Source organism: Chiloscyllium plagiosum, unplaced genomic scaffold (genome assembly GCF_037043375.1).
Source record: "Chiloscyllium plagiosum isolate Xiang-an unplaced genomic scaffold, Cpla_swu_hap1 HiC_scaffold_9, whole genome shotgun sequence".
Lineage (NCBI taxonomy): Eukaryota > Metazoa > Chordata > Chondrichthyes > Orectolobiformes > Hemiscylliidae > Chiloscyllium > Chiloscyllium plagiosum.
In genome coordinates this window covers 124,983,926-125,056,014 of record NW_028270147.1, presented here as the reverse complement: position 1 = coordinate 125,056,014, position 72,089 = coordinate 124,983,926, and the positions used below count along the sequence as shown (strand labels likewise).

The 72,089-nt window shown below is 45.1% G+C and overlaps 1 gene segment (V, D, J or C); it reads left to right on the top strand.

Moving 5' to 3' along the window:
- The first annotated feature begins 34,670 nt into the window (after positions 1–34,670).
- LOC148149314 (Ig kappa chain V region Mem5-like) lies at positions 34,671–52,489 on the top strand. The segment is given in 4 exon segments: positions 34,671–34,677; positions 41,094–41,390; positions 41,988–42,020; positions 51,611–52,489. Coding segments are annotated over 4 exon segments (666 nt in total).
- The last annotated feature ends 19,600 nt before the right edge of the window (positions 52,490–72,089 follow it).

Here is a 72,089-nt window from a genome sequence, read left to right as displayed (position 1 = left end):
GATGTTAGAAAAAAGCCAGGGAATTATAGGGCACTAAGCCAACATTTGTGGTGTGGAAATTGTTGGGGTCTATAATCAAGGATGAGGGTAACTGAAGACCTTGAAAATGGCCAGTTAGTCAGGGAGAGTCAGTATGGATTCATGACAAGTTGCTCACGCTGAAAAACGTCATTGAACATTTTTGAAGAAGAAACACAAGTCCTGGACACAGTAATGTCTATGGTTGTTGTTTACAGGGGCTTCCAGAAGGTATTTGCTAAAGTCCCGTGTCAGAAACAGTCAACTCAGGTAGGAATCCACAGAATTGAGGCTAAAATACTGACATACTTGGAAATTGTTGAGTGACAGGCGACTGACAGTAAGAATAATGGGTAAGTGCTGAAATTGGCAGGAAGTGACCAGTGGTGTCTAGTAGGAATGTGTGTTCTCACCGCAATTAGTTACATTATTTATTTATGACTTGGATAATGGCATAGAAAATTAGATATTTCAGTTTGCTCATGACACAAAGTTAGGCAGCATTGTAGATAGCATCAATAGAGTCATATAGTCATACAGCATTCATCCAGCGCAGTCTTTAACAGGGTATAATTTATTTTTGATATACAGCTCCTTGATCTCCATCTCTCTCTTTCGCTCTCTCTCTCCCCTACCACCCCACCTCAGCTGCATAGGTCTCACTCTGAGTTTCATCCCTCTTCCCCAAGCTTCAACCCCTCTCTCTCAGTGCTCCAACTCTCTCTCTCTCTCTCTCTCTCTGTCTCTCTGAGCTCATCCCTCCCTCCGTTTGAGCTGCTGGGAGTCTGATCTGAGCCAATTCCAGTGAATCCCATGGAGAATAATGACAGGATATTTGGAGTGTGAGTTTGATGATGTAAATGTGAACCATTGCAACAAAGACATTACAGACGCTTTGTACAGACAGCAAAGCCCAAACCAGAACATTGTGTCAATCAACACAGAACCAATGAAAGCTTCAATAGAAATCGTTATTAATGTGATTCTCAGAGATGTATCATTATTCTAGTTACAAATGGCTCTTTTATCTGTAAAGGTCCATCCTACGGAATATTAGTTACAGCTGGGCATTGGAGAAAGTTTGGGCAGTTGGAATCTAAGGTGGGAGAGTGTGACCTTGTTCACATTCAGAGTTATTATTTGAACGTGATTGAAGCGTTCTTAAGTCCAAATAGCAAAACTCGCCATTGGTTATAATCTATTAGGTGTGACAAATACAGAAACTCGCTTAGTTCTAGTTGTCAGCGAGTACTTGTCAATATCTGTTTAACAAAACAATTTTAGATAAGAATGACACACTACCAACCCTATCTATGTAATCTTCTCATTTGGGAATGGGGAATGAATCTGGTTTTGTGACTATATTCACTTTCCTAGAGTCGACAATGAACCAAATTGAACAGTTTGGTTCAGGATCTAATGCTACAGGAGAACTCCAATTACTCTGACTTGGTTCAATCAACTGATTCTCCAACATGGAAGCGCTCTGTTACATTGGCCGGTTTCTGTTGGTCTTTGTTTCATTGTGTCTGAATTACCAAATCCATGTCATATTTGATTCATGTGATACATCCAAGTATATAAATACATGTCCATAAGATAAAGGAGCATAATTGGGCCATTTGGCCCATCAAGTCTGGTCCACCTTTCATTTACAGTTGATAATGTTTTTAAATCCTATTCTCTCACCTTCTCCCTATAAATCTTCATTCTTTGACTAATCAAGAGCCAATCTATCTCAAATATACTCAATGACTCGGCCTCCACAACTCAGTTCAAAAGGTTGTTTCTTCATTCTGAGACTGTTCCCTCGGGTCTTCAATCTCTCCTATTATTGGAAACATCTTCTCCATGTCCACTCTACCCAGGCCTCTCTGTATTCTGTAAGTTTCAATGACATTCCCTCTCATCCTTCTGACTCCATCAATACAGAACCAAAGTCCTCAACGATTCCTCACACAAACATGTTTGTATTTTCTGACCAACCTCATGAAATCTACCTGTTGATCTTTCCCCAAATACAAAAGTACAGTGTCTGAATTCTCTAATATCTCTGAATTTGTTTGTCTAATAACAAGGAATTCACTTTGGGAATTGTCCAATTCTTTTTCGATCTCAAGCATTTTCTCATCCCCTCCTCTATTACACTCACTACTCTGCAGGTTTTTGTCTTTAACAAAGTCTATAATCATTAGCCATTCTAGCTGCTTGTCTTACTGTCATTCCCCTTTGGTCTTACACTTGAATTCTGATTCTCGAAGGGAATGAAGTTTTAATTCTTCTTAAAGAATAATTTCTCTGAGAGTATTGTAATTATTCTGAATCTTTAATGCTCTTATCCACCTGTCAACATTATTTTGTTGAACTCTCTCAAACTCAGTAGAAGTTTGTGGAGGCTGTTTCTGTAAGTTCTAAAACATCTGTCTGTGTATTTCTGAGACCAACTCATATGTGCATAGAACAGCTGTTTTCACTTCCTCATGATCCCGAGAACGTTCCTCTGACAGGGATGTCGAAATCCCTTGTTGATCCCCAAGTTCATTTTTGCATGGGCAAGGTCCAACCTTATTCTTCCTGCCTTGCATGTGTTGCTATCTTCTCAAAAGACATGAAAATGCTTCCACATCCTTCTCATCATAGGCATAGCGTCATACAGCAAACAAACAGGCTCCTCTGCCTATCATGTCAATGCTGACCAGTAAACATCAAACTACACTAATCACCCCCATTTGTCTGCACTTGGTCCATAGCCTTCCATGCCCTGGCGTCTGGATATGTCTTAAATGTTGTAAGAGGAACTGCTTCCACCACCTTCTCAGGCAGCACATTCCATATTTCTACCACCCTCTGGGGAAAAATAAATCCTCAAAACCCCCCTAAACCACTTTTTCATCATGTTAAGCTTATTCCCTTAGGTCTTAGACATGTCTACCATGGGGAAAAGATTATCACGATCGACTTTGTCTGTGCCTTTCATATTTTTGTATCCCTCACTCAGACTCCCCCTTACTTCCTCTGCTCTAAGGAAAACAAACCCAGTCTATCCAGTCTCTCCTCACAACCAACACATTCCATTTGAAGCAACATCCTGGTGAATCTCCTCGACAGCCTCTCCAGTCCAATCATGTCCTTCCGACAGTGTCATGACCAGAACTGTACACAGTATTCCAGATATGGCCTAACCAATGCTCTGTAAAGTAACAACAAGACTTCCTTGCTCCTATATTCTAAACCCTGGCTGATGATGGCAAGCATCCCATGTGCCTTCTTCACCACCCTGTCTAGCTGTGCTGATACCTTCCGGGATCGATGGACGTGTACATCAAGGTCCCTTTGTTCCTCAGCATTCCCAAGGAACATAAGAACTAGAAGCAGGAGTAGGCCGTCTGGCCCTTCGAGCCTGCTCCAACATTCAATAACATCATGGCTGATCTTTTCATAGACTCAGCTCCATTTACCCACACTCTCACCATATCTCTTAATTCCTTTATTATTAAAAAAAACCGTCTTAGCTTTAAAACGTTTCCTGAAGTGACATAAATTTCTTCACGGGGCAAGGAATTTAAAAGATTTATGACCTTCTGGGTGAAGAAGTTCCTTCTCAATTTCATCCTAAATCTGCTTCCCCTAATTTTGAGGCTATGCCCTTTTGTTTTAGTTTCACCTGCCAGTGGAAACATCCTCTCTACTCTGTCTTATCTATTCTCTTCATAATTTTATATGTTTCTATAAGGTCCCCCCTCATTCTTCTAAGTTCCAATGAATATATCCCAGTCTACTCAGTTTCCTTTCATAAGCCAACCCCCTCAACTCCGGAATCAACCTGCCGAACCTTCTCTGTATACCTTCTAATGCCAGTACATCCTTTCTCAACCAAGCAGAACATAACTGCACGCAGTACTCCAGGTGTAGCCTCACCAGCAACATAATCTCCCTGCTTTTTAAACTCAATCGCTGTAGCAATGAAGGGCAAAATTCCATTTGCCTTCCGAATTGCTTGTTGTACCTGTCGACCAACCCTCTATGATTCATGCACAAGGACACCCAAGGCACATATCTTCTATTGTGTTTATCCTTCCCTCATTAGACCTCCCACATTGGATCACCTCACATGGATCAGGATTAAATTCCATCTGCCATTGATCTGCCCAATTTACCAGCTGATCAATATCAGACTGTAGCCTGCGACCCAGTAATCCAAGATGGCAGCAGAGTAGGACGCTTCAGACCGAGTTCATCTGCTCCATCTGTTTCCTTTTTTATCTATTCCACCTTTTTTTTTCCTTTTCTTTTGTCCTTCTCGATTATTTCCTCTCCCGGCCATGGACTCCCAGCCTCAGGCACCAGGCCTCCGACCAGTGCAGACTCACTGAGATGGCCTCTGGGCTTGATGTAGCGGTGTCTTGGGGAGACATCCCAGCCTGGTGAGGAAGACTCTTGGTTCAACATGATGGTCTCTCGGTTCGATGTAGTGCCCTCTCAGTTTGATGTGGTGGCCTCTCGGTCCAAGATGGTGGCCTCTCAGTTCGATCTGGTAGCATCTCGGCCCAGCATGTTGGCTTCTTGACCTAACGTGGCGATCTGTCAGTGGCTCAGCATGGTTGTCTCTCGGCCCACAGGGTGGTCTCTTGCTGTATAATGGTGGTCTCTTGGCCCACACGGCCTCAGTGTGGACTTTTGGTCAGGAGACGATGACTCAAAATATGATCCCATGGCAGCTGAGCGCTTAAAGGAAGACTAATGATTGAAATTCCAGATTTATTTCTTTATTTTCTATTTAAAACTGAAAGGGTCTGTAACGTGTAACTTTTAACTTTAATCTTTCTTTTTACCTTTTTCTTAAGATTCTGTACCTCGGTCCTTGTATCGAAGATGGCATGTTGCAAGGCGACATTACATACACTTCTATGTATTCCTATATTTTTGTACTTGAGTACATGTGACAATAAAATAAAAATCAAATCAATATCAACAACACCACCAATTTATGTGGCATCTGAAAACTTTCTAATTAAACAATCGCAGTGAATTCGTTACAAACAGAAAGTGTCGCAGCCCTAATCCCTGTCATATACCACTGGTCACAGGCTTCCAATCACAAAGACAGCCATCCACCATCACTCTTTGCCTCACATTTGGAAGGAGAAAGTGAGGACTGCCGATGCTGGAGATCAGAGCTGAAAAATGTGTTGCTGGAAAAGCGCAGCAGGTCAGGCAGCATCAAACGCTTAAGCCCGAAACGTCGATTCTCCTGCGAAAAACACTTATGCCCGAAACGTCGATTCTCCTGCTCCTTTGATGCTGCCTGACCTGCTGCACTTTTCCAGCAACACATTTTTCAGCTCATATTTGGAAGCCCCTTTTGGATCCAATTTGCCAACTTGCCTTGGATCCCATGGGCCCTTACCATCTGGACTGCCTTTCATATGGGACCTTGGTCAAACAAATCAATACTGGCATCCCTACCTCTCCAAGTATTGCTTAATCCTGTACTTCAGGATTTTTTTCTAATAATTTCCCTCACACGGAAATCAGACTAACCGGTCTGGAATTGCCTGGCCTATCCCTGTTGCCCTTCTTGAACAAAGGAACCACATTGACAATCCTCCAGTCTGGCACTTCACCTGTGGCCAGCGAAGTATTAACCAAGGAAAAGGCAATCAAATTTTAAGACAATTAATTGAAAAATACAGTTCAGTTAAACCTAAAGATGCAATAGAGAAATGAACCCCTTCTCCCTGTTACTTGAGTATTATAAAGCAATGACATTCGAAAAGGAAGGATTTTATTTTGCTGTGTGTTTTGGAATCTTTTGAATTTGTGCTTTTGATTAGATTAGATTCCCTACAGTGTAGAAACAGGCCCTTTGGCCCAACCAGTCCCCACCAACCCTCCAAAGAATAACCCACCCAGACCCATTTCCTTCTGACTAATGCACCCAGCACTATGGGCAGTTTAGCATGGCCAATTCACCTAACCTGCAGATCTTTGGACTATGGGAGGAAACCTGAGCACCCAGAGGAAACCCACACAGACATGGGAGAATGTGCAAACTCTGCACAGACAGTCACCCAAGGCTGGAATGGATTCTGGTGCTGTGAGGCAGCAGTGCTAACCACTGAGCCACCATGCCACCCCACATACTTTCTGTCAGTATGTTTTATCTTCATTTCTTTTGTGTAAGGAGGTCTTATTACTAAATTGAAATCTTATTCTAAATGTTCTTATGCTCCACAGATGCTGCAGACCAACTGCATTTCTTTAGCAGTTTCTGTTTGTGTTTCAGTCTGAGATCTGTGTTGTCCAATAATACCAGCAGTTGGGATGATAATAATTGGCTAGCATTGTGATTATCACTCTAGTTAGAAATTGGCACTTTGTATTTGATGAATCCAACAAATCCTTACATTGTTTTCACATCTGTCAGTCACCACATCACTGCTTCCACTCCTACCTTTCCAGAATCCAGGCAAATCCCTTTTCTCTCAGTATGTGACGTATGTACTTAACTTGGACATCTTTAATTGCAAACTTTCTTTTTCAGCTTAATGACTCGTTCTTTCTTGTTCCTGACAATTTAGACACAACTTCTGCACTACACTTATCTCGTTCCATAATAACTATGAAACTAGTTTTTTTTCAACTATAATAATTGTAAAGAATGATATATTAATCTTTGTGGCATTTGAGGAATATAAATTTTGCCGGTTTCTCAAGACTGCCGGTTCATAAGGTGCAGGTTACAACAAAATTTGCTGCACATCTTTTATAGTGGACTCCAGTATTTCTTCTACTACTGATGTCAAGCTAACTGGTCTACAAAAACCACTGTGTTCTCTCTGTCTCCCTTCTTAAATAGTGGGGTTATGTTCGCCACCCTCCAATCCATAGGAACAGCTCCAGAGTCTAGAATTTTTAAAGATGACCACGAGTGCAGCTATTCTTTCTAGTGCCACTTTCCTAAGTATTCTGGGGTGAGGGGATCAGGCTGCCAAAGATATTTTATGGCTCCTCTTTGCCCTGCTATTTTTTAAGTAAATCCCCACACTTTCTCTCCTCCTGAAGTTCCTCCCCTGTGTTTGATGCTCTGTATTTGACATATGCTTCCTTCTTTTTCTTTCCCAAACTATCCATATTCCTTGACATCCAGGATCCCAGGAGTTGCTGCCCTTGCCTTTCTTTCTGAGCTGGCCCTGAATTCTCACTGTCTCACATTAAAAAGATTCCCACTTTCCAAATGTAGACCGACCTGTAAGTAGCTGCTCCCAGTCTATATTTGCCAGATCCTGTCTAATGACTTTGAAATTGGCCTTGCCTCACTTTAGACATTTAAGTTCTGCACTACCCTTATTCCTTTCCATAATAATGATGAAACATATGGACTTATGTTCACTATCTCCAAAATGCTCACCCACTGACTCTCCAACCATTTGATCGGCTTCCTTACCTAGGATTGAGTCCAGCTCTGTCCATGTTTAGAGGGATTATCTATGTACTGGCACCAAAAGCTCTCCTGGATGGACTTTAAACATTCCACCATTCACACAAAGGCAATCCCAGTTCATGTTCGAGAAATTGAAATTCCCCACTAATATAACCCTATTCCTCTTATACCTCTCTGTGATTTGCCGACTTATCTGCTCCTCTCTCTCCACCTGACTATTGGGGGACCTGTAGTATAATCCCAGCAAAGTGATTGTCCCTTTTTTATTTCTAGCTCTACCCAGATGGCCTCATTTGAAGAGCTTTCCAAGAAATGCTCCTTCAATCCTGCAGTGATGGTGTCCTTTAGCAATAATGCAATACACCCACCTCTCTGCCATTCTCTCTATCCCACCTGAGACTTCTCTACCCTGGAATTTTGAGTTGCCAATCCTATCTTTCTTCAATCATGTCTCAGCAATTGCAACAATATGATATTCCCACGTGCTGGTCAATGCTCTCAGTTGAACTGCCTTACTAGTCAAGTTCCTTTCATTAAAATACATGCAGTTCAGCTTTCTGGTCCTCCTGTGTTCTGGATCCTGTCCTAGTGGTTACCCAGTGGTTTTCTGTGTAGCCCTTACTCTCCCATGGAGGGAAACATCCAGCATTTCCCCTGTCAAGCTCCTTAAGGATTCTATACATTTTAATGAGATTCCCTCTCATTCTTCTAAACTCCAGGGATCAGATTCCTAACCTGTTTGACCTTTGCCCATAAGACAATCGCTCCATACCAGGAATCAGTCAAGGGAACTATCTCTGAACTACATCCAATGCAGCTCCTGTCCTTTCTTCAATAAGAACCCTGATACTGGACACCATACTCCAGATGTGCTCTCACCAAGCCCCTAACCCTAACCCCTGTACAGCTACAGTAAACGTCCCTGCTTTTAGATTGCATTCCGTTTGCAAGGAGCACCAACACTCCATCTGCCTCTGAATTCACTTGCTGTAGCTGCGTACTAACTTTGTGATTCTTGTCCCCCATATTACACTCCATATGCCCAATATTTCTCCAAAGCCCAGCTGTATCTAATATTCAGCAGGATGGACCCCTTCACTGGGAAATAGTAAATTGTAACAATGCTCTGGTTTGGGCTTTGCTGTCTGTACAAACCATCTGTAATGTCTTTGCTGCAATGGCTTACATTTACATCATCAAACTTACACTCCAAATATCCCGTCTTTATTTTCCATGGCTGAAAAATACGGCCCTGGCTGATCCTTTCCCTGCAGCAAGGAATCCAGTGGAATTTCATCATTGGAATCGACATTTGAGAGGAACAGGTCCACTCTGAATCTGGATCTCAGGTTTGGGAATGAGCCGGGATGCTGAATCAGAGGATGGAGTCTCCTCCAGAACTGGGAAAATATAACAATGAGAATCGAATCAGACAGAGCCTGGTCAGGGAGGGAGTGAGGGGGTGTCGGCACTGGGCACAGTCAACTAGCTCATGGTGTACAAGAGGCCGCGTGGACAGTTTATGGTTAGAAATTGAAGCTTCTGCAGCTTCTCCTGGTTTCCAGCTCCATCATTAAATCAGGAGCAGTTTCAACAGAGGAACCCCATTTCTCATCAACACACACTGACACCATCATCAGAACAGAAGGAATAGGGACAGCAGGAGGCCATTCAGCCCCTCCAGCCTGCTCCACTAAACCCCAGGGAATAATGTCCCAGTAGACTTCATTTGGCCTCATCAGAGAATCCCCTTATGCCAGGAATCAGCTTCATGAATCCTTGCTGCACTCCTTCTAGGTATAATCTAGGTGAGTCTATCCTTCCATTGGGAAGGAAATCAAAACTGGATCCAGTGTTGCAGGTGAGGCCTCACCAAGGTCTGACATAATTGGAATAAGACTCCTTCCCTCAGACATGGCCAACAGCTGGCTCCCAGTCACTGACTCCCTCTCAGTCACTCTCTCTCTCTCTTTCTCTCTCTCTTTGTCTCTCTCTCTCTCTCCCTTTCCCTCTCTTTGCCTTTGTATCACCCCATCTCTCCCTCTCTCTCATTCTCGATGCTGACTTCTACCTCTGAAGGGGTTCTCTGGTGGTCAGTGTTTAATAGAAGAGGCTGGGTGTCAGTATATTTTCGATGCTGTTGGGTTTGTGAGCATGGGGGGAGGGGATTCAGGCTCCGTTCTTTGATGTCAGGCAGTGATGCCTGTCCCAGTGGGTCAGACTGTTATGCTGCTGTTTGCTGGCACTGACACTATGATATGGATTGCAATGTCACTCAGTGTGACAGGAGGTTACATGGCTTGATCAGTGGTGGGGGAGGAGCAGACTGAACGAGGAGCTGCAATTATCAGTCATGCTGAAACCCTTCACACAGCCCTCACCGTCTGGAAACTTCTTCACCAAAGATTCTTTCAGCTCCTTCATGACAGCCCTGGAGCTGAAAATGGAAACAGAGAAAGACATCTTTTCAAGATGCTCCTGGACACAATGTACACTGTGTATTCCCCACTCATGCATGCAAAATCATGTCTTCCAAACTTGATTGAGTTTTTTGAAGAAGTAACAAAGAGGATTGATGAAGACAGCGTATTAGATGGGATCTATGTGGACTTCTGTAAGGCATTCAACAAGGTTCCACATGGGAGACTGGTTAGCAAGATAATGTCTTATGGAATACAGGGAGAACTAGCCATTTGTATACAGAACTGGCTGAAAAGTAGAAGGCATCGGATGGTGGTGGAGGGATGTTTTTCAGACTGGAGGCCTGTGACCAGTGGAGTGCCACAAGGATTGGTGCTGAATCCACTATTTTTCATCATTTATATAAATGATTTGGATATGAACATAGGAGATATAGTTAGTAAGTTTAGAGATGACACCAAAATTGGTGGTGTAGTGGACAGCGAAGAAGGTTTTCTCAGATAACAATGGGGTCTTGATCAAAAGGTCCAATGAGCTGAAGAGTGGCTGATGGAGTCTAATTTAGATAAATGCGAGGTGCTGCATTTTAGCAAAGTAAATCTTAGCAGGACGTATGTACTTAATGGTCAGGTCCCAGAGAGTGCTGCTGAACAAAGACACTTTGGAGTGCAGTTTCATAGCTCCTTGAAAGTAGAGTCGCAGGTAGATAGGATAGTGAAGAACACATTTGGTATGCTTTCCTTTATTGGTCAGAGTACTGAGTACAGGAGTTGGGAGGTCATGTTGCGGCTGTACAGGACTTTGGATAGACCACTTTTGGAAAATTGTGCGCAAGTCCGGTCTCCATCCTATCGGAAGAATGTTGTGAATCTTGAAAGGGTTCAGAAAAGATTTACAAGGATGTTGCCAGGTTTGGAGGATTTGTGTTATAGGTAGAAGTTGAATAGGTTGGGGCTGTTTTCGCTGGAGCATCAGAGGCTAATGGGTGACCTTATAGAGGTTTATAAAAGTATGAGGGGCATGCATAGGATAAAGAGATAAGGTCTTTTCCCTGGGGTTAGGGAGTCCAAAACTAGAGGGTATAGGTTTAGGGTGAGAGGGGAAAAATATAAAAGAGACTTGAGGGGGCCATTGTTTCACGCAGAGGGTGGTGTGAGTGTGAAATGGGCTGCTAGAGGAAGTGGTGGAGGCTAGTACAATTACAACATTTAAAATACATTTGGACAGGTATATGAATAGGAAGGGTTTCGATGGACATGGGCCGGGTGTTGGAGGTGTACAAGATTGGGGTGGGATATCTGGTTGGCATGGATGGGTTAGACTGAAGGGTCTGTTTCCATGCTGAACATCTCTGTGACTTAATGACTCCAGGAGGAGTTTGTTCAGTCCCTCGTGCCAGTGCTATCTGTTTACTAATCTCACTCACAATGAACATCTCTGTTGAATGTCTGTTGTTGGGAATTGATTGAATCTAGTTTTAGAGAATGAGACAAATCTAAACTGATCGGAGTAAGTCAGCATGGATTTTAAAAGATTCAGATATTTTCAACAAACCTGGTGACATACTATAAAGAGGTCACTAATGTGTGAGATAAGGGAATGTGTTGTTTATATGGACGTCCAGATGACATTCAAGGAAGTTACACACAAATGTTATAATGTTATAATTGAAACAAAGAGATGACAGATAAACATATTCTGGATCTTTCTTCACAAATGAATTCTCAAATATATCTTAAAAATATTGGTGAACCCAGGGTCTTATCAGAGGAAGGAACTAAAGGAATCAGTTTTTGTAGGGAAATGGTTCTGGGAAAATTAAAGTATGTTAAATCAGCAGGGACAAATAATCTGTTTTCGGGAGTACTTCAGGAAGTGGTTGTAAAATACTGGAAACACTGTCAGTTATCTGTCTGTCGGCTGTGGGATAGGTTCTAGAGAGTGGAGGGCAGCCAATTTAACACAACTATTGAAAAAGAGAGAGAGAGGGAAAATAAGGAATTTGAGACCAATTAACCAGACATCAGCAGTGGAGAAAATGCTCAAGTTCAATATAAAATATTTTATAGCTTAGCACTTTGAAAACAGTGTCAGAACTGGACAGAGTCAGCATGGATTGTCGAAAGGGAAATCATGCTTAACAAATCGACTGGAATTGTTCAAGGATGTAGCAATTGGATGTGATAATGTGGACCCCATGGATATAGTTTATTTGGACTTTGTAAGGGGAGAAGGCAGGTGGATCTGTGGTCAAAAATGAGAATCATGAATAGCATGTTACCTCCAAGGTGCACAGGTCAGGGATGTCTCAGATCTGCTGCAGGACATTCTGAAAGGGGGAGGTGAATAGCTAGCTGTGATGGTGCATGTAGGCACAAATGATATCAGTAATAAATGGGATAAGGTCCTACAAGCAGAATTTAGGAGGTAAGAACCACGTTAAAAAGTAGGACCTCAAAGGTAGTAATCTCAGGATTGCTACCAGTGCCACGTAGCAGAAATGAAAAAACAAGGCAGGATGAATGCGTGACTTGAGAGATGGTGTAGGAGGGAGATGCTCAGATTTTTGGGACATCAGAACCAGTTCTGGGGGAGGTGGGACTATTACAAATCAGATGGTCTACACCTGGGCAGGACTGGAACTAATGTCCTCTGGGGTACTTTTGCTCATACTCTTGGGGAGGGTTCAAGATAAGGTAGAAGAAGGATGGCAAGATTAGGGAACCCTGGATGACAGATGAAATTGTGAGACTAGCTAAGAGGAAAAAGGATGCATACATAAGGTCTAGGTGGCTGTAAACAGATAAAGATTTGGAAGAATACCGGGAAAGTAGGACTGATTTGAAATGAGGAATTAAAGGGGCTAAAAGGGGTCATGAAATATCATTAGCAAACAGGGTTTAGGAAAATCCCAAAGCCTTTTATTTATATAAAAGAAGCAAGTGGGTGACCAGTGAAAGGGTTAGCCCATTCAAGGACAAAGGAGGAAAGTTAAGCGTGGAGTCAGAGAAAATGGGAGAGCTTCTTAATGAGTGCTTTGTTTCAGTATTCACCAAGAAGAGGGAAAAGATGGATGTTGAAATTGGGGTTAGATGTTTGATTACTTTAGGTCAAGTGGGTTTAAGGGTGGAGGAAGTGTTGAGTATTCTAAAAGGCATTAAGGTGGACAAGTCCCCAGGTCGGGATGTGATCTATCCCAGGTTAGTGAGGGAACCGAGAGAGGAAATAGCTGGGGCCTTAACAGATATCTTTGTAGCCACCTTGAACATGGCAGAAATCCCAGAGGACTGGAGAATTGCTAATGTTGTCCCCTTGTTTAAGAAGGGCAGCAAGGATAATCCAGGTTATTATCAACCGGTGAGCCTGACGTCAGTGGTAGGGAAGATGCTGGAGAAGATACTGAGGGATTGGATCTATTTACATTTGGAAGAAAATTGACTTATCAGTGATAGGCAGCATGATTTTGTGCAGGGAATGTCATATCTTACTAACTTAATAGAATTCTTTGAAGAAGTGACAAAGTTGATTGATGAGGAACGGGCTGTAGCTGTCATATACGTGGACTTCAGTAAGGTGTTTCACAAAGTTCCCCATGAAAGTCTGATGAAGAAATTAAAGTCACATGGGGTCCAGGGTGTCCGAACTAGATGGATAGAGAACAGGCTGGACAACAGGAGATAGACAGTAGTAGTGGAAGGGAGTTTCTCAAAATGGAAAACTGTGACCTGTGGTGTTCCACAGGGACCCATGTTGTTTGTGAAGTACACACATGATCTGGAAGAAGGTGTAGGTGGTCTGATTAGCAAGTTTGCAGAAGACACTAAGATTGGTGGAGTTGCAGATAGTGAAGGGGACTGTCAGAGAATACAGCAGAATATAGATAGATTGGAGAGTTGGACAGAGAATGGGACAGTTGGAGTTCAATCTGGACAAATGCGAGCTGATGAATTTTGGAAGATTCAATTCTAGAGTGAACTATACAGTGAATGGAAAGCCCTGGGGAAAATTGACGTACAGAGAGATCTGGGTGTTCAGGTTCATTGTAACCTGAAGGTGGCAACACAGGTCGATAGAGTGGTCAAGAAGGTATATGGTCGGCTTTCCTTCATTGGATGGGGTACTGAGTACAAAAGTTGGCAGGTCATGTTAGAATTATATCGGACTTTGGTTTGGCCACATTTGGAATACTGCGAACAGTTCTGGTCGCCATATTACCAGAAGGATGTGGATGCTTTGGAGAGGGTGCAGAGGAGGTTCACCAGGATTGCCTGGTATGGAGGGCACTAGCTATGGAGAAAGATTGAGTAGATCAGGATTATTTTCATGAGAAAGTCAAAGGTTGAGGGGAGACCTGTTTGAGATCCACAAAATCATGAGAGGGAGAGACAGAGTGGATAGCACAAAGCTTTTTCCCAGAGTGGGGGACTCAATTACTAGGGGTCATGAGTTGAAGGCTACAGGGGAAAGTTTAAGGGAGAAATGCATGGAGAGTTCTTTACACAGAGTGTGGTTGGTGCCTGGAACGTGTTGCCAGCCAAGGTGACAGAGGCAGGTATGATCACACCATTAAAGATGTATCTAGACAGACACATGAATGGGCAGGGAGTAAAGGGATAAAGATCCTTGGAAAATTGATGACCAGTTTAGGGAGATGTTCTGGATCGGCGCAGGCTTGGAGGGCCGAAGGGTCTGAGTCTGTGCTGTAATTTTCTTTGTTCTTTGAACTGACGAAGCTCAGTGGCACAGAGTGATCTTGGGGTACTTCCCCATTGATCTCTGAATGTGGCAAGACAGGTTAACAGAGCAGTTATGAAGGCTCTTGCATTTGTCATTTCAGGTATTGGCTATAAAAGCAGGAGGATTTGTTGCAGTTAAGCAGAACATTAGTTAGGCCACAGCTGGAGTACTGTGTGCAGTTCAGGTCACCACACCATAGGAAGGATGTGATTGCACTGGATGGGGTGCAGAGGGGAATAAAGGAGAAAGTGAGGACTGCAGATGCTGGAGATCAGAGCTGAAAATGTGTTGCTGGAAAAGCGCAGCTGGTCAGGCATCATCCAAGGAACAGGAGAATCGACGTTTTGGGCATAAGCCCTTCTTCAGGAATCACCAGGATGTTGCGTGGGATGGAACCTCTCAGTGATGAAGAGAAATTGGATCAGCTCGGGTTGTTTTCTTCAGAGCAGAGAAGGTGGAGGGGGGACCTGATCGAGGTGTATAAGGTTATGAGGGGAATGGACAGGGTGGAGAGAAAGCAGCTGTTCTCCTTTGCGGGGGGGTCAATAACAAGTTGGTTCGCATTCAATGTGAAAGAGGAGGTTTCAAGATGTTTTGAGGAAATTGTTTTTCACCCAGAGGATGGTGTGGGTCTGGAATGCACACTGTGGGAAGGTAGTTGAAGTTGGAAACCTCATAAACCTTAAAAAGTACTTGGGTGAGCAGTTGAAATGTCATAACATTCAAGTGATGGGCCTTGTGTTGGAAAGTGAGACTGGTGTAGGTTTAGTGTAAATTGGCTGGTACACAGTTAATGGGCCAAAGGGCCTCCTCTGTACTGTGTGATTTTATGATTCTATTGTATGCAGTTTTGGACTCAGTATCTGAGAAATGATGTTCTGGCTGTGGGGGGAGGGAAATGAAGGTTTACCAGTCTGATCCCTGGGATGACAGCACTTATATCTGTTGAAAAACTGGATCAATTAGGACTATATTCGCTGGAGTTTAGAAGATTGAGAGGAATCGCACTGAAACCTTTAAAATCCTAACAGGACAAAACCGGAAAAACACAGGAAGGATGTTCCTAATGACTGGAGAATCCAGAACCAGAAATTACAGTTTAAAGAAAAGGGAAAGGCCATTTCGTACTGAGATGAGGAGACATTTCTTTAGCCAGAGAGTGGGAAGTTGGTGGAATATTCTGTCACAGAAAGCAGTTGAGCCCAAACCATTAAATGTTTTCAAGAAGATGATAGCTACAGTTCTTGGGACTGAAGGGATTAAAGGTTATGGGGGAAAATGGGAACTGGGGACGAAGTTGAATAATCAACCATGGTCATATTGAATGGTGGAGCTGACTCAAAGGGCTGAATGGCCTCCTCCTGCTCCTAGTTCCTTTGTTTCTATGTTTGAGAGATTGTTCATAAACATGGAAACAATGGAATTATAGAGTCAGGTCCTTTGGCCCAAACTGGTCCGCGCTGACCGAAATGTCCATCCACATTTCCCTGCACTTGGTCCATATCCTTCAAAGATTTTCCTATCTATGTATTTGTCAAAATGCTTTTTAAATGTTGTTAATGTACCCCCCTCAATCATTTCCACTGGCAGCTCATTCCATATGCGGATGACCCTCTCTGTAAAAATGTTGTCCCTCAGGTTCTCTTTTATTCTAACCTTAAACCGATGCCCTCTAGTCCTCGATTCCCCAACTCTGGGAAAAAGACTGAGTGCATTCAGTCTGTCCATGTCTCATGATCTTTTCTACTTCTAAAAGATCCCCCTCAGTCTCCTACGCTCTAAGAAATGAATCCTAATTTGTCCAAGCTCTCCCTGTCACTCAGATCATTGAGTCCAGGCAACATCCTTGTAAATTTCTTCTGTACTCTTTGTGGTTTAATAATATCCTTCCTATAACAAGGTGACCAAAACTGAACGCAATACTCCAAGTGAGACCTCACCAACGTCCTGTACAACTGTAATATAACTTCCCAAATTCTATACCCAGTACCCTGACTGATGAAGGCCATGACACCGCTTCTTGTAGTGTCATCTGCAAACTTACTAATCATGCCTTGCAGATTCTCATCCAAATTATTGATATAGATAACAAATAGTAGTGGGCCCAGCACTGAACCCTGAGGCACTCCACAAGTCACTGGCCCCCAGTCAGACTAGCATCCTTCCACTATGACCCTCTGCTTCCTACCATTAAGCCAATTAGAGAAAAATATCTGTCTTTGATGAGGAATTCATTTGGATGTAGGAGGCCTTTGGATGTAGGAGACAGAGAAGAGGGATAATGTGTGTGCTCTCCAATAATGTGAATATTGGTGTCCCCAGGGATCTGTTCTGGGACCTAAGCATTTCACGATATTTCTCAATGACTTGGATGAAGGAATAGCGAGCCATTTATCCAAGATTGCAGACCACACTGAACAACGCAGCTTGGAGGAGGTTACAGAGATAGGGAGAGTGAAGGACAGGGAGGGATTTGAGAACAAGCATGAGAATTTGATAACCGAGATGTTACTGGTCCAGGAGCCAATGTAGACATGGCGTGCAGGGGATTGGGGGAACAGAAGTTGGTGCAAGTTTGGAGATGGGCAGCAGACTTTGGGAAGAGTGGAGTGCAGTGGCCGTGATGTGTGCGAGCACAACATTGGAATGGCCATGTTTGGAGTCACAGCAGCATGGCTGAGATTTTCAGTGGCTGATCTTTGTGGTGTGGAAGATGTGGGGCTCAGATCAGCTGCAAAGATGAGGCCAAGGTTGTAAAAAGTCTGGTTGAGCAGCAGACAGTGCTCAGGGAGAGGGATGGAGTTTGGACCAAGATCTGAAGAGGATGGCTTTGATCTTCCCAATGTGTTTCCCAGTGAGCCTGGCTCCTCAGTCCTGACTGCTCTTAGCTGCTGTGATTGTCACTGATTGGACGCTTATTATTAGAGATTCTGACCACAGCAGAAAGCCCCAGTGTAAAAAATAACTGCAAAGACTGTCAGAGCGCAAGGTTGTAACTTCACCAATAGAGGAAGTGAAAGAAGGAGCTCGGAGCAGCTCACAAACACACACGTCTGCACTCGGAGATCAGAAACAGAACCCAGCAGCAGCTCTGTCTCCAAGCTGTGAAACCTGCACAGAATTGTTCCCTCATTCAGTTTTTAACTGGCAGGATACACCAAGCAGGGGGATGCAACACAGTGGTGTGTACAGTTGGAAGGGAGTTGCCCTGGGAGTCCTCACCATTAACTATGGAACCCATGATGTCTCATGATAGCAGGTCAAATATGGGGAAGAAAACCTCGTGTTGATTACCACATAGCACCGCCCTCCCCTCCAACCTCAACTGAGCAGTCAGTCCTCCTCCATGTTGAACAACACTTGGAGGGAGCACTGGGGTGGGAAGGATGCAGGATATACCCTGAGTAAGGGACTTCAAAGTCCACCATCAAGAGCCTCTCAGAAGCATCACTACTGACCAAGCTGGTCAAGTTCCACCTGATTCAGCTGCTAGACTGGAGCTGGGGCAGGTGGTGAGGGAACCAACAAGAGGGAAAAACATACTCACTATCGCCCTCACCAATCTGCCTGCTGCTGGTGTAGCTGTCCATGACAGTATCAGTAAGGGTGACCACTGCACAGTCCGTGTGGAGACAAAATCCTGTCTTCACATTGAAAATACCTTACATTTTGTTGGGCAAGAGATATGGGATAGCAGGAAGGACTTTATTTTTAGGAACAATTGTCAATGACTTGGAAATTAGTGCCCATTCAGGTGAGGAAAGTGAAGACACTCAGTGATTGCAATGGCAGATTGGATGGGCTCTTGACGGAAATAAACCTGCAAGGTCCTGGGGGTCGAGCAGGGGAGGGGGTGGGACTGACTGGATTGCTCCATGAAATGACGGCGTTTCCCTGACAGGCTGAATGTTCTCCCCCTGTGCTGGAAATAGGTCTCACTCAATGAGGGGTTCACAATTGGAGAGTTTGGATGCAGTAAATACAGGACAAATTGTTTCTCCAGGCAGGAGGGTCAGTAACCAGAGGGCACACATTTCAGAAAAGGTCTGAAGGACAAGAGAGAAGGTAGGAACATTTTTATCCAGCGAGTTCATGATGACTGTCTGCAAGGTGAGTGGAAGTGGATTCAACAGCAACTTTCAAAAGGGTATTTGGAGAAATAGCTGAAAAGGAAACAATTGCAGGGTTATACAGGAAGGGCTGGGTAAATGGGACTCATTGGACTCATTTGACTAACAGTCACATTAGGCCCAGTGACCTGTCTGTGCTGTATAAGAGCTCACACACACTTAGTCTCACCTTTACACAAAGACTGGGAGAAACAGACAACCCAGTTAACAGAAACGTGTTTTCTCAAGCAAAACGCTCTTGAACCAACTCAGGGAACACGCCATATTAGATTTACTGGACTACATCAGCAAATCAATGGCGAGGGAACAGTGAACCAAAAGTAATGGCACTGAACAGTATATTCAATAGCACAACAATTGAGAGGGGGAGGGATGAAGGGCAGGGGGTCAGAGAGCATGCTGTCGGGGTCTGAAGGCTCTGCTGTCAATGGTGGGATGGAGGAAGCAGCAATGGGCAGGAGACCAGTGAGAGAAGATGGAAGGGGGAGGGAGGGAATGTGAGTCTGCAGCAGGACACAGAGTGAGGGAGGTGGGAGGCCATGGAGGCAATTGGCTGGCAGTGAGGTCAGGGGTCATTCTGGATCAACACATGGATAGACAGGGAAGAGACCACGCCATATCAGACAAGCTGGTGTTTATGGAATGTCCCTTCAGGAAGCTGGGAGAGGACATTGGAATCATATAGTTAGCAGGCGGGACAAACAGGAATTAGGGTTTCTGTGGTCAAGGGGCTGAGGTAGTGCAGAGACGGATAATGTCGTTAAGACTGAAATAAGTAACCTACGTGATGGAGAGGATGTGGGGTTTGCAGCTCAGGTACTGGACAGTCCCGAGGGAAGGAGGGCCTTGTTTACTGGTCTCTTCTGAAGCATCCAGTGGGAAGGAGGTCCATGATTATTGGTGCCATTTGGAGGTTCCAGTGGGAAGGAGGTCCATGTTTGCTGGTTCTATGGGAAGATGGCCCATGTAGACATCATCATAGAGTTATGGAGGTTTCCAGCATGGCATCAGGCCCTTCAGCTCAACTCATCCATGCCGACCAAGTTTCCAAAACTGAACTAGTCCCATTTGCCTGTGTTTGGCCCAAATCTCTCCAATCCTTCCTATCCATGTTCCTGTAAAAATGTCCTTGAAATGTAGTAATTGTACTCCCCTCTACCACTTCCTCTGGCAGCTCATTGCACATACACACCAACCTCTGTGTGAAAAGATTGCCTCTCAGATCCCTTCTAATTCTTTCCCCTCTCAACTTAAACCTATTCCTTTTAGGACTGGACTCTCCTACCCTGGGGAAAAGACTTTGACTATTCATTTTATCAATGACCTTCATGATTCTATAAACCTCTATAAGGTCACCCCTCAATCTTCTGCATTCCCTGGAAGAACATCTCATCCTATCCATCCTCGCCTGATAATTCAAACCCTCCAATCTTGGTAACATCCCTGTTAATCTTTATTTTATCCAAACCAGTGTTTTAACTTCCTTCCTATAGCAGGGTGAGCAGAAATGTGCACAGTGTCCAAATGTGGCCTTATCAATGCCTTGTACAGCTGTAACATGATGTCCCAGCTCCTGTACTCCCTGCTTTGACCAGTGAAGGTGAACGTGTCAAATACCTTCTTCACCACCCTGTCTATCTGTGACACCACTTTCAAGGAACTATGTACCTGTACCCCTCGGTCTCTCTGTTCAACAACACTCCCCATGGCTCTACCATTAATTGTGTAATTCCTGCCCTGGTTTGTCTTACCAAAATGCAACTCCTTCCATTTAACGAAATTAAACTCCATCTGGATTTGTTGACCTACTGGCCCAGTTGATAAAGATGACATTGCACTCTCTGATAACCTTCTTCCCTGTCCACCATGCCAACAAATTTAATGTCAGCCACAAACTTACTGACAATTCCTGCTATTTTCTCATCCACATTGTTCATATAAATGATGAACAACAGTGGATCCAGGATCGATTCATGTGGCAGACGGCTGGTCACTGGCCTCCAGTCTGAAGAACAACCCTCTCTCACCAGCCTCTGCCTCCTATCATCAGGCCCATTTTATATCCAATTGGCTCGTTCTCTCTGGATCTTATGTGATATAATCTTACTGAGCAGTCTGCCATGGCAGGGGAAACCTTGTCTAAGGCCTTGCTAAAGTCCATGTAGACAGAGTGTACTGTTCTACCTTTATCTACCTTCTTGCTTACTTCTTCAAAAACTCAGTCATCTGCTCATCTGCATTGGAAAGTCCAGTGAGTAGGAGGTCCATGTTTACTGGTCTCAATTGGGAGGTTCAGTGGGAAGGAGGTCCATGTCTCTCCATTGGGCAGCCCCGTGAACTGAATTCCATGTTTATTGGACTCTGTTGGAGTGTCCATAACATCACGGACGCCGTGGTTGGTGTGGGGCCAGTTCCCTTCTGTTGTAACTGTGATGCTCCGAACATCATCCCAGTGAAACACCTTGACTCAGAGACTGATCATGGAATGGGAAGGAGAGGGGAAGGGATTGGAACAAGTTGTGAATGGACAGGATGGGTCACTGGGTCAGAACCTGTCCTGCCCCGTCCCTCCAGCTCACACTGATGGCCTGAGGATCTCGTCTCTCTGCTGGGCCTTCACGGAATGAGGTTTTTGTCCAAACCAGTCCCTAGTGAGAATAGGCCAATAGCACAGAACTGCTCTTCATTTGACAAGAATCTGTCCATCTTCCTGAGAGAGGCCAAACCTTGGTCAATGTGGGAAATGGGGCCTTACTCCAGGAAAAAAAACATGCTTCTCGGGTCAAAGGTTAACATCCATTATTGGGGCAGAGCAGAGGGAGGTTTATTCTGCATTCAACTGTCATCACCTGGGACACTGTGAGAAAGGGAGAGAAGCGAGACAGAGAGAGAGAGTTAGAGGGAGAGTGTGTATGTAATCGAGGAATAGAAGGAGGAGCATCTGAGACAGTGTGAGATATGTGAGAGGACCGAGAGAGGTAGAGGAAGGTAGAAATGGTGTGGTTGATGGAGAAAGAGAGAGAGAAAAACAAGATGTGATTGAAAGGGATGCAGAGAGAGAAAGAGGCAGGATGGGTGTGATACCAAGAGTGAAGGGAATCGGGAGAGAGAGGGTCAGGTTGAGTGTGAGAGAGAGAGAGATATGAGTATGTTTAGAGACAGAATGACAGAGAGGGAGGGAGAGAAACTGTAGATTGGGATACAGAGAGGGAGGGAGAGAAAGAGAGGGAGGAATAGAGAGGGGCAGATAACATTTGGATGCTTTCAATTGAAGCGAGTGATGGAGTGAGTGACGGAGACAGAGAAAGATGCAGAAATAGGGATTATCTGACGGAGTGAGGAACTGTGAGTGGGTTGGAGAGAGTGGCTATGAGAGAGGGAGAGAGAGAGAGAGAGAATATGAAAGAGAATATGAAAGAGATTAAAAGTGAGAGAGAGAGATAGAGGTAGAGAGAAAGAAGTGGCAGATGTGAGTCAAAAAGGGAGATAGAGAGAGAGAGGTGGACAGGTCGTGGTCACCACATTCTGGGAAGGATATGATTGTATTGAGAGGGTACAGAGATTTCCCAGGATGCTGCCTGCAATAGAGGGTCAGTTATGAGGAAAGCTTGGAAAGGTTGGGGTTGTTTTGCTTGGAGCAGTGAAGGTTGAGAAAGAACCTCATTGAGGGGTATAAGATTATTCAGGGCTGTGATATGGTGGGTAGGAAATGAAAGCATCAATAAAACAGTTATTAATGTGATTCTCAGAGATGTGTCATTATTCTAGTCACAAACAACTATTTCCCAGTGAAGGGGTCCATCCTGCTGAATATTAAGTACAGCTGGGCTTTGGAGAAATATTGGGCAGATGGAGTGTAATGTGGGGGACATGAATCACAAAGTTAGCATGCAGCTACAGCAAGTGAATCCAGAGGCAGATGGAGTGTTGGTCTCCTTGCAAATGGAATGCAATCTAAAAGCAGGGACGTTTTACTGCAGCTGTACAGGGGTTAGGGTTAGGGGCTTGGTGAGAGCACATCTGGAGTATGGTGTCCAGTATCAGGCTTCTTATTGAAGAAAGGACAGGAGCTGCATTGGAAGTAGATCAGAGATGGTTCCTTGACTGATTCCTGGTATTGAGAGATTGTCTTAAGAGCAAAGGTCAAACAGGTTTTGAATCTGGTCACTGGAGTTTAGAAGAATGAGAGGGAATCTCATTAAAATGTATAGAATCCTTAAGGGGCTTGACAGGGAAAATGCTGGATGTTTCCCTTCATGGGAGAGTAAGGGCTACACAGAAAACCACTGGGTAACCACGAGGACAGGATCCAGAACACAGGAGAACCAGAAAGCTGAACTGTATCTATTTTAATGTGAGGAGCTTGACGAGTAAGGCGGTTGAACTGAGAGCATTGACCAGCACATGGGAATATCATATTGTTGCAAATGCTGAGACATGATTGAACAAAGATAGGACTGGCAGCTCAACATTCCAGGTTAGAGAAGTCTCCGGTGGGATAGAGGGAATGCAGGAGAGGTGGGTATATTGCATTATTGATAAAGGAGACCATCACTGCAGGATTTAAGAAGCATTTCTTGGAAGGCTCTTCAAACGAGGCCATCTGGGTGAAGCTAAAAATACAAAAAGGACAGTCACTTTGCTGGGATTGTACTATAGACCTTCCAATAGTCAGATGGAGAGAGAGGAGTAGATATGTTGGCAAATCACAGAGAGGTGTGAGGGGAATAGGGATTATGTTAGGAGGGAGTTTCAACTTCTCTAATATGAACTGGCATTGCCTTTGTGTGAATGGTGGAATGTTTAAAGTCCATCCAGGAGAGCTTTTGGTGCCAGTATGTAGATAGTCCTTCTAAACATGGGCAATGCTGGACTCAATCCTAGGTAATGAAACCAGTCAAATAGTTGAAGAGTCAGTGGGTGAGCATTTTACAGATATTGAACATAAGTCCATAAGTTTCATAGTTATTATGGAAAGGAATAAGGGTAGTGCAGAAAGGTAAGTGTCTAAAGTGAGGCAAGGCCAATTTCAATGTCATGAGACAGGATCTGGCAAATATAGACTGGGAGCAGCTACTTGCAGGTCAGTCTACATTTAGAAAGTGGGAAGCTTTTTAATGTGAGACAGTGAGAATTCAGGGCCAGTTCAGAAAGAAAGGCAAGGGCAGCAACTCCTGGGATCCTAGATGTCAAGGAGTATGGATAGTTTGGGAAAGGAAAAGAAGGAGACCTTTGTCAGCGACAGAGCATCAAAAACAAGGGAGGCCCTTCAGGGGGAGAGAAAGTGTGGGGAGGTGCTTAAAAAAATAGGAGGGCAAAGTGGAGCCATGAAATACCTTTGGCAGCCTGAGCCCCTCACCCCAGAATGCTTAAAAAAAGTGGCACTAGAAAGAATAGATGCACTTGTGGTCATCTTTCAGAATTCTAGACTCTAGAGCAGTTCCTATGGATTGGAGGGTGGCTAACATAACCCCACTATTTAAGAAAGGAGACAGAGAGAACACAGTGGTTTTTGTAGACCGGTTAGCTTGACATCAGTAGTGGGAGAAGTACTGGAGTCCATTATAAAAGATGTGCAGCAAATTTTGTTGTAACCTGCACCTTATGAACTAGAACTCTTGACAAACCAGCAAAAGTTATATCCCTCAAATGCCACAAAGTTTAAGACATTATTCTGTCCAATTATTATACATTTATAATGTATTAATTTCAATGTAAACATACTTGTTGTTTAATTGAATATCCACATGAAATATCAACAGTTGATTCAATTTCGAGTCAATTTCTCCTCAAACACGGCAACCTGCCGTGATGTCTGGGTAATCAGTTGAGAGTGTGAGTGAGAAGGATATGGGGAGAAAGTGGGCTATTCTAGATACAAAGCATTGCTGACCACAATTATCATCTAGTGGCCTGCTGTGTGTAGGTTGTCAGGAGCTGAACAAGAAAGAAAGAGTCATTAAGCTGAACAATAAAGTTTACAATTAAAGATGTCCAAGTTAAGTCACATACTGAGAGCAAAAGGATTTGTCTGGATTCTGGAAAGGTAAGAGCGATGGCAATGATGTGATGACTGACAGATGTGAAAACAGTGGAAAGATTTGTTGGATTCATCAAATACGAAGTGTCAATTTCTAATTAGAGTGACAATCATGATGCTAGCCAACTATTCCCATCCCAACTGCTGGTATTATTGGACAACACAGATCTCAGACTGAAACACAAACAGAAACTGCTGAAGAAATGCAGTTGGTCTGCAGCATCTGTGGAACATAAGCACACAATGATTTAGATGTAATAATAAGACCTCCTTAGACAAAAGAAATGAAGATGAAACATACTGACAGAAAACACAAATTCAAAAGATTTCAAAACTCATGGCAAATTAAAATCCTTTCTAATCTAACATTATTTCTTTCCAGTACTCAAATAACGGAGATGGGGTCCATTTCTCTATCACATCTTTCGGTTTAACTTAACTGTAGTTTTCATTTCATTGTCTTGAAAGTTTGATTGCCTTTTCCTTGATTAATACTTCGCTGGCCACTGGTGAAGTGCCAGACTGGAGGATTGTCAATGTGGTTCCTTTGTTCAAGAAGGGCAGCAGGGACAGGCCAGGCAATTACAGACCAGTTAGTCTGATGTCAGTGTGAGGGCAATTGTTAGAAAAAATCTTGAAGTACAGGACTAAGCAATACTTGGAGAGGTAGGGATGCCAGTATTGATTATGTCAACAAGGCCCCACATGGAAGGCTGGTCCAGATGGTAAGGGCCCATGGGATCCAAGGCAAGTTGGCAAATTTGATCTAAAATTGGCTTCCAAATATGAGGCAAAGAGTGATGGTGGAGGGTTGTCTTTGTGATTGGAAGCTTGTGACCAGTGGTGTGTGACAGGGATTGGAGCTGGGACTCTTTCTGTTTGTAATGTACATTAACAAATTGATTGTGATTGTATAATTAGAAAGATTTCAGATGCCACATAAATTGGTGGTGTTGTTGATATTGATTTGATTTTTATTTTATTGTCACAAGTACTCAAGTATAAAAGTAAAGGAGTGCAGTGAAAAGTATGTAATGTCGCCTCAGAAGGTGCCATCTTACGAACAAGGACCTAGGTACAGAATCTTAAGAACAAGATAGAAAGAAAGAATAAAGTTAAAAGATACCCATTACAGATTAGTTTTAAGAAGACAATAAAGTAACAAATCTGAAAGTTCAATCATTAGTCTTTCCTAAGCACTTAGCTACCATGGGATCATAGTGCGAGTCGTTACCCTGAGACCGGAAGTCCATGCTGAGGCCGTGCTGGGCTGAGAGACCACCAAATACAGCAAAAGATCACCCTGTGGGCTGAGAGACAACCACACTGGGCCACTGAGAGATGGCCATGCTAGGCTGAGAGTCCATCACGCTGGGCTGACAGTCCAGCATGCTGGGCTGAGAGGCCACCACATTAAACCGAGAGGACACCATGTCAGGCGGAGATTCTGCCTTTCTGGGCTGGGAGGTCTCCCTGCCTGGTCAGGACACTGCCACACAAAGCTGAGAGGCCGTATCACTGGGTCTGCACTGGTCGGAGACCAGGTGTCTGAGGCCGCGAGTCTGTGGCTGGGAGAGAAAAGATGAAAGAAGGACAAAAGAAAACTAGAAAAGAAAAGAAAAAAAGATGGAAGAAAAACAAGAAAAGGAAACAGATGGAGCAGTTGAACTCGGTTTGAAGAGTCCTACTCTGCTGCCATCTTGGATTACCGGGTCTCAGGCTACAGTCTGATATTGATCAGCTGGTAAATTGGACAGATCAATAGCAGATGGAATTTAATCCTGATAAGTGTGAGGTGATCCAATTTGGGAGGTCTAATAAGGGAGGGATATACACAATGAAAGGTATATGCCTTGGGTGTTCTTGTGGGTGGATCACAGAGGGTTGGTCTGCAGGTACAACAAGTAATTTTGTCCTTCATTGCAAAAGGGATTGAGTTTAAAAAGCAGGGAGGTTATGTTGCAGCTGTACAGGGTGCTGGTGAGGCCACACCTGGAGTACTGCGTGCAGTTTTGGTCTCCTTACTTGAGAAAGGATGTACTGGCACTAGAAGGGGTGCAGAGAAGGTTCACTAGGTTGATTCGGGGATTGAGAGGGTTGACCTGTGAGAGGAGAAACTGAGTAGACTGGGATACATTCATTGGAACTTAGAAGAATGAGGGGGGTGGGGGATCTTATAGAAACATATAAAATTATGAAGAGAATAGATAAGACATAGGACATTTCCACTGGCAGGTGAAACTAAAATAAAAGGGCAGAGCCTCAAAATTAGGGGGAACAGTTTTAGGACCAAATTGAGAAGGAACTTCTTCACCCAGAGGGTCATAAATCTCTGGAATTCCTTGCCCGATGCTACTTCAGTAAATGTTTTAAAAGCTAAGATTTTTTTTGAACAGTAAAGGAATTAAGAGATACAGTGAGAGCGTGGGTAAGGGGAGCTGAGTCCATGAAAAGATGAGCCATGATCTTATTGAATGGCGGAGCAGGCTTGAAGGGCCAGAAGGCCGACTCCTGCTCCTAGTTCTTATGTTCTTATGTGCCTTGGGAGTAGTGAGGAACAAAGGGACCTTGGTGTACAACTCCATCGAGCCCGGGAGGAATCAGCACAGCTAGACAGGGTGGTGAAGAAGGCACATGGGATGCTTGCCATCACTAGCCAGGGTGTAGAATATAGGAGCAAGGAAGTCTCGTTGTTACTTTACAGAGCATTGGTTAGGTTATATCTGAAATACTGTGTATCGTGCTGGTCATGACACTGTCAGAAGGTTGTGATTGGACTGGAGAGGGTGTAGAGGAGATTCACCAGGATGTTGCCTGGGATTGTCGGAGTGGGGAAAACATTCCCTGTTGAGGGAGTCGATTTCCTTCTGGGGAATGATTTGTCAGGACTAAAGGCAGTAACTTCCCCGATAATTACAGAATGTCCAAAGGAGGGCCAAGAAACAGAACAATGACAGGAACAGGTTCCTGGTCTCTCTCCTTCGTGTGAGGTAACCAGGGCAATGGTTAAACAAAATCCATCAATAAGGGGTGATGTGACACCACAGCAAGTTAAAGAATCGCTGAAACTTTCCGAAAGGATGAAGATAATCCAGCTGAAGTGTTTACTATGATGTCCCTAATTACAGCAGATCCAAGAAGCAGATCCTGAATGAACTAAATGAGCACAGTCAGCTCACACTGAGGTCGAGGCTGGAGGAGTTTCAGAGTGCAATTACCTTCAGAATGGAGGCTGATGAGGAAGTGGAGACCCCCCCGCCCACCCCCACCCATGGACCCACAAATGCAGAATGGTTGGTTAGACATTGGCTAGTGGTACCACCCAGCTATCATAGGGAGATATTGTGGAGAGTACATCAGATTTCCATGAGAGGACAATGGGGATTTGGAAAACACAGGCATCCAGAATCAAGTGTTTTACTGAGCAAAAATTGTTTAAATATGTGGTGCAGTTTTAAAAAATGTGTCATACTTGACCTCATCCTTACCAATCCGCCAGCTGCAGATGCATCTGTCCTATACAGTATCAGTCAGAGTGAGCGTCGCACAGTCTTTGTGAAGGCCAACTCCTGCCTTCCACTGAGAGTAGCATCCATCATGTTGTGTGACACTATCACCACGCTAACTGGGACAGACTTACAACCGATCTTACAACTCATGACTGGGCATCCATGACGCACTGTGGGCCATCAACAGCAGCAGAATTCTGCTCCAGCTCAATCTGAAACATAATGGCCCGGCATATCACCCACTCAACCATTACCATCAAACCACGGGATCAACAATGGAGAATTCAGGAGCACATGCCAGGAACAGCACCAGGCATGCATTAAGATGAGGTGTTAACCTGGCGAAACCACTAAAGAAGACTCCTTGCATACCAAACAGCATAAGCAGCAAATGATACTCAGAATTAAAGAATTCCACAACCAACGGATCAGGTCTAAGCTCTGCAGTCCTGAAACATCTTGTCATGAGTGGTGTTGGATGATTAAACATCTCAATGGAGGAGGAGTCTCTACAAATATCCCCATCCTCAATGATGGAAGAGCCCAGCACAGCAGTGCAAAAGATAAAGCTGAAGCTTTCACAGCAATCTTCAACCAGAGGTGCCAAGTGGATGATCCATCTTGGCCTCCTCCAGTGGTCTCCAGCATTACAGATAAAAGTCTTCAGCCAATTCGATTCACTCCACATGATGTCAACAAACGGTTCGAGATCCTAAAAAAACTGGAATCACTGGGTGTCATTGGCAAACTCTTTGGTATTTAGAGCCATACCTGACACATAGGAAGATGGTCATGATTGTTAGAGGTCAGTCATCTCAGCTCCAGGACATCTCTGGAGGAGCTCCTCAGGGTGGTCTCCTTCACCCAACTATCTTCAGCTGCTTCACCAATGACTTTCCCTCCACAAGGTCAGAAGGGGTGATGTTCACTGATGATTGCACGATGTTCAGCACTATTTCCAACTCCTCAGAGATTGGAGCAGTCCATGTTCAAATGCAATAAGATCTGGATAATATCCAGGCTTGGGCTGACAAGTGATAAGTAACTTTCATGTCATACAAATGCTAGACTCTGACTGTCACCAATAAGAGACAATCTAACCAGTGTCCCTTGACATTCAGTGGTGTTACCATCAACGTGTCCCCCACTATCAACATCCTAGGAGTTGATAGCCAGCTGAAACTCACTAAATAAACACAGTGGCTATAAAAGCAGGTCAGAGGCTAAGAATACTGCAGCAAGTACCTCACCTCTTGTCTTCTGAAAGCCTGGCCACAATCTACAAGGCACAAGTCAGGAATGTGATGGGATACTCCCCACTTGCCTAGATGGGTGAAGCCCCCAACAACACTCAAGAAGCTGGACACCATCCAGGGCGAAGCAGCTGCTTGATAGGCACTGCATCCACATGTAACTATGCCCTCTCCCACCTACATTCAGCAGCAGCAGTGTGTACTATCTACAAGATGCACTGCAGAAATTCACCAAAGATCCTCAGACAGCATCTTCCAAACACAACCATTTCCATCTGGAAAGACAAGGGCACCAGATATATGAGAACACCATTACCTTCAAGTTCCCCTCCAAGCCACTCACCATCTTGACTTGAAAATATATTGTGTCCCTTCACTGTTGCTGGCTCCAGATCCTGGAATTCCCTCCCTAATGGTGTTGTCGGTCAACCCACAGCAGGTGGACTGCAGCAGTTCAAGAAGGCAGCTCACCACCATCTTCTCAAGGGCAACTAGGGATGTGCAATAAATGCTGGCCAGCCAGCGATGCTCACATTCCACAAAATGAATACATTTTAAAAAAGACTTGTCAAGTTGTAGGTAAACCTCCATACATGATGAAAGCAGCATCCTTAATTCCTCTCCCAGTTTTTGAGGAACCATTCAGTCGTGTAGAGGTGTGTCCAGCACTGAATGTAGCAGAGAGGGGATGAGAAAAAGTGTGAGAGCCAAAGAGAATTGGTCAATTCCCAAAGTGAACTTCCTTCTGTGAGGTGAACAAACTCAGAGATATTACAGAATTCAGACACTATTTTTGTATCTGGAGAAAGATCAACAGAGGGACAGAATGAGAATACAAAGAAATTTGTATGAGGAATGGTTGAGGCCTGTATTCGGTCTGTACTCGATGGAGTTTAGAAGGATGAGGGGGAATCTCAGTGAAACATACAGTATACTGAGAGGCCTGGATAGAGGAGACATGGAGAAGATGTTTCCACTTGGCAGAGAGACTGGGACCTGAGGGCACAGCCTCAGAAGGGGCCATCCTTTGGAAGTGAGATGAGGAGGAGATTCTTCATCCAGAGAGTGGTTAATCTGTGGATTGATCATTGCTGCAGAGTGCTGTGGAGGCCAAGTCATTGAGTGTATTTAAGACAGATAGATAGGTTCTTGATTGGTAAACTGATCAAGGGTAACAGAGAAGGCAGGAGAATGGGGTTGACAAACAAATCAACTATGATAGAATGGCAGAGTGGACTTGATGGGCTGAATGACCACATTCTGCACTGATACATTGTCTTTAAAAGATACACTTGGATTCGCCACATTAATTGAACATGATGTGGAGGTAGATAATTCAGACCCAATAAAACAAAACCAATTTTGGTTAAAACCAGAGAAACAGGCCAAAGTAACAAAGGAAGCTCAATGTTTATTTGAGAATCAATTGATTGATTTGTCAGAGTAATTGGAGTTCTCCCGTGTTGGAATTGAGCAAATATTCCAATCATCTAAAACCCTGGATTTTTAAAAACCTTTTAAAAATAAAGAGGCAGCGAGGCTGAGCTCTGGGAAAACACAGAGACACGGAGATGGCTGCCTGGAATCATTGTTCTGCCTGGAATTCCAGTTCACACCTCAACCCTTAAAGAGACACCAACCAGACCTCATTCTCCAGACTGAACCTCACTTTTACACCTCGGCCTATTAACACAGACATTTTGGAACCTGTACAGATACTGGACATTCAACACAATCACTATTTATTCACAGGGATATTGGGCATTCAACATCAATCAAGATACATTCACTCACACTCTTAACTGTCAGGAAGCCAACTGACCCCAAAGGGAACACCAGAAACATATTGACCAACACCGATCTGAGGGGAGATAACGGGGCACACAGTCTGTATAACAGCCAGCACTAATCTGAGGGTGAGCCTTTTCAACAACAAGTTTCTGCAGGAACAGCTTCAGCAAGCCCCAACAAGCAGCTTCAGAACCAAGAACCACAGAGGCTGAACAGAGAAGCTGCATCCAGAAACCAAACCAAGAGCATCATCGCAACAAAGGACACCCGAGAGCAGGAACACCAACCAAACGCGATCTGAACAAGAGCTTCCAGAGACAGGCCTGTTCCGATCACATTCCCAGATACTTTCACCCCATCCCTACTACCCCCATTCCATTTATCTCTCAGCCCCCGGCCCACAGGTCTTATTCCTGATGAAGGGCTTATGCCCGAAACATTGATTCTCCTGCTCCTCGGATGCTGCCTGACCTGCTGCGCTTTTCCAGCACAGCACTCTCGACCCTGATCTCCAGTATCTGCAGTGCTCACTTTTTCACAGACCTGTCCTGAGCCAAGAGAACCGACAGTGAGAACCTCACCAACAGGACACATTTTAAACCTGTATTTTCCTTGGTGCTGAGCTGAAAATCCTGAGACCCCAAAGTTTCCCTCTGAGCTTGCAGGGAGGGGATGGTGGGTGGTGACAGTGCATTGGGACCCCAAGGGTAGGGAGCCTGATTAAAGTTTGTGTGATTCAAACTGTTTTGCTTCTAATTGTAGAAAATGACGACTGCAGATGCTGGAGATCAGAGTCGGAAAGTGAGGTGCTGGAAAAGCGCAGCAGGTCGGGCAGCATCTGAGGAGCAGGAGAATCGATGTTTTCGGCAGAAGCCCTTCATCAGGAATGTTGGGAAGGACGAACTTGCAGAACATTTCTGGGACACCTGCACCAAACAACCCCACCACCCTGTGGCCGGCCACTTCAAATCCCCCTCCAACTCTGCCAAGGACATGCAAGTCCTGGGCTTCCTCCACTGCCAACTCCAAGCCACTCGAAGTCTGATTGGATTAGATTAGACTCCCGACAGTATGGAAACTGGCCCTTCGGCCCAACATGTCCATACCAACCCTCCAAAGGGTAACCCACCCAGACTCATTCCCCTACCCTATATTTACCCCTGATTAATGCACATAACACTATGAGCAATTTAGCATAGCCAATTCACCTGAGCTTTTGGATTGGATTAGATTAGATTCTCTATAAGGTGGAAACATTCCTTCGACCCAACAAGTCCACACCAACCCTCCGAAGAGAAACCCACCCAGGAGCATTTCCTACTGACTAATGTACCTAACACTGCAGGCAATTTAGAATGGCCTATTCACCTGACCTGCAAATCGTTGGACTGTGGGAGGAAACTGGAACACCCGGAGGAAACCCATGCAGACACAGGGAGAATGTGCAAACACCACACAGACAGTCGCCCAAGGCTGGAATCGAACCTGGGACCCTGGTGCTGTGAGGCAACAGTGCAAACCAGTGAGCCACCATGTCGGGAAGAAGAATGCCTCATTTGCCACCTTGGGAACCCCCAACCACACGGCAACAATGTTGATTTCACCAGTTTTGTTTTCTCCCCTCCTCCCCACCCCCCAAACGAATATCCAATCCTCCAGCTAGACAACATCATCTTAAACCTTCCTATCTGTCCATCAACCATCCCACCTATCTGCTCCACCATCCCTTCTGAACGATCACTATCACCTCCCCCGCACCTGCATCTATCTATCTATCACCTTCCCAGCTACTTACCCCCATCCCTTTCCCACCCTCCTATTTATCTCTCAGCCCCCTTGCACCTCCCCCCAACCTTCCTGATAAAGTGTTTATGCCTGAAACGTCGATTCTCCTGTCCATCAGATGCTGCCTGACCTGCTGTGCCTTTTCCAGCGCCACACTTTTCGACTCTAGCTTCTAATAGGTTTTAACCTGTGTTTAATTTGATAGTGTATTTAATTACTGTTCTCTGTACAAATGACAGTGTTAATTTCACTGTTTATTACATTTGCATTTGTTCTTGTATTATACATATCTTTTGTATTGAGTAAACGTAGAGATTCTTTTGCCCTGAAACACCCATCAACTGCCTTCTTCATTTGACATTTTTAAATAAATCCAGTGGCAGAACCAGGGATCTAGGGATGATTCTAACCATCTAAAAATCAGCAAATTGCTGATCACAAACTAGAGAGGGTACACTGATTGAACTGTAAGAGTAATTAGGGTTCTTTTGTAGTGTTGGTTCTGAAACCAAATGTTTCAATTCGATCCTGTGTACATTATAGGAAAATGAATGGAGTCACAAAGATGGATTTGTACCCTATTCCCAGGTCAGGAGATTGCATTGATAGCGTGCAGGTGCAGAGGCAGTGAAGAAGGTAAACGATATGTTACCTTCATAGTGAGAGGATTTGAGTACAGGATCAGGGATGTCTTGCTGTAATTGTATGGGGGCTTAGTGAGACCACACCTGGAATATTCAAACCAAAACTGGTTCAGTGACAGGAGACAGTGGGTGGAGGCAGAAAGTCGTTTGTGTGACTGGGCCCAGTGTGCAGTGAGATACCACAGGGATCAGTGCTGGGTCCCTTATTGTTCAGGATATATTGAAACAATGAAGATGAGAATGTGAGAGGTGATGGGTGGGGTTGAGTGGATGATGACTGAGTTTGTAGATGATACTAGGTTTGGCAGATGGTTGACAGTGAGGAAGAAGGTCTTAGGTTACAAGAGGATCGAACTGGATTGGTCAGATGGGCAGATCAGAGTCAGATAGAACTTATCCCTGATAAATGTGAGGTGATGAACTTTGGAAGATGTAACAGGTGAATAAGGTATTTATGAAGGTATATGGGATACTTGCCTTTATCATTTCCAGTACAGATGAGAAGAGCAGGGAAGATAAGTTAGAGCTGTACAGAACTTTGTTTAGGCCAAAGCTGGAGTACTGTGTGCAGTTCTGGTCACCACACGATTGGAAGGATGGGATTGTACTGGAGGGGGTGCAGAGGATAGTCAACAGGATGTTGCTTGGGGTGGAGCATTTTAACGATGAAGAGAGGCTGGATAAGCTTGGGTTGTTTTCTTTGAAGCAGAGAAAGTGGAGGGGGACCTGATAGAGGTATATACGGTCATGAGGAGAGTTGACAGTGTTAATAGAAAGCAGCTGTTCCCCTTACTTAGAGTTGGCACACATTCACTGCGAAAAACAGGAGCTTTAGAGGGCATTTGAAGAGCAGGTTTTCACTCAGAGGGTGGTGTGGGGTCTGGTGGCACTGCCCAGGATGGCAGGTGAGGTGCAAATCTCACAACCTTTAAAAAGTACTTGGATGTACACTTAAAATTTCATAACATTTAAACCTATGGGCCTCGTGTTGGAAAGTGGGACCGGTGTAGGTTTAGTGTAGTTTGGGCTGGTACGCAGTTTATGGGCCGAAGGGCCTCTTCTGTACTGTGTGATTTTATGATTGTATTGTATACGATTTAGTTTCCTTATCTGAGGAAGGGTGTTCTGGCTGTGGAGGGAGGGCAGCGAAGGTTTACCAGACTGATTCCTGGGATGACAGCAGTTAGATCTGATGAGAAACTGGATCAGTTAGGATTATATTCACTGGAGGTTAGAAGATTGAGGGGAGTCACATTGAAAACTTGAAAATCCTAACAGGTCAAGGCGGGATGTTCCTGATGCCTGGGGAGCCCAGAACCAAGGATTACAATTTAAGGATATGGGAAAGGCCACTTAGGGCTGAGATGGAGAGAAAGGTTTTCATCCAGTGAATGGGAAGCCTGTAGAAGTTTCTGTCACTGAAAGCATTTGAGCCTAAACCACTGAATATTTTTCAGAAAGGGCATGATATAGTTCTCAGGACGAAAGGGATCAAAGGCTATGGAGAGCAAGTGGAACATGTGATTGTGTTGGATGATCAGCCATGATCATATTGAATGGCAGAACAAGCTCCAAGGGCTACTCCTGCTCCTAGTTTCACTGTTTGAGAGACTATTCATCAACATGGAAACATATCGATTGAGAAAACACATTTGCCTTGGGTCAGGAATTAGTTTGGAGGCAGGAGACAGAAAGGAGGGATAATGTGTGTGCTCTCCAATGAGCAAGATGCAAATAGTGGTTTCCCAGGGTTCTGTGCTGGGACCTCGGCATTTCACAATATCTCTCAATGATGTGCACAAAGGATTAGAGAGCTATATATCTAAGATTGATAACTATACTGAATGAGGCAGCTAGGAGGTGGTTACAGAGATAGGGAGGGTGGAGGACAGGGAGGGTTTGAGAACAAGGATGAGAATGTGTAAATCAAGATGTTGTTGGATTGGGATCCAATGTAGCTCAGTGAGGACGGTGGGAGATGGGGATGGGATTTGGTGAGAGTTTGAATAAGGGCAGCAGAGTTTGGGATGAGCTGAAGTTTACAGAGGGCAGTGGCTGTGATGAGGCACAGGACAACATTGAATTGATCGCATTTGGAGTCCCAAAGCAAAGAGAGTGAGTGATCTCTGTGATGTGGAGGATTTGGGGTTCAGATCAGCCTCAAAGATGTGGCCAAGATAGCAAGGAGTCTGATACGAAATAAAAGCTGAAAAAGCTGTGGTTGCTGTAAATGAGAAACAGAAACAGTAAGTGCTGGAAAAGTTCAGCAGGTTTAGCACCATCTGTGGAGAGAAAGCAGAGTTAACATTTTGGGTCAAGTGAACCTTTTTCAGAACTGTTCTGTTTTTGTAAAGAGTCTGGTTGAGCAGCAGACAGTGCTCAGGGAGAGGGATGGAGTTTGTACCGGGATCTGAAGAGGATGGCTTTGATCTTCCCAATGTGTTTCCCAGTGAGCCTGGCTCCTCAGTCCTGACTGCTCTTAGCTGCTGTGATTGTCACTGATTGGACACTTACTATTAGAGATTCTGACCACAGCAGAAAGCCCCAGTGTAAAAAATAACTGCAAAGACTGTCAGCTCACCAGGTTGAAACTTCATCAATAGAGGAAGTGAAAGAAAGAGCTCGGAGCAGCTGGACATTTGTTACTGAGACGGGAGAAAACTGTGAACCATCCGCACTCCCTGGAACCTGGAAGAACATAAGAATGAGGGGCAGGAGTAGGCCGTCTGGCCCATCGAGCCCGCTTCACCATTCAATAAGATCATGGCTGATCTTTTCCTGGCCTCAGCTCCCCCTACCCGCCCCCTCACCTTAATTCCTTTACTGTTCAAAAAATATCCACCTTAGCTTCAAAAACATTTACTGAGGAAATCTCAACCACTTTGCTGGGCAGGCAATTTCGATCGATTCACTTCTTCACTGGGTGAAGAAGTTCGTTCTCAATTCAGTACTAAATCTGCTCCCCCTAGCACAGGAGGAGGCCATTCAGCCCATCATGTCTGTGAGTGATCCAATTAATCCCATTGCTCCTCTCTCTCCATAACCCAGCAAATCTTTCCTTTTCAGCTCAATCTCCAGTTGCCTCTTGGAGACATGGGCCCACAGCAGAGACTGTTCAATAACCTGGGCTCCAAATTGGCATCTCATTCATTCACTGGGAGACAAACTGCCTGCGTGGGGAAATGGAGCTCAGGACCTTGAACATTCCCTCTCCCCTCCTGAGGGACACTTGTTGCTGAGGGATAGTTCCATGGAGCCCTACAATATATCCCTACTATACACACTTCCCCATTCTGTGTGTAAAAGGCTGGAGTTTGCCAGCAGGATATTCAACTGCAGGAGCCATCATCAGTTTGATCAATTCTAAACACATTCACTTTCCAGAATGTTTCAACTCATTACTAATATAAAATCTGTCCATCTCCTCCTACGTGTGAGGCAGGGAAGGGGCCACTCCATTTCAGACAATTTGGAATTTATGGAGCACAGATGGAGTAAGCTGGGAAAGGACATCGGAATCATGGAGTTTCGAGGTGGGATGAGCAGGAATAAGGATTTCTGTGGTCAAGGGGATGATGTTGTGCAGAGGCAAACAATGTTGTGGAGATTGAAATAAGAGACCAATGTGATGGAGAGAATGTGGGGTTTGAGTCTCCAATACTGGAGAGTCCAGTGAGAAAGAGGCCCCTGCTTATTGATGTCCATTGGACATTCCAGTGGGATGGAGGCCCATGCTTACTGATCTCTATTTCGTGGTCCAGTGGGAACAATGTCCAGGCTTATTGGTGTCTGTTGGAGAGTCCTGATGGAAGGAGGCCCATGTTTCCTGATCTCTGTTGGAGTTTCAGTGGAAACTGAGTCCCATGGAATTGGAATGTTGGCATTTCTTGCAGCAATTGGAATCTTGGTATTTATTATAAAAGGACTGGATTACAGAAATAAAGAAATATTATTACAATTCTGTGAGGCATTGGTGAGACCACATCTGAATCATTGTGTCCAGTTTTGGTCTCCTTACTTGATGAAGGATATGGTGGCACTGGATGCAGTGCAGAGGATGTTCACCAGACTGATTCCCAGGATGAAAGGGCTGTCGTACAGGAATGGCTGAATAGCTTGGGCTTGTACTCACTGGAATTCAGTCACATGAGGGGGTAAATGAGAGAGGTACATAAAATGCTAAAGGGGATTGATAAGGCAGAGATGGAACAGATGTTCCCACTTGTGGGCCAGTCTCGAACAATAGGCCATAGATATAGAGCGAGAGGAGGTAGGTTCAAAACTGGGATGAGGTGAAACTACAGGTGGCACAGTGGTGAGTACTGCTGCCTCACATTGCGAGGGACCCCAGTTTGATCCCACCCTCTGGCAACTGTATGGAGTTTGCACATTCTCCCCCTGTCTGCATGGTTTTCACTTGGGGGCTCCGGTTTCCTCCCATAGTCTAAAGATGTACAACCTAGGAGGACTGGCCATGCTAAATTACCCATAGTGTCCAGGAATGTGTAGGTTAGGTTCATTCGTCATGGCAAATATAGGGTTACAGGGAAAGGGTAGGGAGAACAGGTCTGGGTGGAATGCTCTTTCAAGGGTCGTTGTCAACTTGTTGGGCTGAATGGCCTGTTTCCATACTGTAGGGATTCTGTTCCATTCTTACTATTTCTCTCAGAGGGTTGAGAATCTGTGGAAGTCACTGCCCCCAGAATGCAGTGAAGGCCGAATCAATCAACAGATTCAAGAAAGAAATAGATATCTTTCTGATGAAAAGCAGGATAGAGGGCAATAGGGAGCAGTCTGGAAAGTGGAGATGAGGATAAGATCAGCCATGGTCATGTTAAATGGCAAACGTGCTTGAAGGGCTGAATTACTTATTCTGGCTGCTCAATCCAAAGTTCCAAAGATCGTTGTTTACTGGTCTTTATTTGAAGCTGGTCCATATTTACTGGTCTGTACTGGAGAGTTCAATGAAATGTTGGCCTTTCTTTCCTGGTTTCTACTGGAAGGTCCAACAGTAATAAAGTCCATGTTTAACTCGTCTCTGCTGGAGTATTCAGTGGGAAGAAGGCCCATACTTGCAAGTCTCCATGAGAGACTGCAGTTGGCAAAGAGGCCCATGTTTAATGGTCTCTATTCGATGTCCGATGGGAATGACTTCCATGTTTACTTGTCTCTATTGGATAGTCACAGTGGGACATGGACATCATGGTAGGTGTGGGGTTCAGTTCCTTTCTGTTGTAACTGTGGGATGGTCTAGGCCTCATCCCAGTAAAACACCCTGATCCAGCGCCTGACCATGGAAGGGAAAGGAGAGAGGAAGGGATTGGAACATGATGTGGATGGACAGGATGGGTCAGTGGGTCAGAGCCTGTCCTGCCCCTCCAGCTCACACTGATGGCCTGAGGATATCCTCTCTCTGCTGGGCCTTCATGGAATGAGGTTTGTGTCCAAACCAGTCCCCAGTGAGAATAGGCCAGCAGCACAGAACTGTCTTTCATTTGGCAAGAATGTGTCCATGTTCCTGAGAGACACCAAACCCTGGTCAATGTGAGAAATGGGGCCTTAGTCCAGGAGAAGATATGTGTCTGGGTCAAGAGTTAATATCCTTTAGTAGGGCAGAGCAGAGGGAGATTTATCTGTTGTCATCTGGGAAAGAGAGAGGCAGGGAGTGAGAGAGAGAGAAAGACAGTCAGAGAGATAGAGATAGAAGGACAGGGTGTGACAGAGAGAGAGTGTCTGAGGCAGTGTAAGCGAGTGCAGGGAGAGAGAGAGGTAAAGGGAGGCAGAGATAGTGGGGTTGAAGACAAGAGAGAGAAAGACAGGGTCTGAGACAGTGTGACTGAGACAGAAAAAGAGACAGAGTGGATGTGAGACTGGAGTAAAGGGAATCTAGTGAGAGAGACAGACAGACAGACAAACAGGTTCTGGTCACCACATTATGAGAGGGATATGACTGTACTCGAGAGGGTGCAGAGCAGATTTCCCAGGATGCTGCCTGGCCTGGAGGGTCTGAGCTATGAGGAATGATTGGAAAGGCTGGGATTGTTTCTCTTGGAGCAGTGAAGGTTGAGAGGGAACCTGATAAAGGGCTATAAGATTATGAGGGGCAGAGATAGAGTGGACAGGAAGGCAATTTTTCCATGAGTAGAGGGATCAATATCCAAGGGTAGAGATTGAAGTTCACGCAGACATAGAAAGATAGAAACATGGAGTTGGAGTAGTGTCAGTGTTAGGGTTAGGGTTAGGGTTAGGATTAGGGTTAGGGTTCGGGATCGGCCCTGTGAGACTGCTCTGCCATTCAACATGACCATGGCTAATCAATGCCAAGTTGAGATTAGTGTTGTTAGATCATGGATGACCAGTACAGACTTGTTAACTGCTGCTCATGTCGTTGAGCTTCTGATTGAGAGAGGGACAGAAGACACACATATTGAGAGAGAGAGAGAGCAAGTGTACATTGTGAGATTGAGTGAAAGAGGGCGAGGCATTTAGCTGTTGCTCCAGGACTCAGAGTTCCAATATCCTGGAATAATGCCTGCGAGAGAGCTCAATTAGAGAGTGACTGGAGGGAGACAGACAAAGAGTGAATGAGGTAATGAGAGATTGAGGAGACAAGGAAAGAACGAGTGAGGAAACAGGTAGAAAGATAAGTGAAGGAGAGGAATGGATAATAAGCGAGAGAGAGAGACAGACAGACAGACAGACCAACCAACACAGAAGGAAAGGGAGATAAACAGATTGTCAAACATACATGGAAAAAGGGAAAGATATACATGATTATATAATTGGGGAGGACAGAGTCGGAAATGGAAATAGAAAAGAGGAGGTAGTCAATGAATGACAGGAATATATTCAAGTGAAAGGTAGAAAGAGGAAAATAGGAAAAGGGAGGGAGGAAGAATGAAAAGGAAGGATGAGAGAGAGAGAGAGAAGAGGAAGTGTGAGGGGCTGACGTGGCTCTCTCAGCCTGATGCCATTTACATACTGAGGAACACCCAGTCAGACTCTCACAGGCTGCAGCTTTATAAAGCAGAGCCCAGTGAAGGGAGAGTTTATCAGGAACCAGGCACAGGGACAGGAGCACACACCATGATTTCACACATCCAGCTGATCTGGCCCCTGGCATTCTATGTCGCAGGTACAAATCTCTCTCCTTCCACCTTGAATCTTTAGCTGCTCTCCATTTCACTCCAATTCCACTGACTTGTGATTGAAGGGAAAATGCTGAAACCAGAGGAATGCTCAGTGTCTCCAACAATCTCTCATTTGACAGGCTCTTTCTGTGACAGTTCTGACTTCACTGTGTTTCTCTCTGACCCCTCAGGTATCAGTGGGGACATCATCATGACTCAGTCTCCCCCGGTGCTGTCAGTGGGACTGGGCCAGACCGCAACACTCACCTGTAAATCCAGTCAGAGTGCCAGTGCTGATGTTTCCTGGTACCAGCAGCGAGAAGGTCAGAAACCCTCTCTCCTGATCTACGATGCAGCAACACGATTCACAGGAGTCTCCAGCAGATTCACCGGGACACAAGTATCCAGCACACACTTCACCCTGACAATCAGCAACGTTCAGAATGAGGATGTCGCTGACTATTACTGTCAGTACGAGTCCAGCCCTTACACAGTGATACAGGGCTGTACAAAAACCTCAATACACATACCACCACCTTCTGTACTGACACATCCCACTGCTATATCTAATATATATATATCTCTGAACACACAGTCCCAACTCCTGTACTGACACATCCAACAGTTATATTAGATGTATAATAATGGACACAGTCCCGCCACCTGAACTGACATATCCGACAGTTAAATCTAAATAAAACTGAACAAATTACCCCATGCTGGGATTGTCACTGTCCACTACACACTCCAGTTTCACTGAAGACCTCACTGAAGGCCTCAAGATTCTCCCTTATACTCCATGGCCACATAAGAGAGAGCAAGAGAGGGAGGGGTGAGGGTTGGGGTGGGGAGCGGATAGAGAGAGAGAGAGAGAGAAACAGAATGAGAAACACAGAGAGAGAGAAAGACATGAGTGAGAGAGAGAGGCAGAGAGAAGGTGAGAGTCAGTGAAAGACAGAAAGAGACAAGGAGAGGGTGAGAGTGAGCGATAGACAGAGAGGGACAGGGAGAGGGTGAGAGTGATGGAGGGAAGCCGAGAGCAGAGGTTTTTGTACAGCCTCTGCACTGGGAGCTCTCATTGTGGCTTACGTTCGGTAAAGGAACCAAGCTCAGACTGAGTAAGTAAACCTCAATCCTCCATTCAATACTGAAATATTGACTAAAACACAAATACTGAATTGTTGAAGGTGTTAGTGGGGAGCTGCAGTGAATGAAATGGTTGATTGAGGAGCACTGTGTCTAACAGGGTGTCCAGCTGTATTTCTTTAGTCCCATTGCTCCCTTTAAGCAGCAAGATATAAGTCAGTCAGTTTTACTCACCGTGTGGAGGAGCTCTGTCCATTTGCAGCCTGTGGTCCTATTCCTGCAGCATGCAGTGAAATCAGTGAGTAGCCTCCTGCCAGTCTCAGTGTGACGGACACGGGCAGAGTTTGATGTGAGCTCTGGCTCCCTGTCCCAGTCTCTGATCTCACTGACCTCAGCAGCAGCAGCAGCAGCAGCAGCAGCAGCACAGTGAGACACCGAGCTCCCACCTCCCCCAGCTTTAACTCTGCTCAATCACACAATCTCAGAATTGTTACAGTGCACAAGGAGACCATTCCACCCATCCTGTCTGTACTGGCTCTCTGAATGAGCAATTCACTGAGTGTCATTCTCCTGCCTTCTCCCTGTCACCCTGCACATTGTTCCTTTTCAAGTAACAGTCTCATTCCCTTCGGAATGTTTCAATTGAAGCTGCCTCCACCACACTCTCAGGCAGTGCATTCCACACCTTAACCACTCACTGGCTGAAAATGTTTTTCCTCATCTCACTTTCGATTCCTTTACTAATTACTTTCAATCTTTGGCCTCTTGCTGTCAATCTTTTCATGAGTAGGAACATTTTCTCCCTGTTTACTCTGTCCAGACCCCTCCTGATGTTGAATTCCTCAAACAAATGTCCTCTCAGCCTTCTCTTCTCCAAGGAAGACTATCCAAATTTCTCCAATATATTTTCTTAACTGACTTTCCTCATCCCTGAATTTTCCATAGGAATTTTTTTACCTCATCTGCCAAATAAGCACAGCCTTCATGAACTATTCACCTTATCTATTCCCCTTGGTCCCTTTTGCCTGCATTTGGATCATTTCCCCCTAAATCTTTCCTCTCCATGTATCTGTTAAATGTTGTCATCAGACTCACCTCTATGACGTCCTCTGGCAGCTCATTCAATACACGCACCACCCTCTATGTGAAGGAGGTGCACCTCAGGTCCCTTTTGAATCTTTCCCCTCTTGCTTTAAACTTCTGTCCTCTAGTTTTGGACTCCCCTCCTTGAGGAAAAGACCTTGACCGTATTTATGCCCATGATGATTTTACAAACTTCTAAAATGTCACCCCGCAGCCTCTGACCTTCCAAGGAAAATAGCTCAGGCCTAACCAGCCACTCTTTATAACTTAAACCATCCAGTCTCAATGACATCCTTGTCATCTTTTTTACACTCTTTCCAGTTAATGGCATGTTGCCAATAGCAGGGTGACCAGAAATCTGGCCTGACCAATATCTTGGAGTGCTGTGACATAATGTCCCAACTCCATTACTCAATGCTCTGACCAATGAAGGCAAGTGTAACAAATGCTTTCTTTATCACCCGGTCTTCATATCACTCCAGTTTCAAGGCACTATATGCCTCCACCCCTTGGTCTCCCTCTTTGACAACTCTCCCTGTGGCCCTACAATTAACTGTGTAAGCCCTGGACTAGTTTTTGTACAAAATGCAACACCTCGCTATTATCTCAATACGGAATGTACATGTACTTTCAAATAACCTTCGTCACTGCCCACTTCGCCACCAATTTTGGTGTCATCTGCAAACTCACAAACCATACTTCCGATATTTTCATTCAAATATTTTCTATAAATGACGAACAATGATGAACCCCGAACCAATCCTTTTACCACACCGCTGGTCACAGGCTTCCAGCCTGAACAATAACCTTCTTCCACCACACTGTCTCCAACCATTAAGCCAATTTTGTATCAATTGGTTTGCTCTCCCTGGATCCCATTTGATCTGACCGTATGAACCAGTTGTCCATGCGGGAACATGTCAAAGACCTTGCTAAAGTCCATGTAGACAATGTCTACCACCCTGGCCTCAGCTATCTTCTTGGTCATGTCTTCAAAAAACTCAATCAAATTTGTGAGACTCAATTTCCCACTTACAAAGCCTTGTGCACTGTCCTTCATCAATCCTTGTCTCTCCAAATGCATGTAAATCCTGTCTTTCAAAATCCCCTCCAACAACTTATGCCCCACTGGTATCAGACTCACCGCTCTATAATTCCCTGGGTATTCCTTGCAGACTTTCTTAACTAACAGCACAACATTATCCATGCTCCAGTCTTCCAACACAACACATGGCTGTTGATGATACAAACGTCTGACCAAGGGGTGTCCCTGTCTCTTCCCAAGCTTCCCACAAAGTACTGGGATGGACCTGATCAGGTCCTGGGGATTTGTCTACCTTTATGAGTTTAAAGAACAGGTCACTGCACCTTTTCTTCTCTAATGAGGACTCTTCTCAACATTTATTTCCTGAATTTCCTTTAATTCACGACCTTTACCAATGGTAAATATTGAGCAAAATATTTGTTTTGTGATTCATCCATATTCTGGTTAAAAAGAAAGTGAAAATTTCTAACTATGAAACTTTTGGTGGTGCTCTATGGGATACGATCCATGATCATGACTTTACTCTGGATTGTCCTTTGTCCTTTTCCACGGTCACCCTAAACCTTGTGATACAATGATCACTCTTCCCTAAATGTCCTTTCACTGACACTTGATCTACTTGGGCCTCCTCACTCCCAAGATCCAGGTCTGGCAGAGCTTTGTTTCTCATTGGAATGGGAACACACGGCTGGAGAAAATTCACCTGAGCACACTCTCAACACTCTGGCCCCTGTTTGCCCTTCACACTGCTACTATCCCAGTCGATATTCTGATAATTAAAGTCCCCCTAATGTTAGCTGTGAATTCCTTGCAGATTTGTCCCTCTACATCCTTCACACTAGTCGGTGACCTATAGACTGCACTGAACAAGCTGATTGCACCATTTTTGTTCTGTATCTCGAACCAAATCAATGCTGTCCTTGAGCCCTCTGGGACATCCTCTTTCTCCAGCTCTGCACCGATCTCCTTAACCAATCCCACACCTCTCACCCTTTCCGCCCTTTCCTATCTTTCCTGAACACCTTGTATCCAGGAATATTTAACACCCAGTCCTGTCCTTATTTGAGCCTCATTTGTGAGAGCAACAACTTCAGATTTTCACTTGGCAATCTGTGTCTGTAACTCCTCAATCTTATTCCCCACACTCCGTGCAGTCCCATACATGCGCAGTCAGCTGGATTTAGAAATGATGACTCTCTTCCTCACTTTGACCCTGCCTAATAAGTTACGATTTGTTACTCTGGTGATCTAACTCTTCCAGGATTCTGAGTTCCTTGGATATTCGCCCCTGATTCCCACAGCCCTTGCATGTCAGTTTAAACCCTCTCCAACAACACCAGCAAGGAGCTCAGTTCCTGCTCTGTTCAGAAGCAACCCATTTGGTCTATAGAGGTCACATCTCTCCGCGAGTCATTCCCAAAGTCCCAAGAATCTAAAGCCCTCCCTCCTGGACCACTTTTCCAGCCTCACATACACCTGTCTTATCCTCCTATTCCTATTCTCACTTGTGTGGGACACTTGGAGTAATCCAGAGATTTCTATTACAAATTCCCTGTCAACATTCTGACTGCAGGACCACATCCCTTTCCTCCCTCTGTCACTGGGACTGATGTGGACCACGACTGCTGACTGTTCCCCCTCTCCCCTCAGGGTGCTCTGCGGCTGCAGAGTGACATCCTTGACCCTGGCACCAGGGAGACAACACACCATCCTGGATTCCCATCTGCAGATGCAGAAACACCTATCGATTGTCCTCACTCTCGAATCTCTTCTCACTATCGCTCTTCCAGTCTTCCTTGTGCCCCCCTGGACAGCCGAGCCCTTCCGTGCTGCCAGGGGCTTGGCTCTGGCTGCACTCCCCAGATGAACCATCATCCTCATCAGGATTCTGAACTAAATCCTGGTTGGATAGTGGGACACTCTCAGGGGATTCCTGTACTAGCAGCCTGATCCTTTTGGACTGTCTGCTGCTCCCCCATTCCCTCTCTCCCTGTATATTCTGAAGCTGCAGAGTGACCACATCTAGAAACGTGTTCTCCACGGAGCTCTCAGCCTCACGGACGCTCCGCACTGACACCAGCTGCTGCTCAAGCTCTGAAACCCAGAGCTCCAACCGCTGTCACTGACCACAATTCCTGCTCTCATGGTATTCCAGGAGCTGGGAAGCATTCTGAAGTTCCCAAATGGAATAGGATCCACACTCTCTCCACTCTTTGGTTATCTCTTGGCAAATTTTTGATGACAAACAGCTTCAGCAGGGCTCACAATCCAGGCCTTTCAGTAATCTGGGGTTTGGCAGAGTCTCTTCAAAAGACCATAAGACTTTATGATATCAAAACAGAATTAGGCCATTCGCCCCATCAAGTCTGCTGTGCCATTTGGTTATGGCTGATGTGTTTCTCACAACCATTTTTTCATTATGTTTGATGGCCTTTCCAATCAGGAACCTATCAATGTCCGTCTGAAATACACTCAATGACTTCACCTCCACAGCAATGAGGTCCACAGGTTAACCACCCTCTGGCAGAAGAAATTCCTCCTCATCTCAGTCCTAATGGGTTATCCCTTAACTCTGCAGCTGTAACCACTGGTCCGAGTTTCTCTTACGAGTGGAAACATCTTCTCCCTGCCCACTCTATCCGGGCCTCTCAGTATTCTGTAAGTGTTAATGAGATCCCACGCGCGCCCCCCCTGCCCAGGTCCTTAAGAACTCTATCAAGCACACATCCACAGTCCTCAATCTCTCCTCGACAGACCAGGCTGTCACCTCCAGGGTCATTCTCATAAACCTCCTCTGGATCCCCCCCAATGCAAGCACATCCCTCCTTAGATACAGGTCCCAAAACTGTTCACAATATTCCAAATGCAGTCTGACCAGAGTCTCATACAGCTTCAGCAGTACACACCTGCTGTTGAAATGATAGCTAACATTGCATTTGTCTTCCTAATTGCCAACTGAACCTACATATTAACCTTAAGTGAAATCTGAAAGAGGACTTCTAAGCCCCTTTGTGTTTCAGAATTCCAAATTTCCCCATTTAGAAAACAGTTTGAGTCTCTATTCTTCCTACCTAAGGGCATAACCTCATACTTTCCCACACTGTATTCTATCAGCCACTTCTTTGCCCACTCTCTGAGCCTTTCCAAGTCCTTCTGCAGCCTCCCTGCTTCCTCAACTCTCCCTGTCACTCCCCTCATCTTTGTGTCATCAGCAAATTTAGTAACAATGCCCTCAGTTCCTTTTCCCAGATCGTGAATATATAATTAATTGTTACATGAATAGCTGAGGTCCCAACACTGCCCCCTGCTGAACTGCACCAGGCACCAGCTGCCATCCTGCAAAAGACCTATTTATTTCCACTCTCTATCCATGCCAGTACCGGGCCCCAAACCCCATGGGCTCTTATGTTATTTAGCAGCCTCCTGTGTAGCAACCTGTCAAAGGCCTGCTGGAAATTCAAACAGATCATGCCCATTAACTCCTCTTAAAACATGGAATTCCAGCTTCTCCCTCTCGAACTGCAGGGTGAATTCGATCACATTATGGTCACTGCCCCCTCAGGGTTCACTCACCTTCAGCTCCCCAATCAGGGCTGCCTCATTACACATCACTGAATCCAGAATTACCTGTTTCCTCGTGGCTCTACCACAAGCTGTTCCAAATAAAGCCTCTCGCAGACATTCCATGAATTCCTTACCTTGAGATCCATTGCCAACCTGACTTTCCCAGTCCACCTGCATATTGCAGTCCCCATGACTATTGTAATAATGCCTTTCTCACTTGCCTTTTCTGTCTCCTGATTTATTTTCTGACCCACATCCCGATTACTGCGAGGAGGCTTGTACATAACTCCCATCAGGGTCTTTGTTTCTTTGTGCTTTCTTAAGTTGACTCACACAGACTCTATGCAGTCCAACTCTATATTTCTTCTTGCTGTCAATTTAATTTCATTTCTTAATAACAGAGTAAACCCACTCCCCCGCACCCCCATCTACCGATCATTACAAACGTAGAAACATAGAAAATTGCTGCAGGAATAGGCCATTCAGCCCTTTGAGCCTGCACCACAATTCAATATGATCATGGCTGATTATGCAATCTCAGTATCCCATTACCACTCTCCCCCCTATACCCATAAATCCCTTCAGCCTCAAGGGCCCAGTCCCCCTTGTATATAACGACCAAACTGGCCCCACCGGTTTTCTGTGGTAGAGAATTCCACTGGTTCACAACATCTGAATAACTTAATCTTAGACTGTGACCCCTAATTCTGGACTTTTTAATATCGAGAACATTCTTCCAGCATTGACACTGTCAAATCCCATCCGGATTTTACATGTTTCCAAGAGATTCCCCTCATTCTTCTAAATCCCAGAGAATACAAACCCATTCGATCCAGTCTTTCCTCATACGTCAGTCCTGCTGTCCCAGGAATCAGTCTGGTGACCTTCGCTCGACTCCCTCAATAGCAAGAATGTCCTTCATCAGACTAGGAGACCAAAACTGCACACAATACTCAAGGTGAGGCCTCACCAAGGCCCTGTATAATTCTGCAAGACATCCTTACTCCAATACACAAATCCTCTCACTGTGAAGGCCACCATGCCATTAGCTTTCCTCACTGCCTGCTGCACCTGCATGCCCCCTTTCAGTGACTGTTCCACCATGACACCCAGCTCTCATTGCACCTCACCTTTTCCTAAACTTTCACCATTCACTAATAATCTGACTTCCCGTTTACCAGCAAAGTGGATAATCTCACATTTACCCACATTATATTGCATTTGCCAAGCATTTGTTCACTTAGCCAGCCTGTCCAAGTAACCCTGCAGCCTCTTAGCATCCTCCTCACAGCACACACTGTCACCCAGCTTCGTGTCATCTGCAAATTTGGAGGGATTGCATTCAATTCCTTTGTCCATATCATTTATGTATATTGTGAACAGCTGGGGTCCCAGCACTGAACCCTGCGGTACCCCATTCATCACTGCCTGCCACTCTGAGAAGGACCCATTTATTCCAACTCTCTGCTTTCTATTTGGCAACGAGTTCTCTCTCCATGTCAATACATTACCTCCAATACCACAAGGTTTACTTTTGCTCACTAACCTATCGTATAGGACTTTGTCAAAAGCCTTTTGAAAGTCCAGATACACAACACCCACTGAGTTCTGAGGGAGGGTCAGTCAATCCGAAACGCTAACTTTGATTGCTCTCCACAGATATTGCCAGATCGGCCGAAAACTTTCATTAATTTTTGTTTTTGTTGTCCACTGATTCAACCGTGTCCACTCTCAACTGATCACATCCTCAAAACCTTCCAGAAGATGTGTCAGGCCTGATTTCCCTTTCGTAAATCCATGCTGACTTGGACCGATCCTGTCACTGCTTTCCAAATGCTTAGTTATTGTATCTTTAATAACTGACTCCAGCGTTTTCCTCCTGTATAATTCCTCATTTTCACTCTCCTTCCTTTTATTAAAAAGGGGGGTTACATTGGATACTGTCCAGTCCATTGGAACTCTGTCAGAGTCGACAGAATGTTGGAAAATGATCACCAATGTGTCCACTATTTTTCCACCCACTTTCTTAAGGACTCTGGGATGCAGAGTATCAGGCCCTGGGGACATATTAAATTTTGATACCATCAGTCTCCCCAAGACCATTTCCTGACTAACAAGGATTACCTTTAGTTCCTCCTTCACACTTGACCCTCTATCCCCTTGCATTTCCTTTCAATAAGCTGTGCATCCTTGGATATTTAGTTCCCAGCCCTGATCCCCTTGCAGCCACGTCCCTGTGCTACAGGCTCATTTACCTTGTTTCATATACTCGATGAATTGAAGTACAACACCCTCAGTCATGCACTGACTGCCTCCTTCTCATAGTTATCTCCTTTAGAAATCACAGAATCCCTACAGTGTGGAAGCAGGCCATTCAGCCCAGACTGACCGTCCAAATAGTATCCCACCCACCCTACAATTCCCATGGATAATCCTCCTAACCGAAACATCTTTGTGACAATGGGAGGAAACCCAAGTGGACACGGGGAGAATGTGTAAATCCCACACAGACAGTCGTTGGAATTGAGTCTGTGTCTCCGAAGCTGTGAGACAGCAGTGCTAACCATTGATCTACCATTCCACCCTGTGGTGCCTCAAGTTTGATTCCTGATCCTTTCCATACTCTTGATCCTATCAATTGGTCTGGATACTTTAGTAATTTATTCTGAGCCCCTACCTTCTTTGTTTTGTTTAAATTCCTCAGAAACTTGATTTACCTTGGTTTGTGTGGTACAGCTTTGTTTACCTTTTTCCAAATGGTTCAAGCATTAAGAGACAAAGCCTTTAAGTTTGGTCTGTAATTGAGCTTCCCTGCACTTTTAAGTTCCCTCAGTACAATATGACATTCATAATATTCTGTCCTTTCCTTTTATTTCCTGGTAACATCAAATCCCATCACTACCCAGTAATCCTCCCTTCTCCTTTAACTTTCATTTTCTCATTTTCCATCCAACTGTTCCAGTTATTTTCTCTTTGAATCATATTCAGGCTGATATTTATCCCTGAACAAACGTCACTCAAAATGTTCCTTGGTTCATTGTTGCTTGCGGGATCTTGCTGTGTACAATCTCTCTTCCACATTTCCTGCATTCCTTCAGTGACCTCATTTCAATCAAGTCCCACACTGTCTGCAAATGTCTTGGGGACAGCATGAATCTTTCTTTTCCTTGGATGAACTGGGAATCTTTCAGATGTGAAAGATGCCATTCCAATATTGCACAGTCTTCCTCCTGAACTACAGTTTCTGCTTTGTCCCTCTCTTTTGTGAAAACCGACCGAAAGATTTCATGAAGAACCATCGCTCCATCTTGCACCACCGCACACAAGTTCCCTTCCTGCTCTCGAATGGGCCTCACACATTCCTTCATTCTCTTCTTGTTCTTTCTGTGATTATAAACATCACTGGGATTTCCTTCACTTCCTTTGGACACATCTCATCCTGTCAGCTCTTTGCTTTCCTCAGGTCCTGGTTAATTTCACCCCTGCATTTTGTCTTTCAGCCAAGTTTTACCAAGTCACTGCCCAGTTCAGTAAAATGGTTCATTCCCAAAAGAAAATTTTTATACTTGCTCCATGGTTCTCCATTTCCATCCCTCCTCTCAATCTCACTGAGTTCTGATCACTGTCACTGAAATGCTCCCCCATTGAGAGCCCTTCCAGCTGTTCACATTCATTTCCTAAACAATGGTCCAAAACTGTCCCTTCTCTTTCACCATCACCTTCTCAGGGGCAATTAGGGATGAGCAATAAATACTGGCCCTGCCAGTGACGCCCACATCCCAAGATGCAATTTTTAAAATCCCTGTCCTTTTATGGGGTTTGTTTGGTGTTGGCCACAAATGTTCAAATTGATTGTTTTACCAGTTCATGATCAGAGAGTTAACATCCCTTCAAATGGCAGGGATCAAAATTGTTTCTCTTGCTTTTCAGATGGTCAAAACTCTCAGCCCAAGCTGACCCTGCTGCCCCCCTCCCCGGAGCAGGTCAATGCCAAGGGCACTGCCACCCTGATGTGCCTTGCCAATCACTTCTATCCCGATGAGCTGGAGGTGCAGTGGAAGAAGGACGGTGCAGTCATTTCGGACGGGGTTCAGACCAGCAACTACCTGCGAGCTTCGGACAACACCTACAGTGTCAGCAGCCTGCTGACCCTCTCTGGGTCTGACTGGGAGTCCAACACTCGCTTCTCCTGTGCCCTCACCCACGTGACCCTCTCCTCTCCCCTCAGCAAGAGCATCAGGAGATCAGAATGTGTGTAGAGTGTTGGAGACAGTCCACAGAGGAGACACAACTTTAAATAGAACAGGGCTGAGCTGGCAGGGCAAAGATTATTGTCAGCACTGAATTTCAACTCTCTTCCTTCTCAGGACTGGCTCAGAGACACATCTGATGTCCAAGGGTTAAGACAGGTCATTGGGATAATTAAAAAGAGACTTTACTCTGTATCAAACCACATGCTGTCCCTGTTCTGGGAGTGTTTGATTGGCGCAGTGATGACTTGTGATGTCAAGTAAAACCTCTCGAAGATGCTGAAAACTGTCAGCTGTACTAAACATTGTGAACCTCAGAAGTCTCTGTTTCAGTAAACCAGATCTCCTTCCTGCTCAGCTGCCAGTTCCAATTTAAGGTTTTGTCACTGTTTAAAGGGACAGGATTCTCTTTTTCTTTTGAGAAAATCTCCACAAGTGTTTTCCTCAAGCTCCATTGTGGCTGTGAATTTGTGCAGCTTCCTCTGTCTGGGCTGTTAATTGCTGACTGTTTTCTGTCAATGTCAATCTGGAAAAGGAAATTAAAATGAATAATATTCGGTCTCTGTCTCTGTGTGCTTTGGGAATGGCCAGAGCTGAAGCCTCAGGGAAAGGGTGTGTGAAGTGTTAACCTCCACCCTCAAGGCTGGAGAATGAGGGGGAGAATTGAGGGGCAATGAGGTCCCAGGAGCAGGAGAGCAATGCTACCATTGTGTCCAGAAGGGTTACTTTAAGCAGGAATGCAGTGCTTCAAGGAAATCTTTCCCAATAAATGGAGGAAAGAAGGAAGGTAGGAGGGGACAATGGGGAACACAATAATCTGATGGAAATTTGCTCACCCATTCCTTAGGCACAGCAAGATCCCAGGCGTAGAAATTCAACTCAACTGTTTGAGAGCCAGAACCACTGGGAACCCTGTATTTATGAATATGACCAGCAGGATCTTGTTACTCAGAATAACAATTCCACAGGGTTTGGGATATAAATATTCCATAAATTAGACTTGGGTTTTCTTTACTCTTCACATGAGATAGAATTGCCCCGTGTGTCCCTGGAGTCAGATTGAGAATGTTAAATCTGGGGAGTCTGGGAGTCACGGCTGGGGAGGGCAGTCAATGATAAACTGGTTCCACTTTCTGCTGTCATATTCTGTAGCCCCTGGGCCATCTCAGTGAGGATCATCCAGGGCTCAGGGTGGATTCCAGAGCAGCTCATTGTCCTGACTGTTGTGTTCCTCAGTCCACATGTAGCTCCGGCAATCTCACTCCATGGCTCTATTATCTGTGGGAACCCATGAGGCTGAAATCTTTGTTCACAGGACAATCCTGAGTTTGGTTTTTGATTCCAATGTGAGGAAATGGGGGCTGAGTATGAAACATCCCGTCTGAAACTGGTGAGGGTACTTTATCATGATGAATAGAAACTGATGTCAGAATAAAGTCAGGTGTTGATGGGAGTGAGGAATATCTCAGTGATCTGTCTCCAGAATCCACACACTACACACATCCTTCTGTCAGACCCTGAAGGCTGAGAAACAGCTCCTTGACATCCAACATTTCTCCAATTTTCCCAGTAAAGGTGAAATATTCTTTGCCTCAGTGATTCCCTGGGACAGGACATTTTAAAAATTGCTGTGGGAAGGGAACTGTTCCTCTCAATGACAAAGCCAATGGAAGAATGTGGAGTTGGCACTGTGAAATGTTAGGGCACAGAGGATGACATCAGAAGCAATTCAATATCATCACTCTCTCCTTTGCAGTGGTTAAACTGATAACATTTACTTTTTGCTCACAATTTTCTCTCTCGCATTCGATCCACTTGCCTTTCTTGCTTTTCTTTTTTTGACTTCAGTCTGTGGGTAGTTCCATCAAAGCCCAATCTCCTCTCACTCATCCAGGCCCCTGAAGAGATTAGAGACAAACTGCAAATGCTGGAATCCAAGGATGACCAGCAGGAGGCCGGGAGAACACAGCAAGACTGGCAGCATCAGGAGGTGGAGAAATCGACGTTTTGGGTAAAACCCTTCTTCAGGAAGTGGGGCGGGTGGGTACTGGGGGAGCTGCAGATAAAGGGAGTGGGAGAGATGAATCCGGATTCATCTCTCCCATCAACCAATCAGGTCATACCCTCTACCTTTCTCAACCTATCCCCATCTCGCCACCCTGCTCCCCCCTACCCCCTTTATCTGCAGCTCCCCCAACACCCACTCCCTCTTCCTGAAGAAGGGTTACACCCAAAACGTCAACCTCTGAACAGATTAGACAGGGAAGGTTTGATTACAACAAGAGTCACAGGTATTTCATACCTCATCTCATTGAATCAAACCATCGAGCTCATCAATCCTGAAAACAGATTCCAACATTGAAGTCCCATTTGATGGTTGCAGATGTAAAGTCTCTGTCAGGCTGAAAGAAGGAAGCTCTCGACTGAGAAATGAGTGAGCTTAACCCAGATCCTGAACAACAGCACAACAGAATGGAGTGATATAAATCAGAAACAGTATAAATACAGGGCAGCCTATATACTGCAGCTAGCACTGAGTGCAGCCAGCACAGAGGGGAATGCTGGGAAGTTTGGTCAGTGTGGAAGTTCAGTGAACTCCGGGAAGGAGTCTACCTTTACTTTTCCAAACGGATTTGGAACTGCCACGTCAGCTGCTGGGAGCCTGCACATGCACTTGGTTTGAATGAAACAAAATGATAACCAAGAGAATAGGAGTCTGGTAAGCAGATCAGCTGGGAATTGTTTAGTATGAGGGACTGTCTAAATACACTGCTTCAGGACATGTCCATTAGGGAAGGTTTATAAATGGAAAGTACTGAAACTTCAAAACAGAGATTTAAGACAATTACTGGTTTAATGAAGGAATAGATATTTTTCATTTCTAAGTGTGATCACCATTCCTTTATTGCATTGAAGTGATTCAGGGTAAATACATCTGTAGTGAATGTATAAAACTACAGGAACTCCCAGTCGGGGATTTAGATTGAAAAAATGGTGATACATCAGGGAGTGCTGAAGATACCTGGAGACTTTGTTATAGAAGGAAGTTATAGGCCTCAGGACTGCACTGTCCAATTCCACATGTAGTAAGGGGCAGGAGGGTATGACCCGTGAGGGAGGCAGAGTTTGGAGAATACTGTGGGACAGGAAAACCCCTCACTCTTCTAAACCCCACTGAGAACAAGGCCAGCCAAACCAACCTTTCCTCATCTCACAGCCCCCTCATTCCAGGGATCAATCGGGTAAAACTCCTCTGAACCACCTCCTCCAATGCATTTATATTCTTCCATCAATAAGGAGACCAAAACTACCCTCAGTATTTGCGATATGGTCACACCAATGTCTAGGAATAACTGAAACATCACAGTTTCACTTTCTGGTCCTTAAGCACGCCTACTCTTACTTTTACCAGCCTTTTTACTGTCCATCTCTAATTGCCCAGGACAAGGCGGTGATTAGCTGCCTTCTTGAACTGCTGCAATCATTTGTGCTGTTGGTAGACCCACAATGCCTTTAGGAAGGGAATTCGAGGATTCTGACTCAGTATCGATGTAGGAACAGTGTTATATTTCCGAGTCAAACTGGTGAATGGCTTGGAGGGGAACTTGCTGGGGTGATGTTCCCATGTATTTGCTGCCCTTGTCCTTGATGTATGTGGTCATGGGTTTAGAAGGTGTTGTCTCAGGATCTTTGGTGAATTTCTGCAGTGCATTGTGTAAATAGTATACACAGCTGTTACTGAGCATTGGAGTGGGGGAATGGATGTGTGTGGATGTGGTGCCAATCAAGTGGGCTAAATTCTCTTCCACATGATTTAAATACAATAAGACAACTTAAAATGAAATAAAACACAATGTTGCTGCCTTTTTGATAAAGCGTCTCTGAACCTAAAATGTTAACTCCTCCTCTCCCCACAGAGGCTGCACCTGTTCCCTTTCTCCAGCATCGCGCTTCTATTTGAGATTTGCAGTATTTTGTTTCTGTATCTGTTTTAATGCCATTGGTTATAGGAGAAGCATTGGTCAGCACACTGGGGAGATATTCATCAAATCTGTTTCTGCCCCTCTGCAGGCTGCCGGTGGGAGGAAACTCACACATTTCCTCTTGTGCCACAGCTCATTCTCCTGAGGGATAGTTTACTCGGGGTCGAAAAGTGTGGTACTGGAAAAGCACAGCAGGTCAGGCAGTTGTGCTCAGGCCGAGGACATGACCTTGTCCCTCTGTCAGATCCTCTTCAAGACACTCATGGCTCACCACCGCCCTTTCCAGGACAGTTAGGGAAGAGCAACAGCAAGGATGGAGATGGGGACGCGAAGCCGCAAGTGCTGTTCTCTGCAGTTTGGGGTCACGCTTTGATAGCTGTTTGTTAGATCTTTGAGTGTGATTCATTTTTTGCTGTTCGCAGTGTCAATCCGAAGGACACTCCACCTTGCAGTCTGACAAACCAGCTTCACCCATGTCATGGCTCTGTTTCTGGCTGAGGCTCCAGTATTTCAAAGAGATGAATTCAAGTCTCAGCAGTTTGATCATTTGAATTATATGCCTTTTTTTCATTTCTCCTGGGATGGGGCGGGCGTTGCCCTTCCCTAATTGTCCTGGAAAGTGTGGTGGTGAACCATGAAATATCTGGGAAGCAACTGATCGGTAATTCCCACTGGAATCCACTGGAGTGACTGTGGGCTTGTTTGCGGTTAACGGAAGGAGTCATTACCTGTAATCCTTCGTGGTAATTCAAGTACTTATAGTTACTGGAAGGCAGCTGTTTCACTGTGCCCGAACAATACAAAGTCAGAAGTCACACAACACCAGGTTCTAGCCCAACAGGTTCATTTGAAATCACAAGCTTTCGAAGCGCTGCTCCTTCATCAGGTATACCCCAGTCCACCATCGACATCCCCACATTACTGAACAGTACAAATAAACTGGGGCTCTGCGAGGATCTAACCGGCTCCATCTGTTGAAACGAAGAGAGAGAGAGAGAGACATTACAGCTTTTGAACCAGGATACTTATCACACCACAATGATAATGCCCTGCATAATATGATATATCAAAAAGGAAGTACTTTGGTGTGACTTTTGATTGTCTTCACGGTGTGCTGTTTTGTTCACTCTGTGATACATGTAGACTATGTCAGTATTGGGTATCACAAAGTATACTTCCTCCATTAAACACTTTCCAGCACACTCTCTTCATCTTGCTTTACTCCTTATTGACTTTTCTACAGTTGTCCCTGTTCCCTCACTCCGTCCCGGTCCCAGAGGAATTGATAGCCGGAGTTCATGACCCTGCACTGTGTGAAGGTTGGTGTGAAGTGAGGCCAATGTGTTGGAGCTTGGGCTCCTGCCTCAGGCCCAGGTGTAGGGGCCTGTTCAACAATCTGCACATTGTCCTTTTTCTCTTTCTGAATGAACTGGATAAAGTTGCAGTAACGAGCTAGAAACAAGGTGTCTTGTCTAAAATGTTCCCAATATTGGAGACAGAACTGGCTGTGTCAGAGGAGACAGAGGGCAGTGATGGAAGAACAGTTTTCACAATGGAGGGCTGTAACAATTGATGTTCCACAGAGATCAGTGGTGGGAACTCTGCTGTTCATGGTCTCCATAAATGATTTGGAGGAAAATGTAGCTGGACTGCTTAGTAAGTTTACGGTTGATACAATGATTGGTAGATTTGTGGATAATGAGAAGCATTGTCAGAGGATACAGCAGGATATAGATCAGTTGATGCATGGACAGAAAAATGGCAAATGTAGTTTAATCCAGACAAATGTGAGGTGATGCATTTTGAAAGGTGATGTACAGGTGGGAATTATACAGGGATTGGCAGAATCCTTTGGAGTATTGATGTGCAGAGAGATCTGGGTGTGTATGTTCACAGATCACTGAAGGTGTCAGCATAGGGAGGTAAGGCAGTAAAAAAGGCTTATGGCCTGCTTGCCTTCATTGGAAGGTGCATTGAGTAGAAGGGTAGACAACTTATGCTGCACACTTGGAATATTGTATAAAGTTATGGCCACCACACTACCAGAAGGATGTGGATGTTATAAAGACGGTGCAGAAAATGTTTACCAGGACATGTGGCGATTGTAGTTCTGAAGAAAGGTTGGATAGACTGGGTTTGTTTTCACTGGAATGCGGAAAAATGAGGCGTGACCTGATAGAATTTTATAAAGTTGTGAATGGTATAGGGAGAGTGGAAAATATTAGGCTTTTCTTCCCCAGGATGGAGGGGTCAATTATTGGGGAAGAGAGGTTCAAGGTGCGGGGTGGGGTGGGGGAATCTAAAAGAGATGTGCGAGGCTAGTATTTCACACAAAGGAAGTTGAGTACCTGGAACACACTGCCGGAGGAGGGGGTGGAAGCAGACACAATAGAAGTATTCAAGAAATATCTGCACTAATGCATGAATAGGAAGAGAACAGAGGGATATGAATCCTGTCGGCGAAAACAGTTTCAGTGTGGAAGGGCAAAATGTGTCAGCACAGGCTTGGAGGGCCGAAGGGCCTGTTCCTGTGCTGTATTGTTCCTTGTTCTTTGGTCCCTGCTGTTGAATTGGATTCTCGGGGACCAGCTCCGTATGAAGAGCCTGTTCTCATTCTTTTGTTGGAGTTCATGGGGCAGCTGCTGCTTCCTTGCTATGTCACTGATCAAACCAACAATGCAGAAAGCCTCTTGATATTTTAACTACACTGTTTGCAGGAAAATGTTTGGCCGAGGGTTTAATATTGTTTTGTAAGCTAATGATGTCAATACACCAGTGTTGTTTACGGCTGCGAACATTTAACATCAAGGTCCGAGATTTATATGAACCCTCACTCATGATAATACAGTTTTCAATGTTTCTCTCTCCTTACATGTTATGAAGAGGTTTGCAAAAGTGTTTTGATGAGAACAGTGCATCCTGAACACCGTGTGACGGAGTGGATGTCTGTTTAAGTTCTCACTTGTTATAATACAGTTTTAAATGTGTCAGTGTTACTTTCCCCATTCTCTGGGGGTTTCGCTGTCACTATCCCCACCCCAACCTTCACCCTCGGGGTGATACCATTTTTAGCATCCTTTCTGTCCGAGAATGTCCCTGTTCTTGTCTCCCCCTTCTCCCAGGGACGGGGTGGGTGTTTCACATCCACCTGGTTTGTTAGTTCCATTTGCTCACTTGTGAAATGGATAATCCCTGTTTACTCTGATAACAGTGAGTTAAAGCCCGAAACAGCTCACCCTTCATCTCCATCATATTGTGGGTGGCATGGTGGCACAGTGGTTAGCACTGCTGCCTCACAGCGCCAGAGATCCGGGTTCAATTCCCGCCTCAGGCGACTGACTGTGTGGAGTTTGCACATTCTCCCCGTGTCTGCGTGGGTTTCCTCCGGGTGCTCCGGTTTCCTCCCACAGTCGAAAGATGTGCAGGTCAGGTGAATTGGCCATGCTAAATTGCCCGTAGTGTTAGGTAAGGGGTAAATGTAGGGATATGGGTGGGTTGCGCTTCGGCGGGTCGGTGTGGACTTGTTGGGCCGAAGGGCCTGTTTCCACACTGTAATGTAATCTAATCTCAGTGCTTAAGGTTGGTCAGTACTATCTGGCTCCAGATCAATCCCACCACTTCCCACAGTTTTCCCTCTTTCTGACCTTTACTGAACATCTTATGTCATGAATCTGGATATACTTATCTAGGACACTCAGGAGCTTTTCCTTGAATAAGCTCCACATTTTTATTGTGCCCATCCCCTGCAGTTTCCTTCCCCATCCTATGCTTCCTAAACCTTGCCTAATCGCATCGTAATTGCCTTTCCCCCAGCTGTAACTCTTGCCCAGTGGTATACACCTATCCCTTTCTATTACTAGAGTAAACATAACAGAATTGTGATCGCTATCACCAGAGTGCTCACACACTTCCAAGTCTAACACCTGGCCAGGCTTATTACCCGTACCAAATCTAATGTGGCTTTGCCACTTGTTGGCCTGTCTACATACTGTGTCAGGAAGCCCTCCTGCAGACACTGGACAAAAACTGATCCATCTATAGTACTCGTACTATTATGTTCCCAGTCAATATTTGGAAAGTTGAAGTCCCCCATGACAGCTACCCTGTCTGTCTCACTCCTATCGAGAATCAGTTTTGCTATCCTTTCCTCTATATCTCTGGAACTACTCGGAGACCTATAGAAAGCTCCCAACAGGGTGTCCTCTCCTTTCCTGTTTCTAACCTCAGCCCATAGTACCTCAGTTGACGAGTCCCCAAACATCTTTTCTGCAAACGTAATACTGTCCTTGACTAACAATGCCACACCTCCCCCTCTTTTACCATCTTCTCTGTTCTTACTGAAACATATAAATCCCGCAACCTGCAATAACCATTCCTGTCCCTGCTCTATCCATGTCTCCGAATTGGCCACAACATCAAAGTTTCAGGTACCAACCCATGCTGCAAGTTCATCCACCTTATTCCGGATGCTCCTGGCGTTGATGTGGACACACTTCAAACCAACTTCTTGCTTGCCGGTGCCATCTTGCGTCCCTGAAACTTGATTTCTCTACTCTCAACCGTTTCTATGCTCGAACTACAATTTTGGTTCCCATCCCCCTGCTGGATTAGTTGATCTTTAAACGTCATTGTCTACAGGAATAGTGCCAGAAGATTGGAGGATAGCAAATGTGGTTCCCCTGTTCAAGTAGGGAGTAGAGACAACCCTGGTAATTATAGACCAGTGAGCCTTACTTCAATTATTGGTAAAGTGTTGGAAAAGGTTGTAAGAGATAGGATTTATAATCATCTAGAAAAGAATAATTTGATTAGGGATAGTCAGCATGGTTTTGTGAAGGGGAGGTCGGGCCTCACAAACCTTACTGAGTTCTTTAAGAAGGTGACCAAACAGGTAGATGAGAGTAAACTGGTTGATGTGGTGTATATGTATATTTCAGCAAGGTGTTCGACAGGGTTGTTAAGAACGCATACAGTATTTTAGCTTTTATTAATAGAGGGATTGAGGTCTGGAACCATGAGGTTATGCTACAGCTGTACAAAACTCTGGTGCGGCTGCACTTGGAGTATTGTGTATAGTTCTGGTCACCGCATTATAAGAAGGATGTGGAAGCTTTGGAAAGGGTGCAGAGGAGATTTACTAGGATGTTGCCTGATATAGAAGGGAGATCTTACGAGGAAAGGCTGAGGGACTTGAGGCTGTTTTCGTTGGAGAGAAGAAGATTGAGAGATGACTTGATAGGCACATATAAGATAATCAGAGGGTTAGATAGGTTGGATAGGGAGAGCCTTTGTCCAAGTATGGTGACGGCGAGCACGAGGGGGTATAGCTTTAAATTGAGGGGTGATAGATATAGGACAGATGTCAGGGGTAGTTTCTTTACTCAGAGAGTAGTAAGGGTATGAAATACTTTGCCTGCAACGGTGGTAGATTCACCAACTTTAAGTGCATTTAAATCGTCATTGGACAAGCAAATGGACATACATTGAATAGTGTAGATTAGATGGGCTTCAGATTGGTACGACAGGTCAGTGCAATATCGAGGGCCGAAGGGCCTGTACTGCGCTGTAATGTTCCATGTTCTATGAATCCCCAGTCCCACCCGGTCTCTGTCAGAGCCATTACATCAGATTTCCACTTGACAATATGTGTGTGTAACTCCCCAATACTGTATTATTGACCCATTTCAGTCTGTTTCCCATCAGTCAGGGTCTTTAATTGGCAAAGGCTGCATTTAAATAATCTCAGTGACTGGAGAGACCTGGTGAGGTTGGGAACAATCAGAAGGATCAGTCTCACCATTTGCATTATGTACAGAGCCTGGGACGCAATGTCCAGTATCCGGGACCCCAGGGGGCCCGTTGTGCTCCGGTCTGGGACTGAGGAGCAAGAGTGGGGCCTGTAATCTCTGATCACTGTCCCTGATTTGTGGGTCCTCTTTGATGGAGACCATTGTGAAATCCATTGTCAAGATCGCCACCTCCTGGTCTGGAGAAGCAAAACATGCAGTGCTCGTGGGAATAACCTGAATGTGATCAGAGGACAAGGTCAAAAATCATACGACACCAGATTATAGTCCAACAGGTTTATGAGAAAACATAATCTTTCAGAGCCTCGCCCTTTCTTCAGATGCTCAGAGGAGCAAGCAAGGTGAATTTAATCAAGAGGAAAACAAACTCTGCTGTTCATTTCCTTCTCGGTTGACTCCGTTTTCCTAAATGACGTGAACAAGAGGCAAGGCAAGAATAAAGAATATAAGGACACCACCAGTGACCTCCTGAAATTCATAAGAAACCTCATCCAGCACTTTAATGAAAAGAAAGAGTATGTGAACAATACTTAGTGACAATATTTTCTTGCTTTTTCAGTTTTTAGCATCAATTCAAAGCAAAAGGGACTTTCTTTCTCCTTCCCTCCTTGAAACTCTTACTGAGATGATCAAACCCAGCAACAGTTCATGTGACGGGTTGAGTGGATTGCCTAATGATCGAGAGAGGGGACTGGGTCGAGACTCCCTGGAAGTTAGAAGTTTGGGTTGAGATTTCGCTAAATTCTCCAGGGCCCTGACAGGCTAGATTTTGGAAAGATGTGCCCCTACCTGGGAATTCTAAAGCAGAGTCACAGTCTGGAAATAAGGGGTTAGATATTTTGATCAGAGATGAGAAATGGGTGGCACAGTGGCTGGCACCACTGCCTTACAGTGCCAGGGACCTGGCTTCGCTTCCACCCTCAGGTGACTGTCTGTGTGGAGTATGCATGTTCCCCCTGTGACTGTGCCGATTTCCTCCAGACACCCTAGTTTCCTCTCTCAGTCTAAAGGTGTGCAGGTTAGGTGGATTGGCCATGGAAGTGTAGGGTTAGGAAAGGGGGCTAGTTCTGGTGAGATGCTGCTTGTACTTGATGGGCTGAATGGCCTTCTTCCACACAGTAGGGATTTTATGATTCTATGTTGCTGTGGGTCTGGAGTGATATGTGAGTCAGTATGGGCAAGGACAGCAATCTGATGGACATTAGTGGGCCCGACAGGGTTCTCCCCCAACAATGGTCGTCATTAGACTCTTAACTCCAGAGTTTTTTAAATTTAAATTCCACTCCATGCATTGCCAGGATATGAAACCCGGTCCCCCAGAACATTACTGGGCTCTCTGGATTAAGAATCTCATGATGATCCACTCGGCCATTGCCTCCCCACATGTGGATGATCTCCATCTTGAATTTATTCAAATGCCTAAGTATCGATAATCCTCTGGGGATGAGTATCCTAAAGATTCAAAACCCTCTGAGTGAAGAAATTCATAGAATCCCTACAATGTGGAAACAGGCCATTCAGCCCAAACCGCCTCTCCAAAGAGCATCTCACCCAGACCCACTCCCCTCTAACCTTGCATTTCCCATGGCCATTCCACCTAACCCGCACATGTTTGGACTGTGGGAGGAAACCAGATCACCTGGAGGGAACCCAGGCAGGCACAGGGAGAATGTGCAAACTCCACACAGTCAGTTGCCGGAGTGTGGAATCAAACTCCGGTCCCTGCGCTGTGGGGTAGCAGTGTGAGCCACAATGCCACACCATTTGATTCTGGGCAATAAATGCTGGTGTACCAAGTGATGCCCAATCCTAGAAATGAATTAAGAAAAGATCAGTCAAGATTTGGATAGGAGTGTGATGGGTTACTCCCCATTTGTCTGGATGGGTGCAGCTCCAAAAACAGTCAAGAAGCTTGATATCATCCAGTACAAAACAGCCTGCTTGATTGGCACCAGGTCTACAAACATCCACTCCCTCCACCGCTGATGCTCAGTACTAGCTGTGTGCACCATCTACAAGATGCACTGCAGAAATTCACCAAGTCTCCTGAGCCAGCACCTTGTTTTGTATCTGACCTGAAAGACAACAGCTCCCTCAGTTTTACAGTGTCAGCCTTGACTGTTTGTTCAACACAGGAATTAGGAGCAGGAGGAGGCAATTCAGCCCTTCAAGCCCACTCCGCCATTTAACATGACCATGGCTGATCTTATCCTGGTCTCAACTCCACTCTCCTGCCTGCTCCCCATCGCTCTTTATCTCACTTTCCATCAGAAACACATCTTTCTTGAACCTGTTGATTGATTCTACCTCCACTGCACTCTGGGGCATTGACTTTCACAGATTCACAACCCTCTGGGAGATGTAGTTTCTCCTCAGCTCAGTTTTGAACCGACCTCCTCTCACTCTATATCGATGACCTCTTGTTCCAGACTGTCCTGCAAGGGGGAGCATCTATTCAACATCCACCTTCTCAATCCCCTTTCCCATTTTCTATCCCTCAATCAGATCCCTCCTCATTCTTTTGAACTCCAGCAAGTACAAGCCCAAGCTCTTTACCTGCTCCATCGTAGGACAGCCCTTTCATCCCTGGGATCAGTCTGGGGAACATCCTCTGAACAGTCTCCCCTCACAACAGACCATAACGTTCTATGAGCTTTCCTGATTACTTGCTGTACCTACATACTAACCTTCTGTAATTAATGCACAGAGACCCAGATATGGTTCTGGGGACGCAGGTTCAAATCCCACTATGGCAGATGGGGGAATTTGAAATCAATTTTAAAAATCTGCAATTAAGAGCCTAACGATAACCATGAATTCATGTCGATTGTCAGGAAAACACATCCGTTTCATTAATGTCCTTTAGGGAAGGGAACTGCCATCCTTCCCTGGTCTGGCCTACATGGGAATCCAATCCCACAGCAATGTGGTTGACTGTTAACTGCCCTCTGAGGCAATTAGGGGTGGGCAATAAATGCTGTCCTCGTCAGGGACGCCTTCATCCCGTGAAAGAAATAAAAAGAAAAATCTGACTCTAAATAATCAACATGAGGATTAATTGTAATTAATCATTTGTAATTAATGAGCAGCCTTTGTTCCAGGCCCTCATTATCTCCTGATTTATTCTCTTTCCCACCATAAAGCTACTGTTAGGAAGCATGGAGACTATTCCTACCAGCTCTTGGATCTCTTCCCTATTTGTGCTGCTTTCCAGAACACAAGCATCTTCCTGCTCCAGCCTCCATTCCTCACCCTCAAACTGTTCTCCCTCTCTCCGCTCCTGACCTCTCACACTGTTCTGCAGCTTCCGCTCATCACCCAGATCTGTTTAAGAACAGCGGTCAAAAGATTAAGGTGGAAGTATTTTTTGACCCAGCGTGTGGTAGGTATATGGAACATGCTGCCTGAGAGGGTGGTGCAGGCTGAAAATCTCACAAGCTTTAAAAAGCATTTGGATGAGCACTTATAATACCAGGGCATAGGAGTCTCCAGACAACTGCGGATGAATGGGATTAGTGTAGTTTAGTGTTTGTTGGTCAGCATTGACCTGGTGGGCCGAAGGGCCTATTTCTGTGCTATATGACTCTCGAACATAGGTCCCTGGCTCTGTGAGGCAACAGTGCTGTGTCGCTCATATTGAGGGAGGCACACAACTAAATCACCACAAGGGGCGATAAGAATTCAGCTCTTCCTGTTTTCGAAAACTCCATCCACATCACCCAGTTAGTAAATTAAAACAAACGATGGGTTATTAGCACAGCTCCCTGCCGGGGTGGTGAAGGGAGGTGTGGTCACTGGTCAGATAACAAATACATACGAAGAGAGGGAGTGGACTCAATTAAAATGGAAGGGGAGTGGTGTGGGGGGAATCTGTGAATGGATACTTACCCATCTGACAGAGTGCCCTCCACCTGGCAATCTATTTTACGCTACATAGAAACATAGAGGATAGGAGAAGGAGTAGGCCATTTGGCCCCTCCAGCCTGCTATGCCATTCAATATGATTGTGGCTGGTAATGGAGCACTATACTGTAATCCCTCCCTACCCCATATCCCTTGATTCTTCAACCACAAGAGCTATACCTACCTCCTTCTTGATAACATCATGTTTTGGCCTCAACCACTTTCTGTGACAGGGAATTCCACAGGCTCACCACTCTCTGCGTGAAAACATTTTTCCTCATCTCTGTCCTATAGAGTCTACCCCTTAACCTTAAACCATGTGCTCTGGTTCTGGACTCCCCCACGATTGGGAACATCCTTACTCCATCTAACTTGTCTCGTCCTGTTCCAATTTTATAGCTTTCCACAAGATTCCCTTCCTTCATTCTTCTAAACTCCAGTGAATACAATCCTCACCAAGTCAACCTCTCCTTATATGTCAGGGTGTTTTCCTATCTTCCTGGTGGTGGAAATAAAAAAAAAAATGGGGGTGTCTACGTTAGAGCCTGGGTGTCCTTGGAGAAGGAGCACGCGGTGTCGACCAACACCCTGGAGTTGTTCAGGGAGAGGTGGGCGCCGCAGGGAGTGGAGTGCATCATTTCTCCCTCCAACTCTATTTTGATTTAGTCCCTACCCTCCCCTTCACTGTTTTGATCACACAGCACTGCCCTTTGATGTGAAGGGCAGTGCTTATCACTGGCCACCTGGGTGTTTTCCTATTTTCCTGGTGGTGGAATTTGAATAAAGATTCGTGCACTTTGTGTCTTTCACTGTGTCTCACACCTGCACACACACACACCATGGGTGCTGGGGAAAAAATAAGCACTACCGCACTTAGGTGGTAGTGTGGGGGTTAAATTAAAAAAAAAGAAAAAAAAAAAGGGGGGTGTCTACGTTAGAGCCCGGGTGTCCTTGAAGAAGGAGCACGTGGTGTCGACCAACACCCTGGAGTTGTTCAGGGAGAGGTGGGCGCCGCAGGGAGTGGAGTGCATCATTTCTCCCTCCAACTCTATTTTGATTTAGTCCCTACCCTCCCCTTCACTGTTTTGATCACACAGCACTGCCCTTTGATGTGAAGGGCAGTGTTTGTCACTGGCCACCCGGGTGTTTTCCTATCTTCCTGGTGGTGGAATTTCAATAAAGATTCGTGCACTTTGTGTCTTTCACTGTGTCTCACACCTGAAAAAAAAGAATAAAAAAAAGGAAAAAAAAACAAACAGGAGTGTCGACCTCCTTGTGGGTTTGCTCCTGGGCCTGGCCAAAAAAAAAGGGGGCTGTCTACGTTAGAGCCCGGGTGTCCTTGGAGAAGGAGCACACGGTGTCCACCAACAGGAAGATAGGAAAACACCCGGGTGGCCACTGACAAACACTGCCCTTCACATCAAAGGGCAGTGCTGTGTGATCAAACAGTGAAGGGGAGGGTAGGGACTAAATGAAAATAGTCTTGGAGGGGGAAATAATGCACTCCACTCCCTGCGGCGCCCACCTCTCCTGGAGTTGTTCAGGGAGAGGTGGGCGCCGCAGGGAGTGGAGTGCATTATTTCCCCCTCCAAGACTATTTTCATTTAGTCCCTACCCTCCCCTTCACTGTTTGATCACACAGCACTGCCCTTTGATGTGAAGGGCAGTGTTTGTCAGTGGCCACCCGGGTGTTTTCCTATCTTCCTGGTGGTGGAAATTGAACAAAGATTCGTGCACTTTGTGTCTCTCACTGTGTCTCACACCTGCACACACACACCATGGGTGCTGGTGAAAAAATAAGCACTACCGCAGTTAGGCGGTAGTGTGGGGGTTATATAAAAAAAAGTGAAAAAAAAGAAAAAAGATAAAAAGGGGAGTGTCAGAAGGACTGCTTCTCTGGGACCTGACTCTGAATAACAACCTGCCAACCAACCCCCTCCTTCTGCCACCCTCAATCTCCCCATGCTTACTCTTGTTTCCCCTTCAATCCAGCTTGTGCTGCCTTTGGGAGAGGCTGACCTTCCCTCCCTACCTCAACCAGGAACATGGTCACCATCCGAAAGGAGCACAGTCACGTTTTTAACCTGAGGGGCATCACAGCTGGGACAGGAGGAGAGAACTTGGCACCTTCATGGTGGTCATACCTGTCATTAATCCACTGCAACCTCTCTTGGGGCTGCAAGAATTTAACCTCCCTCCCTCAAACAGCTCCCCTCCCTGTAAGGTAATATTGCTGCTCCTAATTTCAGGCTAATTGACATCTGAAATACAACTATGGTTAGCCAGCATTGGCTGGGCAGGCAGCCACAACTGCTCTGAACCTGTATCCAGAAAATCCCCTTGTAATTGGGCAACACATTAGGGAGCATAGTGCCCACTGTCTCTGAAATCCCTCCCTTTCCAAGAATACACTCTCAGCTGCCATCTGAATTTACTATAAATTCTGTGTCCTGTCATACTGCCCCTGCAGCTACCTGATGAAGGAACAGTGCACCGAGTACTTCTACTTCCAAATAAACCTGTTTGACTCAAACCTGGTATTGTGTGATTTTTAACTTTGGCCATCTGAATGAACTGCCTCTCAGACTGAATCAGCTGAACTGTTTTTCATTCATGATTTGAGAAAATTAAAGCCTCATCTTCAATCCCCAGCACAAGGCCCATTCTTAATCCATCGCTCGGAGACACATACCTCAGAGAGACACCTACAGGCAGCACAGAGTAACACACTCGCACTGACAGAGACACCTACAGGTTGTACGAAGTAACACACTCACACTGAGAGACAGGCCGCACTGAGTAAAATGCTCATACTCCATGCTGCCTGCAGGTGTCTCTCTGAGTAACATACCCACACTCAAAGAGACACCTACAGGCAGCATTAAGTTAAACACACACTCAGAGAGACACAGCCAGCAATGTCTGCGAATATCCAAGATTGTTTCAGCGGCTACCCAACATGCAGCAGAGATTGCACAGTGCGATCCCATCAGCTGGGCCTGGACCAACAGAGTGAAGAGGTAATGCGTCAGATTGTACTTATTGAGTCCTAACAGCTTTCAGTTTCTGTTCTTTTTGGAATCTTGTAACCTGCATAAATTCCTGATCAAAGGGATAATTTGAAAATGATTAATGAATGATGTTTGTAATTGATTGACAGGCCAACCAGCTAACCTTGACAATGACCTGCTGAAATGCAGCAATCATCTGAGGGGTGGGGAGGTGGTCTATTTCCAAAGCGCACAGAGACAGCGACTGAATCTTCATCTTTATTCCCTTTTCCAGATTCACAATGACAGAAAAAAACTGCATTTAACAGCCCAGACAGAGGAAGCTGCTCAAATTCACGGCCACAATGGAGTTTGAGGAAAACACTTGTGGAGATTTGCTCAATAACACGATAACCCTGTCCCTTTAAACAGTGAGGAGAAAGTGAGGTCTGCAGAGTGACAAAACCTTAAACTGGAACTGACAGCTAAGCAGGAAGAAGATCTGGTTTACTGAAGCAGAGAATTCTGAGGTTACATTGTTTTGTACAGCTGACAGTCTTCAGCAACATCAAGAGATTTTATTTGACATTACAAGTCAACACTGACCCTCATCAAACACTCCCAGGACAAGGACAGCATGAGGTTTGACATCGCATAAAGCTCTCTTGACACTGTCACATTGACCTGTTTTAACATGCAAACCTCAGAAGGTTCTCTGAGCAGTCCTGAGAAGGAAGAGAGTTGAAATTCAGTGCTGACAATGACCTTTGTCCTGCCAGCTCAGCCCTGTTCTATTTAAAGTTGTGTCTCCTCTGTGGACTGTCTCCAACACTACACACATTCTGATCTCCTGATGCTCTTGCTGAGGGGAGAGGGGAGAGTCACGTGGGTGAGGGCACAGGAGAAACGAGCGTTGGACTCCCAGTCAGACCCAGAGAGGGTCAGCAGGCTGCTGACACTGTAGGTGCTGTCTGAAGCTCGCAGGTAGTTGCTGGTCAGAACCCCGTCCGAAATGACTGCATCGTCCTTCTTCCACTGCACCTCCAGCTCATCAGGATAGAAGTGATTGGCAAGGCACACCAGGGTGGCAGTGCCCTTGGCATTGACCTGCTCCGGGGAGGGAGGCAGCAGGGTCAGCTTGGCTGAGAGTTCTCACGGCCTGAAAGACAAGAGAAACAATTTTAATCCCTGCCATTTGAAGGGAATTCAACCCTCACAATATTCACTGTCAATACAATCTTTTGGAACATGTTTGGTCAGTACAGAATAAACCCAGCAAAAGAACAGACATTGTTCACATTGCTTCTTGGGATGTGGCAGGGCCAACATTTATTACCCATCCCTAATTGCCCCTGAGAAGGTGATGGTGAAGCAGCAGAGAGAGAAGGGACAGTTTTGGACCATTATTTATGGAATGAATGTGGGCAGCTGGAAGGGCTATCAATGGGGGAGCATTTTAGTGACAGTGATCAGAACTGAGTGAGATTGAGAGTATGGATGGAAATGGAGAACTGTGCAGTAAGTGTAAAAGTTTTCATTTTACTAAACTGTGTGGTGCTTTGGTAAAAGTGGACCGGAAGCAGTGACATGATCGGAAATCAGTGTCAAGGCAGTGGGAGCCCTCCAAGGACGAGACAAAGATCGTTCAGAATATGTTCCCACAAAGAGTAAGGGTCAGACTCCCAGATCTTGACCGAATGAACAAAAGGACTGGGGGTCATGTACTGACATGCTTTGGGAACTAATTGGCAGACAGGACAGAAAGAATGAGTTTTTTTTCTGAATGACAGGTAATTACAACTTAAGGCACCACAGGGGTCAGTCCTTGGTATTCAGTTCTTCATAAAATATAATAATAGAGTCATAGAATCAGAGGGAGCCTAAAGGCCCATCAGCCCATTGTGTCCATACTGGTCAAAATACAACAACCCAATAATTGTCAACCATTTTTCTAGCATGAGGGAATTAGAGGCAGTATATCTTTAAGAAGGAATTAGATACAGTTCTTAGGATTAAAGGGATCAAAGAATGTGGGGAGAAAGTAGAAACAGGGGACTGTGCTGGATGATCAGCCATGATCATATTGAATGGTGGAGCAGGCAGGAAGGGCCGAATGGCCTACTTCTGCTGCAATTTTTGATGTTTCTATCTGTTTTTCAGATAATGAAGGAATGTCTCTCATCAATTTGAAGCTGGAAGTCAGATGTGTGTGGAGGTGGAAGATGTGGCCATGGTGATTAATGAATGCGGGTCAGTAAGGTGGTTAAGAAGACACATGGGATAAACTGTTTTTCTTTTTCCCTTGATGGAATGAGGTCATTGCTGGATCGGCAGCATTTATTGCCCATCCCTAATCGCTCAGAGGACAGTTTAGAGTCAACCACATTGCTGTGGGTCTGGAGTCACATGGGAAGGATGGCAGTTTCCTTCCCTAAAGGTCATTAGGGAATCAATGGCTTTTTCCTGACAATCAACAATGGTTCCATGGTCATCATTAGACTCTTAATTCCAGATTTTTTTTAAATTGAATTTGAATGCCACCATCTGCTGGATTCTAACCCTGGTCCCCAGACCATTATCTGGATCTCTGGATTAACAGCTCAGCAATAACACCATTAGACCATCGCCTCCTTTATCTCATTTTTGGTTGACAGTGAAAGCAAGGAGTTTGTTTATTCTGGAACTATATAAAACCCCAGTTAGAGCACAGTGAGAGAACTGTGTACGGTTCTGGTCACCACATTACAAGAAGGATGTGATCCCACGAGAGACCAGGACAGAGGAGAATTTTGTCTGGAATGGGGAATTTTAGCTTTGAGGAATGATTGGATTGGCTGGGACTGTTTTCTTTGGAACACAGGAGGCTGAGGGGAGATTTGATCGTGGTGTGTAAATAATGAGGGGCCTGGATAGAGTGTGCAGGAAGGACTGATTTCCACCAGCACAGAGGGCAATAACCATGGGGAGAGATTGAAGTCAGTTGGGGGCAGGGTTAGAGGGGAGTTGAGGGTATTTGTTTTCACCCAGAGACTGGTGGGATGTGGGACTCACTGTCTGAAAGGGTGGGAGAGGCAGAAACACTCATCATATTGAAAAAACACTTGGATATTCACTTGAAACAGTGAAACCTCCAGAGCTATGGAGCAAGAGCTGAAAAGTGGGATGAAGCTCGAAAACTCTTTAACAAACCTCCGATCACCCACAGGTCAGGAGAACTTTATCCGAGAACATTGGAGCAGACTCGGATCCATACACTTCAGGAAAGAGTCACATTGGGTGTCTGTGCAGAAGGTTCTAGATTATATTTCAAACCTTGCTGCACACCACTGTTCTGAGGGTCAAGGGTGAGGCTGCAATGAGTCTCCGTATTCCAGGGTCAGGCAGGTCACTGCTCCTAATGACCCCATGACCCCTGGAAGGTGAGCTTGCGCAGACGATGGGTGAGCGTCTGGATCAGGAGACTCCAGCCTTAAAGA